The sequence below is a fragment of the Sorex fumeus genome, unplaced genomic scaffold (genome assembly GCF_029834395.1).
Source record: "Sorex fumeus unplaced genomic scaffold, SorFum_2.1 ptg000094l, whole genome shotgun sequence".
Taxonomy (NCBI): Eukaryota; Metazoa; Chordata; class Mammalia; order Eulipotyphla; family Soricidae; genus Sorex; species Sorex fumeus.
The window spans coordinates 9,551,265-9,623,353 of NW_026606151.1; the positions used below are offsets into that span (position 1 = coordinate 9,551,265).

Consider the following 72,089-nt stretch of genomic DNA (forward strand, 5'->3'; position numbering starts at 1 on the left):
CCCAACTGATTCCCTGAACTTCATTATCTTTTCTCCAACGACATTAGCATTCAATAGTTTTGTGCTTTTACATTGGTCTCTGAGGCTCTGATTTTTCAAAAATTTTTTCTTTTCCATTGTTCACATTGGGTAATTTCCATTGCTCCATTTCAATTATGAATCTTTCATTTTTGATTCTATTTCATTATCAAGATCCTCTAATGAGCTTTTAGTTTGGTTACTGTATCTTTTACTTATAAAAATTTTTGTTTCTGTTTTGTAGTTTTTTTTTAAAACATGTTTTGTTCATTTCTAGTTTTTCCAATGATTTCAAGATTAACTCTTACCTCCTGGAATATATTCGCAATAACTGTTTTAAGTTTTTGTGAAATAATTCCAACATTTGTTTTCACTGTATCACTGTCATCCCAAATTACACGGTCGTCGAATTACTCCAGTGAACACCAGTAACGTCTCTATTCCTCCCGGCTCTGAGATTTTAGCAGCCTCTTCTTAGTCGTCTTTTCCCTATGATTGGAAGTTCTTTCAAGGTCAGGGAAATGAGACCTATTATCGTTACTGTATTTGGCATATTAAATACGCCAGAGGGAGCTTGCCAGACTCTGCCTGTGCGGGCAGGATACTCTCAGTAGCTTGCTGTGTGCTCTGAGAGGCACAAATGGGTAGGAAGTGTCTAATAATGTGTGCAAAGCGGCCTTGCAGTCCAGAAAGTGGCCTGGAGCATAGTGGTGGTTGGGCAGTGGTTGGGCAGTGGATGCTGGCTTCCAGAGCTGGGTTCCTTGGGGTGGGGAGGGCTCTTACCCAACCCTACAGACTAGGGCGGAGTCCAGTGGCATGGTTCTGGGGCCCTCCTTTTATACTCCTGTCTGGGAGGAGCATCCGTGAGTTCTGCAGGGTAGCCGATGAGCAGATTATCTGGTGCTGGAGGGTGTGGCTTATGGTTGTGATCTCTGAGTCACCAGAGACTGGGGGAAGCAGGCAGAGGATCTCTGTTCAGGTCCCATTGAGTCCAGAGTCCAAGGTCAAAAGTTCCGTATTATCTGGGTTCTGTGGGACTTCATTCTTGCATGAGTCTCAGCTTGAGTGTCCAGAAAGTGGCCTGGAGCATGGTGCTGGTTGGGCAATGGAGGTCGGCTGCTGGGGCTGGGTCCCTTGGGGTGGGGAGGGCTCTCACCCGCCCTACAGCCTGGCACGGAGTCCCACTTGTATTATCTGGGTATTAATACTTTAAAAATTTTTATTCTGTGAGTGCCAAGGTTTTAGTGTTTTTTTTTAATGCAATGAAAAAAAAGTTTGATTGTGAACATTTTGAATTGTTAGGATATTTCCACTATTGTTTAAGGTATCACGGTCCTCCCATTGTTCATTGATTTGCTCGAGCGGGCCCAGTAACATCTCCATCATGAGACTTGTTGTTACTGTGTTTGGCATATCAAATACGTCACGGGTAGCTTGCCAGGCTCTGCCGTGCAGGCGAGATACTCTCAGTAGCTTGCCAGGCTCTCCGAGAGGGGCGGAGGAATCGAACTCAGGTCAGCCATGTTGGCTGCTTGTAAGGTAGACGCCCTACCACTGTGCTATGGCTCCAGCCAAAACAAAAACAATTGTTATTGTTTAAAATATGTGGAAAATTCTAAAGTTGTGTAATTTCCCAGTCAATTCATTTGGTTGGATTAAGGTCAAAACTTCTAAATAAACCTCTGTACTTTTAATTAATTGATTTTTTCTTTTGGGTCACACCCAGCAATGCTCAGGGGTTACTCTTGGCTCTGCACTCAGCAACTCCTCCTGGCGGTGCTCAAAGGACCATATGAGATGCTGGGAATTGAACCCAGTTCGGCTGTGTGGAAGACAAATGCCCTACCCGATGTGCTACCACTTCAGCTCACCTCTGTACTTTTAATGACTGTATCATTTCTAAAATATTATGTGGCCATTCAGACCAGTCTGAAATAAATAAAACTGGAAATTTCCCCCGTTGTTTCTGTTTGTGAGGACACTCATTCTCTTTTCCTTGTCCCTGGACCAGAGGACTTCTCCTGGAGTTCTTTCTGCAGTGACAGTGTCTACTCTCAGGATACCTTAAGTTTAGGTAAGGTATCTAAACTCTCCCTTCCCCAGCCCTACCCCCACAGAAAAGCTGGATTCATTGATGATTTTATGATACTGAGAATTCTGGTGTTACTCCTCAATCTTTCTTTTCTGTTTTTTAACTTCTTAATGTTCACTCTTCGGATTCCTCAGCTCTTTAATGCAATTTATTCAAATTTCATTTTTCTATCTTTGGTGGAGGTTGGGGTTTGTGACGGGGTTGGGCAGGACACCTGGCAGTGTCAAAGAGTTACAACTAACTCCGTGCCTGGGAATTGCTCCCTATAGTGTTCAGGGAACCAGATGCTGCTGAGAATCAAATTGCTATTGACCATGTGCAAGGTAAGCTTAACCTGTATACACTCTCTTCTCTCTCTCTCTCTCTCTCTCTCTCTCTCTCTCTCTCTCTCTCTCTCTTTCTCTCTCTCTCGTCCAATTTTTTAAGTTTTATATCTGCTCTGATTGGGAAAGGTGGAGTGCAATTCTCCCCAGTATTCAAAACTGCTACAAACTTTAAAACTGCAAGACTAAGCAAATACTCAAGTATCAGTCTCAAATTTTTAATTAAATTTGCATGAGATGTGAACAAAAGTTGCTTTTAAGATAGCCCTTGTGATCTGAATACATACCACAGTTGAGAATCTTTGTCATAAACAGATACCTAAGGGAAGATTTTTATCTTAGTACTAAAGCAGAGCTATGTTTTATTGGTATCTTACCAGGCACTCTCCTGGCCAGTTTAAAGGTTATTTAACTTTCTAGGTAATGCTCATGGTCTTGGGAAACATTCGATCTATTCTTGAATTCCTATTTGGACACTCATTACTTCATGATCTTTGGCTGTTTACTTAGCTAAGCCTCAATTTTGCATCTAGGAATGGGAAATAAAAATAAAGCCTGTATTAAAGAGCTGTTGGAAGGATTAAGTGAGATCGTGATGATAGGCACTGGAATATAGCAACCACTGACTAAATATTGGCTATTACCACCAATCCCATTTACAGGTGAGAAATTGAAAACTCAACCAGGTTAAGTGGTTCAACACAAAACATATTTCTAGTGTTTTGAAGCTACATTTACTGACCCCAAAACATGTGACAGAGCCCTCTGTGATCATTAAACTAGTTCAGATATAGTCTAGCATTTTTGAAAAATAAGGCTATGTATTTTTATCTATAATGCTCATGATGAAAATTAAGGTGTAACTTTTCCCCAGGAAGCCCAAGTTATAAGAATTTGTAGGCATTGCTGCAAGTGAGCATTTCTTCTAGAAGCCTTGAAGGGTTCTTTTTTCCAGTCTCAAATGTTCAAGCTTTTACATAGTAATGGAAGGTAAAAAAGCCAGACACACACACACACACACACAGATAGACAGATAGATAGATAGATAAATAGATATAGCCAATCCACATTGGAGTTCTATAGATGTAGGCTCAAGTTCAAAGCATCAAGTAATTTTTTTAGTTGTATAATATATGTGGGTATAAAATATGAAAAATACTTTTGATTCATATACAGTGTTTTACTATCTGGTGAATTTTGAATGAACAAGGAACATTTCCCAGGTTTTCTAATTTAAAGGTTTCAAGTGATATTTGTTTCCAAAAATGTACACTTAATTTAAATTTTCTGTTCTAGTTCTTCCTTTCTTACGATTCTTAAAATGAAAAAGTATGTTTTGTTTTCGAAGCTGTGAGGAGCCTCGGAACTTCTAGAAGTTCTCTCATTATCATTTGATTCCCTTTTTGAGATTCACAAGTAGTGACCCACTCTTACATTTTATCTGCCAATTTATTAATAAGAATAGCTCTGTGGAGGTCTTTATTCCATCATGTAACATTATCCATGTCAGAAGTACAACAGCTAGAATAAATTTAATGTACCTTTTAAAACCACACTGTTGAAATATTCACAAGCTGTAAATGTTTTCTCTGTATGTGTAGGTGGTAGCAGGCAAAGCGGTGGTAATGAAGTGGGAGGACCAGGGAAGAGAAGCTAAATGCACAGGGGAAATGACTCTGTTGATTCTCTGATAAGAAAGGTCAATATTTTCCCAAATCCAAATCTGACATTCAGAATAACCTAACTTCTACCCCATCTTCATAGAACAAGAAAGAGTTCTTTACTTCATGATTTCTATTCTTCAAGCTTCTAAGAGACACCTTTCTCTTTTCTTTGGCTTTATTATTATTTTTTAAGTCTATCTTAAAGATTCAGTGTTGACAAATAATGATCTCATCCTATCCGTGGCGTTTTGCTGAAATCATGTTCCACAGGAACAAGTTGTTGGAACACAGTCTAGTAAGTCTCTCTCATGGGAAGAAGCTAGGATTTGCACAGGAGACAACACTTTGAATGGGGAATCTTAAAAGCCATCCATGGCATGGTTGTAGGGAGCCAAAGGTCTTATTGGCAGAGCATACAGGTTTCTGAAGGAAAATGGGAAAATCTTGGCTCTGAATTACTCTTCTATGTAGTCAGTTCACTTGAGTGCATGAAGAGCAGATGACTTATAAAACCTAACACCTCTGCTAATGAAGTTTCTTGAACTGAAGTTGGACTAGCTGCATGGGCTCCTAGAAGCACTAGATTGTTTCTGAAAATATACAGATGTGGCAAGTGGATCCTGGATTTCCATTTTCTCACATTATATCATGGTATTGTATCAGTAATTGTGTCTATTAAAGAAAAGCAGATGTGCATAGTTGATCCTAACCATAACCTTTGGGTGGGTCCCTTTCAGTGGCATTTGTCCCTTTAGTTTGTTTGTTTGTTTAACATACAATTTGGAAGTGGGGAAAATTGGATTCAACTAGATTTAAGTTTTGTTTTGTTACTTATCATCCATCCCATAAAATGGGCTATATTGCTTCTCTATAATTCAGTTTCCTCAACTAAAAAATAGAAGCAAAAACAATAATGGCCAACTGTTGTTATGATGACTGAAAGAAAAACCAATTTAAAAACTAACTTTGAAAATCATGAAGCTATAGTTAAGTACATATCATAATAAGGGTAATGACAAGAAAATTCTCTAAGGGAATTGCAAATAGCCAAAGGTAATGGAACCTAAGAACTAGTCTACAGAACTGAGCTTACCAAGGATGGGGAAGAAGGAAGGCGATAGGGGGAGTCCATGGTGGAGGGTGTAGTATTTGAACACTTTTTATGTAACCCTATCATAAACAGTACTGATAGGGTTTCAAATCAGTGCCTTAAATTAAAAAAAAAAACTAAATAGAAACAGCTATTAGAGTGAGCATTTATTGAATATGTAGAATGGACCAGTGCGCATTCTACAAGCTTCTTGTTTTCAAGCTTTTTGTTTCTTGATCTGTGCTGTCGATCCACAATGTAGATCAAAAATTTTCTAAATTTACTTGTCCTACTCTCCCCTCCTCATGAAAACCAAACAAAAACAAAACAAATTAAAAAAAAAGACACCAAACTTAGAACCTCCTTGGTAATCTAAATTCTTTAAGCAAACAAAGAAAATACCCGCCCCCTTTCCAATTGTACTGGAGGTAAAGACCTAGCCTTGGCTTTTCACCCACCCACCCCATCTAACCAGATAGGTAGTGTTGCCCACTTTGGAAGAGACTGAATATTGCAGAGCAACCTAAAGAAAATGTGCCAGGCATAATCAACCGATCAATCAATTTATTTATCTTTTTCAAAAGAATTTTTGGGTAGAGAAATGAATAAATGAAATAAAATGTGTGTGTGTTTGTATTCCTTGTTATTCCCCCATGTGGGAGAAAGTTGAAAGATTGATAAAGGCCATCACTTCTGCCCACTCAGTTACGGTTCTTCGCACCACCAAAGCTTCACTCTCTTGTCAGAGAAAAGTTCCAAAGAAGTGTTCTCCAAGCAGATTTAATGGTGAAAACTAAAGAACAAAGAACGTAAATAAGAATAATGACCTTCCCTCCATTTGTTTATTTTATTAACATTTTATAACAGCAGCCCCTGTCCTCCTGCCACTTACATTCTCAGCAAAATAAAATGTGCATAAAGGTAAAGGCCCTCCCGTTGATCATCGATTTGATCGAGCGGGCCCAGTAACGTCTCCATTGGAGACTTTGTTGTTACTGTGTCTGGCATATCGCATACGTCACGGGGAGCTTGCCAGGCTCTGCCGAGCGGGCGAGATACTCTCGGTAGCTTGCCAGGCTCTCCAAGAGGGGCGGAGGAATCCAACTCGGGTCGGCCATGTTGGCTGCGTGCAAGGCAAACGCCCTACCCGCTGTGCTATCGCTCCAGCCCAAAATATGCATATTGAAGCCAATTAAGGGGAAATCAGAAAAAAAATGTGTTTAAATATAATCAAAATTTTAATTACCTTTTTCAACATTATAATTGCTTTTTCTGCTATTTTCAACTGTTAGGAGAATTAGTTGATAATTTTTATACATACGTGCCTATCCATACACACATATGCCAATAATTAGCTTATTAACTGAACTGACCTACATTTGAAATTTTATATATAAGTATATAAAATGAATGATGATGCTTGAAAGTCAGATGTCCTGTGTAAGATTTCCTGGAAATTAATTGCTCTGTTGTTTGACTGTTGAATGATAAATATTTGATCTTCCATAATTTTAACATTAAAAAAGCTTTTTCTAATTTGTTTTGTTTACATCACCAAACAAAACATATTTGATTAACCAAAAACATATTTAGCTCCTTTAAGATGCAGATAACAAGATAAAGCATAAATTAGCATACCAGCGGCAAAACTGTGTGTGTGAGTGAGTGCGTGCGTGTGTGTGTGTGTGTGTGTGTGTGTGTGACAGAAATCAAGCAATTCTAGGAGCGAAAAGAATGGTACATGTATCTAATAGTCACAGAATAGGAAATGTTTAAATGCTTTGAAGAATTATTTGTTTTACTCTGAAGATAAAGAGAACTCTTTATTCCTTGTTTTTTAATCCTCCCTGATAATGTAGGATAAGTAAACAATAGTACAGGAAATGATATAGAAATTTTATTAGTCATCATTATGATCTGATGTCCAGCTGCAGTTGTTATTGCTATCTTATCTCTACAAGCGTCATGGTGTCTTTGACTGTTGGATTGTACAAAAGTTTGTTGGGAAAGGGTCGCTCAGGACCTCACTAGCTCTGAATTCTTCTTTCTGCTGCCCTAATCCCATTACATGTTCTTTATAAATTGATTCTTTGGGGAGAGACAAAAGGTATTGTCTATTTCAATTGCTGAGCAACTGAAAGTTCATTTAGAGCAATTCATTCACACATTCTATAAACATTCATCAAATGTCACCTGTACAAACAAGGAAACAGAGTTTCTGTCTCAAACAGTATGTGCCTTAAATGATTGAACTCAGGCCATAACGGATTTACAAAGTCCATATATAAAGCTAACTGTAGAACAATATAAAAAAAAAGACATGACTTTGAAGACAATAGAAAGATCCCTGATTTCTAGAAGGGGGCAGGATGCATGAACAGGAGTATCATGAAGAATGTTTAGGGTAGTAAAATTATTCTGGATAGTTCTATCATGGTTCTATGCCAGTGTAACATGTTGGAATCTCTGCTAACTCTGTTCCCAAACCACCTAGTTGGTTCCACCCTATTGAGTAATCCTCCTGGGATTCCCCTGGAGGTGAGTGAGAGTGATATAGGCAGGTAGACTGGGAAGGCCTCATCCCAAGGCAATAGCAAAAGCCAGCCCTGCAGAAAACAGAAAAAAACAGGAAGAAAGGCCTCATCTATCTATATCAGCAGACCCAGAGAAACTCCTGCAGGAACAAAAGACTGGGAAAGGAATTTCAAAGAAGATGATCACCATTCCCAACCCGCCCCCCAACCTCTTTAGCAACCGGACTTTGACCTAGGTAGAAGCCCCACGTGGGGAGCATATTGGAGAAACCCTATAATGGCCACCTTGAACAGAGGAAGGGCATGCATATGCTGTCCAAACCCACGTGGCTGAGCACATGTGTCGCCCTCATCTCCCTTCTTGAGGTGTACTTTCATGCTTTCATGTCCAATGCTGGGATGTGTTTAGGGGCTCTTTCTCTGCCCTTGGAGAAGCCTATGTTCTCTCTTGAGCATGTTATTCTCTCTCTCTCTCTCTATATATATATATCTACATCTATATCTATATCTATATATCTATATCTATATCTATATCTATATCTATATCTATATCTATATCTATCTCCCCCTCCACACCTTCAAAAACCCTCCAAATAAAATCTATTTACTTCTGAGGTAGGCAGGTAGACAGGGAAAGGCCCTTGGCAATGAAACTTGGATTAATAAAGTTCCATGGAAGAAGAATTCTAGGACTGATCCACCTTGTGGATACAGAAAACAGACCTGATACGACCTTCAGCAGTCTCTGAGGAACTTGGACCTCTCCCCACGAAGTTCCTCTCCCTTAATCTGATTAACTGTAGTGATTCAGCCCAAAGAAGACCATCACCACTCCCAATCTCCCTGGTAACCTCCTTAGCAACAGGACTTTTACCTAGGAAGAAGCCCCACGTGGGGGCAGGCTGGAGAAACCCTATAAAGGCCACCTTGAACAAAGGAAGGGCGCACATATGCTGCCTGAGCTCATGTGCTGCTTGCGCCCATGTGGCCGAGCACATGTGGGCTGAGCACATGGGTCACCCGCATCTCCCCTCTTGAGATATGGACTTTCATGCTTTTGTGTTTAATGCTAGGATGTGTGTAGGGGCTCTCTCTGCCCTTGGAGAAACCCGTGTTCTCTCTCTTGAGTACTTTACTCTCTCACTCTCTCCCCCTCCACACCTAAAAATCCTCCAAATAAAATCTATTTGTTTCACTGCTTGTCTAGTCCTGAAATTCCTTTCTGCAAGGCGAGACAAGAACCAGTAACCCTGGGTCGCAGGTGGCAGAGGCGGTTGGGGAGAAAGTGACCGTCTTTCTCCTCCCCACTTCACATAAGTCACCCGTGGGGCCCACTGATATCACTTCCCTGCCTGTCTACTCCTCAAATTCCTTTCTGCGAGGTAACGCAGTAACCCTGGGTCCCGGGTGGTGGAGGCTGATGGGGAGAAAGTGACCATCTTTCTCCTCTTGGCTTCACATGTCACCCATAGGACACACCGACATCAAGAGGATGTCAGACATGTGGAAGGACAATGCCAAAAGAGGGGGCATCTCCCCATAATTTGTAATTGCTGTAGTTCAGTTAACAGAATTTGCTGAATCATTGCCCCTCTATGAGTAGCTCAGGCTGGACTTCGGGTCAACTTTCCCCTCCCCCCACCCCAAAGAGGTTATGTTAATTAAGTCACCAATAGACCCTGCTACCACTGTTTTACCCTCCGCAGTGATCCTGAGGCACATCCGAGGGGGTGCTCCCAATTCTCCATGCTTATATTAAACTTCTTCTTTGTGCTGTACTCATTGTTTCCCATTCTAACCAAGTCCCAACTCTTTAGGATGCAGTTCCTCTTTCCTAATATTGTCATTGTAGTACTGTCCTGCTGCTGTTCAGCTGTTCATCGATTTGCTCTCAGCTGTTCATCGATTTGCTCGAGTGAGTGGGCACTAGTAAGATCTCCATTGTGAGACTTGTTGTTACTGTTTGGGGCATATGGGATATGCCACAGAGAGCTTGCCATGTGAGCAGGATACTCTTGGTAGCTTGCTGGATTCTCCAAGAGGGATGGAGGAATCGAACCCAGGTTGGCCGCAGGCAAGGCAAATACCCTACCTGCTGGGCTATCGCTCCAGGCCTGATATTATCTGGGTTTAATTTCAATAAAAGTGTTGGTGTTCACCAGTCTGTGACCTGTTCTCCTGTCCATCAGCCCAGAATGACTATCAGACCCAAAGGCACCCGGGACATAGTCATCTGTAGGTTGTGACAGAAATATATCATTATTCATGTGCCCAGCCCCCAAATAAAGCCTAAGGTAGCTATGAACTTTGATATGTGTATGTCAGAGTAGGTTCATCAATTGTGACAAATGCACATTTCTGGTTGAAAGATGTTGATACTCAGGAGGTTATGCATGTACAAGAACTCTCTCACTTATTCTTATGAAAAAAATCATTGAACCATCTTCTCTATTTTATTGTGAATCTAAAACTGTCTTTTAAAAAAATGAGTCCTTTTTAAAAAAAATTGTCCAGTGGTAAAGTACATTTTGGAAAAGATGAAGGCTTACGTTAATAAACTACTCGGAATATAGTCTAAATTATTAGTTCATTTTCACTGTCAATAACAAAATTTGGATGTATGAAGAGACACTGATGAAAGATTTTTTGTGTGAGGACATTTAGAAAAGTCTCTTGGGAGAACAGAGCACCATCCAGTGAAGGAAGGCTGAATGCAGCATTGTAGGAAGATAAGAAACATTCAGTGTTTGAGGGGTTTGGGGTATGGAGGTCAATAAGGGCAACATATGAATTAGAGTCACACAGAAGACCAGGTGGTTCAAAGGTCTTTATAATTCAAAATGGATCAAAGACCTAAGTCTAGGAGTGAAAACTATATAACTCTTAGAAGAAAATAGTGGTGCAGATCTTCATGACCTTGGCTGTAGCAGATATGACCTGAAAGCACAAAAAGAAAAAATAGATAAGTTTAAGCTTGATAAAAATTAAAACTTGCGGGTTTAAAAAAGGTGAAAAGGTAAATCATGGAATTGGAGAAAATATTTGAAATCCCATATCTGGCAGGATCAAGCATCTAGATCATGTAAAGAACTGTTAAATTCCAACAACATATCAAAAATGGACAAAAAGTTGAAAACATTTTGCCCAAAATAAATACAAAAGACCAGTGATAAAGAGAGGTTTGATATTAATCTTGAAGAAATGCAAACCAAAGCATAATGATACTACTTCATACTCACTTAAATGGCTATAAAAACAACAACAGAAAAAGATAAAGAAAACAAAAAACTCTTGGCAAGGATGTGGAAAACTTGGAACCCTCAGCATATTGCTAGTAGGAATGTAAAATAGTCCAGCTGCTGAGGAAAACAATTTGGTGGTTTCTCAATAAGTTAAACATAGAATTACCAGATGACCCAGGCACTCCATTTCTAGATATGTTCCCACCCACATCCCCAGCTCCAATTAAACAGTTGTTTTAATAATAAATTAGAATATAAGTGCTCCTAGCTACTTTGAATAAGAACTGGTTCCTAGCTCCATCCAACTATCCCACACAAAAACTGACAAAAGTACTGGTAGTTAGAAGAAATTATAGAACCCTAAATTCAGACTGAGGAGAGGAAGAATCAGTGACATTGAAAGTCACCCTGTAGCTTTCACACAAAATTCAAAAACGACTGGCCAGAAATGACAAACTGGTTTTCATAGCTCCAGCAGGGAAGGAAGAAAGCAACACTCCTCTGAATTCCTCAGAGAGCTTCCTAGGGCAGGGGATGGGGAATTACTGGGATTTACCCCAGCCTGCAACAGACATGAGAAAGCAAATTCAAGAAGCAATTTTAGTGACAGAAGACAACCCCTGAAGACTCCAGCAGTTCTAACCAGTTCTAGCACCTCTCAGATCAAGTCTTCAGCGATACATTTTGAGGATGTTTAATGAGCTCAAAGAAAAGCTACTTTGAGAAAAAAAAATATGTAACATCTAAACTTTTCATATCTGTTGTTCAACCTCTCTACTTCATCCTCTTTCTATGGAAGTTCTTCAGCTTTCTGTAGAAGTTCTCAGAACTATTGACACTTCAGACCAGATAATTCTTTCTCATGGAGATATTTTGTGTATTGTAGGATGTTTTGTACTATCCACGGAGTCCACTCACTAGATGTCAGTAGCACTACTTCCAAATGGTGATAACTAGCAATGTTTCTAGACTCTCCTAACTGTCCACTGGGTCAAGGGAGTGGAACAAAATCAACCCAGTAAAGAAAAACTTCCAGGGCACCTCTATAAATCTTAGGGTCTTGAAAATGGAAAACTATACATCTCAGACTATTACAACTATGAATCAGAACAGGAAATATGTTCTAATGAGTAGTTGAACTTGTGTTTAATTAGAAAGGCTAGCATGCACTGGAAACTACTTTAGTTTTGTTTGGTGATTTTGAAAATATAAAAAGAGTTTATAAGTGACAAGCATATGCAAAATGTCTCCGGGTTTGGGGGGAGGGACATTGGACCACACCTGACTGTTGGGCTACACCTCTCCTGGCTCTGTGCTCAGAGGTTGCTTCTGGTAGTATTCAGGGGATTGTGTGTATTGCGGGGCATGGAATTGGGGTTAACAACATCAAAGCAAGTACCTTAAACCCTGTACTATCTATGTCTTTGGCCCTGTGCCAAATATTCCTGTATCAGTATTGCACACACAGTTTCCTGGGTGTATGGCAATAGTTGTGCCTACACGTAGAGGGGAAAGTAGGGAGCCGGAAACAGCTGGTCTCAGTGTTCCAGATCTCAATACCTAATCGTATGAGAGACAATTTCTATAAGAAATAGCACAGTGCTGCAACGCCCTCATTCCAACCTAACAATGGTCAAAGTTAGCTCCTGCACCGAATAGATGCTAGAGTTCCTTTAATGATGACTTCCCTAGTGATCTGTTCTTGAGTGTTATGGAATTGATCCTGAGAGCCAGTGAGCTTGAATTCTTGAACCCTTGCACAAGTTTTTATGCTCCTGGATCACATCATCAATAAAATTGCATGGTTTTCCTTTCTGGCAATGACTTTATTTGCTATCTTACCTGTGATTGTTGCACTCTCATTAATTTCTTTTATTTTTCTGAGTTGTTAAGCTCCTTGTAAGAGAGGAATCTCAGTTATTTCTCTCATCTGCTTCCTATAATTTCTATCCAACTATGTTCAGAGTGGAAAAGCAGGAAAACAATTTGTGTTTGGCATTTACTAAAAACCTTCGCTAAAACTGGAAAAAGGAAAAAAAGAATGGAAAGGAAGCTGTCCCCACTGTTTCTTTACTTCAGTGTATTATAAGACCTGAAACTTTGCATGGAATCCTGGAGTGAGATACAGTCTCGCGGACACTGGCATCAAACTTCCTTACTAATTATGCCTCCGTCTCAGGCAAATGGCCGTGGGAAATATCCAGAAGGCTCTTTCTTCCTGAAAGTACCTCTCATACTTTAGGGTCTCCGTGTCTATTGGCTGGTGTGACCAGATCTGACCTCCCTCCTCAAGTCCAAATTTTCTTATTCAAATGCCTAGTTCAAATTTTCACGTACAACCAATGTAACGTGGGCAAAATCCACCTTTTCTCCTAGCTTACCCTCCCCCCCCCCCCCCCCCCCCGCCAATGGCATCTTCTTAGTAAATGCCGTTATCATTCTCTCATAAAACAAAAACAACAACAAAAAAAAAACTAGGGGGCCAGAAAGATAGTACAGTAGGTGAGATATTTGCCAAAGCAGATCTAATCTCTGACACCCCTCCTGGTCCCAAGAGCCTCCGCAGGAGAGATACCTGAGCATAGAGCCAGAGTAAGCCCTGAACACACTGCAGAAAAAAAAAAGTGTTAACCTAGAAATAATGATGAACTTTTCCCTTTGCCTCAACCTCCACAATTATATTATCATACAATTAAAATTGTGGGGTGTTTTGTTTTTGCCTTTTTTACTTTTCTTGCTTTTGTCTGGTTTATTTTTTTTGAATGGGGGTGGGCATATTTGCTCAGGCTTACTCCTGGGCTGATTTTGTACTCAGGGATCATTCCCGAGTGATCTAGAACACTATACACAGTGTCAGGAATCAAATCATAGTCAAACACCTAAGCCCTTCTACTCTCTCTCTGGTCTAGCAATCCTGTGTTTTCATTAAGAACTATGCAGGGCTGAGAGATAGCTCACTGAGTTTTGCACACAGGAGACCCACAAAGGAGACCCACATTTGATCCCGCTGCCCCAAGGACTACTGAATGTGGCCCCGAAACAACATCAATAACAACAACCACAACAAATGCATCTAAAATCTATCCGCTTCACTCTGCTGCTTTGGCCAGAGTTAAACCCCCCACCATTTCTCATTTCCTCATAGATCTTACTGGGTTCACTTTCCTGAATTTCTCCCTCTTCCATTTTTCATTGAAGTAGGGTTAGTTTTCAGACTGTATAAAGTCAGATCTCTTCAAATATATGTTATCATACCACACCCATGGGCTGGAGCAATAGCACAGCGGTAGGGCATTTGCCTTGCGCGCAGCCAGCCCGGCGGAGCCAGGTTCTATTCCTCTGCCTGTCTCGGAGAGCCCGGTAAGCTACCGAGAGTATCTCGCCCGCATGGCAAAGCCTGGCAAGCTTGGCAAAGTCCCCGTGACGTATTCAATATGCCAAAACACAGTAAAAACAAGTCTCAAAATAAAGACGTTACTGGGCCCGCTCAAGCAAATCGATGAACAACGGGAGGACAGTGACAGTTGACAGTGACCACACCCATCCTCAAAATACTGATAAACTACTTCTCCTTCTCCTTCCTCCCTTCTTTCCTGCTGCTGACTGCAATTGTGCAGTCAAAAAGCATAGTTTGGGGTTTGGTTTGGTTTTAGTCTCTTTGCTTGCTTTGATTTTTTGTTTTTGTTTTTTTTTTTCATATCCCACAAGGGAGTGAGAGCATTCAGTCTTTCTCAGATTTACTTCACTTATGCCTCCAGTTCCACCCATGTTGCAGCAAAAAGACTTTCTCACCTTTCAAGAGAGCTGAGTAATATTCCATTGTGTTTATCTACCACATCTTTGTCCACTCATTCAATGTTGGCCACTTGGGTCGTTTCCAAATTATTGTAAGCAGTCCTGCAATAAGTATAGGGCTGCATAAGTCTTTTCAAATTATTATTTTTTTATTATTACTTTTTTGCTTTTTGGGGTCACACCCGGCAATGCACAAAGGTTTCTCCTGGCTCTGCGCTCAGGAATTACCCCTGGCGGTGCTCAAGGGACCATATGGGATGCTGGGAATTGAACCTGTGTCGGCCATGTTGGCCGCGTGCAAGGCAAACACCCTACCCGCTGTGCTATTGCTCCAGCCCCTCAAATTATTTTTTATAATATTCTTTGGTTAGATACCTAAGAGTAGATTGCTGGATTTATATGGTGGATTTATTTTATTTGTCCTTAATTAAACTTTTTGGTAGTTGAGGTAACACGAATACAATAATGGTAACGTATATGGTGGTCATGTATACTGTTATTGCACCTTCATCCCCAACAAAATGCTCGACCCTCCACCGTTGTCCTCGTCACCTAGAGTTGGCTCTTTTTTCCTTCCCCTTCCCCCACATCTTAACATTTTAAGTAATCTCCCCACCGTTTTTTCATAGAGGCCAAACCAATTAACAGTCCCACCAGCAATGAATGAGAGCTTCTTTGCTACACTCTCCAGCCAGCACTGGGTGGTTTCCAGTTCTCTGGATATGGGCCATCCTCACTGGTGTGAGAATTGTTGCTTTGATTTGCAGTTCCCTGATAATCAGTGATGATGAGCGTTCCCCCCGCCCGCCCCGTGTCTGTGGAACATCTGTATGTCTTTTCTGCAGAAGTGCCTGTTCCTTTCTTCTCCCATTTTTGGATGGTACTGTTTGCTTTGTTTACTTTTGTTTTCTTCCCTTTCTATTGTGGTTGCTGTGGCCTTGGGGAGGGGGGGCTGGGGAACCAGGGAGTGGGCGGTTTATACAATTTAATTGTGGTACTCACACACCAGGCTGTAATGCACCAGAAATAACACCACAGTGACATCTGTCACAGGTTCTAGGAGTCCCAGACCGTAGAGTTGCCAGGACATCCTCAGCATATGTGGGTGACACTGGGCACCCAATTTGAAGCCTCATATCCTCAGGTATGTGTTTATTGCCTTCAAGTTATATCTGGGCTAAAAAAAACCTCTGGATTTTGTTGTTGAGTTTTATGAGTTCTTTATATATGTATGTGTATTTGTACATATGTATATAGATATATATAGATATATTATATATAATAACCTCTTATTAGATGTATGGTGCGCAAACATTTTCTCTCTTTGTATTTTAATTTTCTTTTTCTTTTTGGGCCACACCCAGCCATGCATAGGGGTTGCTCCTGGTTCTGCACTCAGGAATTACCCCTGGCGGTGTTCAGGGGACCCTATGAGATGCTGGGAATCGAACCCTGGTCAGCTGCGTGCTGTGTTATTGCTTCAGCCTCCTAATTTTTTATTTTTTGGGGGGTGGTTTACCTGTCAGTGCTTAGGTATTACTCTGGGCTTTGTGCTCAGTAATCACTCCTGGCAGGCCTGGGGGGCCAAATGGGTTGCCAAAGATTGAACATGGGTCAGGTGCATGCAAGGCAAATGCCTTACTGCTATACTGTCTCTCAGGTCCCTCAATTTGTAGCTTTTTAAATATTTATTAGATCATCTCTCTACTCCAGCTAGATCTGGTCCATAGTTTCTCAACAGAATTAATTTTGCAACACTCCCTGTCCAGTGAACAAGCCCTCAGGATGTAGCCACAGCCGAGCTCTCCAAACTCATCCCTTTCCTCTTCCCCCTTATCTGTAATGCTCTGGTTCCAATCTTCTTTCTTGTCCCTGGATTTCCCAAGCTCATTACTGTCTACAGGCCTCTGCAGTTGCTTATCTTATCTGTACTCTGGTTGCTTGCAAGTCGGGTGCATTTCATCTTTTAGATCTTCGCTCACATATGACCTTTCAGACTTGTTTTGCTTCATCAGCACATTTTAAGTCAACACACCCTCTAAATCACTTGCTACCATCTCTCTTGGTTTCTTCTCCCTTAGCCCTCATCAGTCCCTAGGCTACCTTAGGGAGTAAGGGTTTCTCTGTTGTTTTGCTGACTGCCTGTGTCTTTCTTCCACTAGAAGTTAGCTTTCATTCCGAGCACCCTCTATTTATCTCACTGTTGGCTTCTGGCATCTGAAACAGTGCTTGACACACAGCATGCTCTCAGGAAGTAGCTGTAGAACGAACGCATAGTTGAATGTGTTCCAAGCCATGTTATTTTATTATGGCAAAATATAGATAACATAAAATGCAGCATCTTAACTGTTTTTAAGTGTTCAGTTCAGTGGTGCTGAGTACATTCATATAGTTGTGTGACCATTAACTCCAGCCTTTTTATTTGCAAAACAGAAACTATACCCATTAAGCAACAAGTCCCTTCTGCCCTCCCATGGCCCCTGGCAACTACCATGTATGGATTCTAATTTGAATCCTATGAATTAGACTACAGGAACCATAAGTAAGTAGCATCATACAGCACTTGTGCTTCTTGGGGGGACTGATTTATTCACCAAGCACAATGTTCTCAAGATCCATACACTTTGTAACATGTGCCAAAATTTCATTTTTTTATTTTTAAGATGGAGTAATATTTCTTTTTATGAATATTCCACATCTTCTTTACTCCTTCATTGGTACTTGGGTACATCAACCTTTTGGCTGTTATGAATAAGGGTGCTGTACTATATACATGCATATGAAAATAGCTGAAAAAATTTTTCAATTCTTTTGAGAATGTAGATCCATAAATGGAGTACTGGACCATATATGATTATATTATTCTTAATTTTTTTGAAAGTACCTCCTCTAGTTTTCCATTACATTGTATCATTACCCATCCCCACCAAGAGTGTCTAAGGGTTTGGGTTCCTCATATTCTTGCCTATACCTGTTTTTTCTCTTGTTTTGTTTTTTACATAGTAACCATCAGCATGTATGTGAAGTGATATCTCTTGTGGTTTTGATCTGTATTTCTCAAATTATTAGAGAATTCCTAAAAGGTTGAACATATACTCTGGTTCTCATTGGCTAATTGTACATCTCAGACCCTTCAACCATTTTAAAATGTTTTATTGTGATTGAGTTTTTTCATGTTCTGGACACTAAACCTTTGCCAGATATGGGTTGCAAATATTTTCTCCCGTTCTGTGGTTCATCCTGTGGATTCTTTCCTTTGATGTGCAGAGTCGAAAAAGTTTTGATTCAGCTCAATTTCTCTTTTTCTTTTATAGCCTGTGTATAGAGGGTGATATCCAAAAAAATGCTGCTAAATGCAATGCCATGAATTTTCCCCTAAGAGTTATGTAGTTTCAGCCCTTATATGTAAGGTCTTTGATCTATTTTGAATTAATTTTGTATGTGGTGTCCAACTTCATTTATAAGCATGTAGATATCTAATTTTTTCTGACATAATTTGTTCAAAAGACTGACGTCTCTCATTGAATGAACTTGGCTTATCAAGAAACACTTAACTAGATGTATGAGGGTTTTTTCTGCATTCCTTTCTCTTTCACTGTGTTGCACCAGTGTTTCTGAGCTGAGGTCATGTGGCTTTCTGTGAGGCCATCTGATATTCAAAGGGAAGCCATCAGCCATCGGTGAAAATCAGGTAAATGGAAGGGGCCAGAGAATGAGAGTACTGAACCAACCAGTAGGACCAGGTGGCCACAGGAAGGACAAAAGGTCAGAAGGGGCCCTCTTTATACCACCACAACACAGTTTTGATTCCCATGATTTTTGCAGTGCTGTGTTTGATCAGGAGGTTTGAAACCTCCAAATTTGTTCCATGTTCAGGTTGCTTTTGCTACTGTATGTCCCTTGAGTATTCACTTGAATTTTAGAATAGATTGTTCTATTTCTGAAACAGCAACCAAAGTCACTGTGATTTGACAGGATTTTGTGTTGTATCTGCAGGCTAGTTTTGGTGTTACTAACATCTTCACATAAAATATGGCATTGAATTCTGTTTCCTGGTATCCTGTAAAGAATTTTAATATCAATCTTCATCAGGGTGATTGGTTTGCTATTTTCTTTTCTTGGAGTGTCTTTGTCTGGTTTTAGGATTAGGATACTCTGGCCTCAGAGTGAGTTTGGACGCGTTCCCTACCCTTCGATTTTTTGGAAGAGTTTGAAGAGGGTTGGTGCAATTTTTCTTTACATGTTTGGTAGAATTTTCCCCAATGAAGCCATCTGGTCCTGGGTTTTCTTCATTGGGACGCTTTTGATTACTGATTATGTCTCCTTACTATTTAAATATCTGCTTAGATTTTGTATTTCTTCATGACTGTGTCTCAGTCGGTTCTGTGTTTCTAGGAATTTGTCCATTTCATCTAGGTTAGCCAACTTCTTGGCAAGCAAATTGGTTTAAACATTTTTATTTCTGTAAAATCAGTAGTCATGACATTTCTTTCAGTTCTGATTTTAGTTATTTGAGTTTTCTCTCTCTCTTCTTAGTCAATCTAGCTAAAGGTTTGTCAATTTTGTTGATCTTTCTAAAGAAACAGTTGTTGTTTCTTTCTTACCCATGCCTTTTAAACCTGTTGTTCAAAAAGATGGAGAATAAAATGAAAACACTTTCCTTACAGATCATTATTACCTTGACTGTGTAGAATAGAAGAGACTTCTTGAATGAAAGAGTATTGTCACATCTTAAGAATGAAATTGATACTATTTGGGGGACAGGGGAATTTGCATTCTTCTTTACATTCAGAACCAATTGGGAAAACAATGACTTGTGTGGACTTTGTGCAAACTAGATAATTTTTAAAAGAGGAATAACCTATTTTTACATTCATGCTTACTATTAGCTAGGCACTGTTGCAAGCACTTTACATATATTAACTCATTTAATCCTCAGAGTAACCCACAGAAACAGGTACAATTATCAGTCCCATTTAACCAATGGAGCATAGTGAAGTATAGAGTTTAACTCATGGCTAGCAAATGTCAGAACTGTAATTTGCACTTGCGGGTTTGACTTCAGAGATGCTACGCTTCTCTACTGATAAATACAACCTTTAGATTGTGATTGTATTAGTGGCCACGATTGAAACAAGCATATTAGTCTTTATCTAATTTTGACAGTAGGTCAGAATGCTACCTAGAAACTGAGAGGGAGATGACACAGAAACATGTTTGCACAACCAAGAAATATATCTGTCCTTGGGGACTTTGAACCCAGGTCTTCACTAAACCTAGCTGAATTCTAATGAACGCTCTTCTTGCGTTTGGGATTCATTTTAATCTCTGTGGCTGACATAATCCCTTGCCAAGCTTTCACAACTGCTCTGACAACCAATGTCAGAATCCTGGGCAGCAAAGCCCATGCTGGGCATTTGGACATATATGCTACACTGCACCCCATCTCAGCCTACTATAGTCTCTCCATCCTGTTGCTTTGGGATCATCAAATCTCTGTGTCAGACGGGACCTGACCGAAACCTCCACGTTAGGGTTGTCAGACTTAAGAGTCTAGTCTGAAAAGGTCTCTCTTTTTTTTTTACCTGTAGGAAACAGCAGAGACCAAAGCAGAGCAGAGCAGAACATAGGTACCCTTGGCAGAAACTCCTCAATTGCCGGGAGAGGAGAATAGATGGACATCTCTCTTGACAAAACTGCTGGACCACTGAACTGATGCCCTCACTTGCAAAACACACACCTATGCTCACTAGTCACAGATCCCGTCCCTGCTGGAATGGTGATTTGGAGGAAATAAAGTATGCAGAGCTCCGGGAATTGGCTAGGGAAGCAGGGATTTCAGGTGAGCGGTAATTGTGCAGAGCGGATGCAGTGACCTTTCTTATTTGCCTTGTGTTTTCGTTCTACAGCTTGCACGGCAGGGACCCTGACATCAGAGGCTCTGATGGCCCGAGGCTGTGTGGAGAGGAAATAAATGAGTCTGCCCTACTTGCCGGGGCTCTAGTAAATCTGTGCAGCGAGGCACCTGGGCAGGGCTCGATGCGTGTGAACGAGCGACCTCTAGTGGCGGCAGAGGAGAGCGAAGAAGACTGGGTCACAGCCCAGGGTCTGCTGAGAAGATCCTGTTTGTCCTGCACCGTGGTGGGGTGTTAGGGAGGATTCAAAGGAATTACAAGCAGACACACTTAAGGAGCTTATGTGGCCTAGGGAAATCAAAAGAGCATATGTTTTCTCTATTGGCTTGATTCTGTAGGAGTTTCCGAGAAGGGAGCGCATCGCGGGGATAGGAGTAATCCAGGAACCTGGCCCTGGAAAGACGGCTGGGCATTAGATAAAAAGAAGGAGGACATCCCAGGATGGGAGAATAACACACACACAGAGCAGGCATGAAGGAAACTCTGCACGGCTTGTGGCAGAGATCTCTCATGAAGAGAGTCTGGCTGACTGAAGTGTTGAAATGGCTGAGGCAAAGCTAAGATGCTGCATGCCCTACAATAAAAAAAGAAGGACCAGGCTTCAAACACTTGGTCAGGTTTCCACCGAGAAGAATTACCCAGCCCCCAGGCTCTGCAGAAATTCCAGTGACAGGGAAACTCACCTCTGTGTCCCTCAGCCCCAGGGTTTGGTGGTCGAAGGATTGCAAACTCTCCTACCACCCCGGCCAGATAGTTAATGTAAATGCACAGAACAGACTGGGTGGAGGATTGTGGCATTTCGGAGATGTCGACTCTGGTTTTAAATTTTGCTGTGACATTTAGCCGGTCTAGAGTCATGAATGCGGTTGGGAGCAGTGGAGGCTGGTACACCGGGAGTTGAGGATAGTCCTTCTTGCCATGGGCAGGAGTGACTCAGCTCCGACCTGGGGTTTCAATGAGGAATGTAAGTCCAGCCGTCAAATATGTCAAGACTGCAAGATCAGTGCATTCTCTCCAACATGATGCGAAATCTTTTCATGTTTAAATATTGAGTCGGGGATGGAGCGATAGCACAGCGGCTAGGGCATTTGCCTTGCACATGGCTGACCCAGCTTCAATTCCCAGCATCCTATATGGTCCCCTGAGCACTGCCAGAAGTAATTTCTGAGTACATGAACCAAGAGTAACCCCTGTGCATCACTGGGTGTGACCCCAAAAGCAATAAATAAATAAATATTGAGTTATTTATTTTTCAAAAAAACACAGCACAGAACCTGTAAAACACTTGACCTGCAGGTTGTCATGCTCTGAACATCATCAGATTCATCAAATTTACACTGACAAAATGCAGAATTTAGTACACAGTTTTTATTCAATGATTCTTATGATTTGGAGGAAAGTGCTGATTTCAGTGGTGACCTTAATTTCTCTTTGGTAAGGGAGGGAAATTTTTTGTTTGTTTTTAACCTCTGATGAATCTACTGAAAACATTTTGAACTAAGTTCTAGGAGACCTTTGCTTCCCTGTCTCTGTAGCTCACTATTAAGTCAGGGTCACCTTTCCGAATCTGTTTTCTCCAACGGTAAAACTGGCATCTAATTAGAAGTCCTTTAACTCAAATGACCTATGGTTCCTCAGACACTATCTACAGCTACAATAGTCTGATTTGTATTCTATTCTGGAATAGGACACATTCTCCAACTGACCTCCCATTACAGAAAACTCAAATAGAGCTTCCCGTCATCCTTTACAGGAGATGGACAAGTGTGACAAAGTCATTGCCAGCTTTGGTGACACATTCCAATGCACTGGTGAGATTTACTATTCATCCCAATTCCAAGTCCCATTCTGAACCCACAGAAAAACTTTAAGAGAATTCCTGAGATGCCCAGGTTCACTGATGGTTTGAAGTTTCTTCAGCCTTTTTTTTTCTTTGGTGGGGGAGGGGAAGGAGACCTCTCAAGTTATGCTCAAGGGGCCTACGGATCACTGCAAGATTCTCAGTCAACCTGGTCATTGGTTCAATGCAAGGACTTGAGAATATCAAGCTGCTGGGGTCCTGCAGTGCTGTCGTCACCTGGGCTATCCCAACAGTTCTCAGGATGCCGACAGGAGCACTCTTGGCCATGCTCATGAACACCAAGGAGTACACACAGTCATGCTCAATGCACTCTGTGAAGCTGAGAGAAAATCAGGATCAACCACATACGAGATATGTTCTCTCACCCCTGGACAATCTCTCTGGCCCTATCCCCTAAAGATTTTATCATGCACTCAGAACTGACAACCGTTGTCAACCAATGGACAGAACTAAGCTATCATTCACTTTGGGCTCTGAAATCTGACACATCTGGGCAGAGTCCAGGAGTCACAAGGAGTAACTGAGTTCGGGTGACTACTGTGGTCCTTAAAACTCTTTTACTGAGTTTTCATGGGAGCTGGTACCAAGGAACCTCTGAATACATGAAGAGATATAGGCTCCCCCTGCCCCGAAAAATGGTTCTGAATTTTAATGGAAATGATGCAGTAACACCCCAGTGTCAAGTACCTTGTGCTACCTGGAACCTCTATGCTCAGAGAACCCACTATGCCCCAGGATGCCTGTGTGCCTGACCCATGCCCACACATGGAGCAATAAGGTTCAATCAAACATGGCCAATAGAACTTCTTGTGCCAATGACTATGCTCAGGTCCAGGAGTCACAAGGAGTAACTGAGCTCAGTGACTACTGTGGTCCTGAGTTTTCATTCATTTGACTCACCACATGTGTATGTATCAGATGGTCACCACATATGACAGCATCAGCTGGTCATCAGTATTCTGCAGCAAACTGTCAGCCTCCACATTGACTAGAGAACATTTCAGGTAAGAGATGTCAGATCAGATCAAATCCTTTTCTTCATGCATTTATAGAACAATTTCATCATTTATTTTTAATCTGACAGGTAATTCCCAAATATTCTCATGAAAAAGACTTGACCTAATGTAGGGATAATAATTTTTATGTTAATTTTTCTTTTACTTAATTTGCTGTGGAAAATATTGGCAACTCCTATGTTAAAAGTTCCTTGTCTCCTTGCACAGGGAATGATTGGCAGCCTTTAAGTGCTGTCTGTGCCTTTTAAAATGAAAGTGACTGACACTCTTCAAGTACAACACACTTTCCCACAGCCTTGAAATGTGACTTGCTCTCTCTAATGTAAAGATGGTTTTCAGTGTCTGCGATACTGCTCAAACTTTTAACCCTCAGTGGTTAAGCATCTTGTTTCTGGACAGTCAGTTGAGCCTGTTCCAGCAGTAACACAGAGTAGAATTCACAGGAGTGTCCCCAGGCTAGCTGTTATGAAACTAAGAGGCCCTTCAGCACTGAGGAATTTGGGAGGTGAGGGGTGGGGTGATGGAAGGGGTGGAATTTGAGCTGAGTGAAATCTCCAAATTGCTAAATTGCTGATCTCCAGAGAGGTCTTCCGATTTCCAAACTGTGTTCAAGACCTTAAAATTGTTTTTGAAACAGGATTAATTAGACATTTGATAGGGGAGAGAAAGAGAGAGAGAGAGAGAGAGAGAGAGAGAGAGAGAGAGAGAGAGAAAGAAAGAAAGAAAGAAAGAAAGAAAGAGAGAAAAGATAGAAAAATGAGAGAGAAGATATGGAAGTCTAGTTGGGATGCCAGGATGGAGAGGGTTGGAAAGTGAGGGACACTCATTGTCCATGAACGGAAACCCAAGCCCACAAGGAGATCCAAGCAGAAAATACATAAGCACCAGGAAAAAACAGTCCTTGGTTTCTGGAACTACTGATTTGGATCTGTAGTTAGTTCACGGCTCTTGACTTCAAAGCACAGAGCACAGGAGGGATTAAACATTCTCCAAGTGGGTAACTACTCAGCAGTCCTCTGGTTCACTGTTTAGAAACCCAACCCTTGAAACAGACTCGGGAACCTATAAGAAGTCAGTAAATGTCAGAGCGGCAGTCAGGGGATGGTGTTATTATTCAAAAGTGTTAAGTCAACTGACCAAATATTTGGGAAAAATAAATATTGCTAAATACTTACACATCATAACAAAATAAATCCCAGAGAGATTAAATATTTATGTGCTAAAAATAAACAAAAAAAACTCAAACTGTGAAAGTGCTGGTAGGAAAGTGGAATTTCAAGGTTAGGAGAGTCTGCCCTTAATGTGATCACAGTTTATTTCCAGCTCATCATGCACAAAAGGGTACAAATTGGCATCCCCACATTCATTTCTGAGATTCTCTGCTTTGGGAATCTTTTTTTTTTTTTGCATTCTACTGAGGTATCAGGTTTTCCTTGAATTTTTGGGGGTTTGTTTTTATTTGGTTTTGAGGCCACACTCAGTGATGCTCAGGGGTTATTCCTGGCTCTGCACTCAGAAATTACTCCTGGTGGTGCTCAATGAACCATATGAAAGGCTGGGGATCGAACTCAAGTCCCTACTTGCTGTACTATCACTCTGACTCACCCTGTGTCCCTTCCCCCTAACCCCAAACCTATAATCAGTTTGTTTGAAAGGGATTTTCTGAGGCTGGAGAGAGAGTGCAGTGGGTCGGGTGCCTTGCCTTGCAAATGACTGATCCAGTGTCAGTCGCTGGTACCATATGTGGCTCTCTGATCTTTACCAGAAGTGGTCCTTGAGTGCAAAGCCAGGAGTAGGACCTGAATACAGCCAGATGTGGCCCACTGCCTTAAAAAAATAAAACTATTAATGAACTTAAACATTGCTTCTAATTCTTAATAAGATTTAGGTTTCTACTTTCAGAAAGTTAATGTTTTTTTTTTCTTTTTGGGTCACACCCAGCAATGCACAGGGGTTACTTCTGGCTCTGCACTCCACTCAGGAATTACTCCTGGCAGTGGTCAGGGAACCATATGGGATGCTGGGGATCGAACCCGGGTCAGCCCCGTGCAAGACAAAAGCCCTACCCACTGTACTATCGCTCCAACCCCTGCAATAGATTTTTATACATTGATTTTTTTCATAACGTGATACTTCACTGTTTTAGCTACTGTTACTAATAGTTGTTAGTGAAGTCGTTAGTATTTTCAAAGTGTATGGTAATGTCCTTAACAATAATAGTTTAACTTCCTTTTCAGTTTAGATGCTTTTAAATTTTTTTCTTGCCTAATGGCATGGCTAGAACTTCAAGTATAATGTTGAATAATAGTGGTGGGAGTGAATGACCTTGTCTGCACCCGATCTTAATGGTAAAGTTTTCCCTTTTTTGACTGTTGGGTATGTTTTATTTTTTAATTTTTTTTTATTTAATGACTTTGAGCTACAGTTACAAAGTTTTCATGATTGAGTTTCAGTCATGCAATGATTAAACACCCATCCCTCCACCAGTGAACGTTTTCCACCACCAATGTCCCCAGTATCCCTCCACCTGCTTCTATGGCAGACAGTTTTCCTCTTTCTCTCTCTCTACATATGGGCATTATGGTTTGTAATACAGATAATTAGAGGCCATCATGTTTGGTCCTTTATCTACTTTCAGCACACATGTCCCATCCCTAGTGATCCCTCCAACATCATTGACTTAGTGATCCCTTCTCTATCCCAGCTTCCTTCTCCCCCAGCTCATGAGGCAGGCTTCCAACCATGGAGCAATCTTCCTGGCCCTTGTCTCTACTGTCCTTAGGTGTCAGTTTCATATTATATTATTTTATATTCAAAAAATGAGTGCAGTCATTCTATGTCTGTTCCTCTCTTTTTGACTCATTTCACTTAGCATGATACTCTCCATGTCTATCCACTTATAAGCAAATTTCATGATTTCATCTTTCTTAACAGCTAAATAGTAATCAATTGTGTAGATATACCAAGTAGATATTGGGTATGTTTTTAGCCAAAGGTTTGTTCTATATAGTTGTTACTCTCTTGAGACATATTCCTTCTATCCACATCCTATTGAGAGTCTTATCAAAAACTAATATTGAACCTTTAAAAAAAACTTTCTTCGAATCTGTCAATATGATTATATGGATCCATAGTTTTTTACTGATGTGATGCATTAGGGTAGCTTATTTGTGTATGTTGAGTCATCCTTGTATCTCTTCAGGCATATTGATGTCAACTTTTAGTCTCGGGATAATTTTGATCACATGGAAATGAAGAATCTCTGATACTTAATGTTTTAGGAAGAACTTAAGAAGTACAAGTAAACCATCTGCTTTTTGAAATGCCTTAGGATCTCTGGGCCAATTTAAGATTTACCTTTGGAATCATCTGCTGTAGATACTTACTTTCATTAAGTAAATCAACTTTAAGACCAGCATCAGTCCAGCATTTAAACTTCCCTGTTCTGTGTTCATCTCAAAATGATATCCTGCTATATTTTTCAACCACATGCTGGATTCTTTGCAGTGAGAGTTAATTAAAACAAAAAATTAAAAAGACATAAAACTTTTCTAGTAAGGAGATGCCAACACAGAAATACCTCAAATCTGAATATTAAGACCCCCAATATTATAAAAGTCCCAGGGCAAAACTGAAGTTCAAAGATTAAATTATCTTTCAAGTTAAAGTCAAATATATGAAAGTCAAAAAAAAAGTACAGGTAATAGGTCATCTTTGATGGTTTGGTAAAACTCTCTGATAAAGCATCTGGACTGGGATTTTGATTTTTAAAAATATTTAATACTGTTTCAATTTCTTTGCTTGAATTGGTCTGTTTAGGTCTTCTACATTCTTTTCTTTTTGATTCAATCTTGGTAATTTGTATAATCATTAAAATTGTTTCATTTTTTCTAAATTTCCCAATTTAGTGACACAAAGCAGTACATATATAGAAATCTTGTACGAGTCTTTGTATTTCTGTCCTCCCTGTTGTAATTCCCTCTGTTTTTTTTTTCTCTCATCTAATTTACTAGAGTTTCTCTGTTTTTTACCTTCCTTTGTGACTCTAAATTTGTTTTTTTTTTGTTTTGTTTTTCAGTTCTAAGATTTTCATTTATTTCTTTTTAAACTCTCATTTTCTAATAGACTGAAACTTCTATCTTTCATTTTTTTATCATTTTTTTTATTAGTGAAACACCATGAAGTACATTTATAGACTTATAAATTTTTGTGCTTGGGTTTCAGTTATACAATGATCAAGTACCCATCCCTCCACCAGTGCCCATCCTCCCCCACCACGGGTCCTAGCATCTCTCCCACCCCACCCCACCCCACCCCACCCTCGTCCCACCCTGCCGCTGTGGCAGGATATTCCCCCTTGTTCTCTCTCTCTTCTTTTGGGTACTGTGTTTTGCCAGAGAGGCATTGAGTGGCAATCATGTTTGGTCTATAGACTACTTTTAGCATGTCTCTCCCACCCTGGGAGGGTCTTCACAACACCCTTTATTTGGTGCTCTCTTCTCTATCTGAGCTTCCTTTTCACCTAGCACATGTGGCTGGCCTTCAAGTCATGGAGCAAAATTCCTGGTACTAATCTGAGCCATTTCTGGGTGTTAGTCTCCCGTTTTGTTGCTTTATGTTCCCCAGATGAATGCAATCTTTCTGTGTCTATCCCGCTCTTTCTGACTCATTTCGCTTAACATGATACTTTCCATGTAGTACCACTTGTATGTAAATTTCATAACTTCAGCTTTTCTAACAGCTACATAGTACTCCATTGTGTAAATGTACCAAAGTTTCTTTAACCAGTCATCTGTTTTCGGGCACTCAGGTTTTTCCAGATTCTGGCTATTGTAAAGAGTGCTGCAATGAACAAACAATTGCAGATGTCACTTCAACTATACCTTTTTGCCTCTCTGGGATATATTCCCAGGAGTGCTATAGCTGGGTGTGACTCTAAGTTTGACTATTTTGTTTTTTCCTTTAAAACTCAGCACTTCACACATACAGAAGAAATGCGATCTACACTTCTGTGTTCATTGCAGCACTAGTCACGATAATCAGAATCTGAAAACAACCTGAGTGCCTGAGAACAGATGACTGGTTAAAGAAACTATGGTACATCTACATAATGGAATACAATGCAGCTGTTAGGAAAAATGATTTCATTAAATTATAAGTGGATGGACGTGGAGAGTATTATACTGAGTGAAATGAGTCAGGAGGAGAGGGACAGACATAGAATGATTGCACTCATTTGTGGAATATAAAAAAAAATAGTGTAAGACTATTACCCAAGGATGGAAAAAACACAAATCATGAGGATTGTCCATGGTTGGAAACCTGCCTTAGGTGCTGTGGGAGAAGGCAGTTGGGATAGAGAAGGAACCACTATGGAAATGATACATTTAGAAATGATCCCTCTGGATAAAAACTAAGTGCTGAAAGTAAGTTAAGGAACAAACATGATAACGTCTCAGTACATGTACTGCAAACCATAATGCCCAAAAGGGGGGATGAACGGAGGAAGGAAGGGAGAGAGTGGGGAGGGAGGGAGGGAGAGAGAGAGAGAGAGAGAGAGAGAGAGAGAGAGAGAGAGAGAGAGAGAGAGAGAAGCAAAGTGTCTGCTGTAGAGGCTAGTTGTGGGGTGGTTGGGAGGGAAACTAGGGACATTGGTGGTGGGAAATGTACACTGGTGGAGGGATAGGTGTTGGAAAATTGTATGGCCAAAACCTGATCATGAAAAGATTTGTTAACTGTGTATCTCATGGTGATTCAATTAAAAAATAATAGACAATATTTATAAACAATAAAAAACAAAATTCAGCACTTGGTTTCACTGATCTCTTGTATTGTCTTTTCAGCATTTATTTCACTTATTTCCACTTTAATTTTTATTATTTATTTACTTCTGTTGACTTTGTGTTTCATTTATTGTTCTTTCTCTAATTTTTTAAGACATGATGTTAGGTTATTTGTTTGAACCTTTTCTTGTTTCCTGATATAAGCCTGTTACGAATTTTCCTGTTAGTTCTGTTTTTGCTGTGTCTCATTTCTTCTGATAGTGCACATCTTCATTTCATTTGTTTTCAAGAATACTTTCATTTCTTCTTAGATTTAATCATTAGGCCAGTTGTTATATAAAGCATCTTGCTTAGTCTACAAATAAGAATAAGCAACTTATTGAGTATTTTCCCAGATTTTTTTTGTGGTTAATTTCTATCTTTATAGTACTGTGATATGAAAAGACACTCGTATAATTTCAATCAGGATGTCTTTACTGATACTTGTTTTTTGTGTCCCGGTATGTGATCTATCATAGAGAATGTTACATGTGCATGAGAGAGAAACGTGTACTTAGATTCTTAGGTGTGGAGAAGCCTATATCTATTAAATGTTTATTCAAGTCCATCTCTTCCATCTCATTTAAGGCTGTCATCTCCTGGTTAATTCTCCATCTTGACTAGTATTTTTAGGAAAATTCATATATATTGTGGTACTGGTAAAATAAAAGTTCATTATTTTTATATTTAAATATTACTTTTTAAGCTGATTATTGATTGCTTGGAAGAAAGACATTCTTAAGCCCCTCCTCACACTTAGATATTATCAGATACTATTGACTTGTTTTTGGTTGACGAGTTAAAAGTGAAAGCATTGTGTAAGGAATTCTGTGAAGACTTCATAGAGAAAGAATGAAAGTGTCTATTTTTGCTTATCTGCTTCTTCTCACTATTTTAATGGAACATATAGCTGTCATAACAGGCACTCAAGTACTTAGGGCCAAAAGGTACTAAGTAAAAGAAAATTCGAGCACAGATTTGGATGTTTAAAACTTGACCTCATGACTTCAAATATAGCCATCTTTTACTATTACCAAGAGTCTATATTTGGCCAAAAGCTGGTAATGGAAAACATATGAGAAGGAAAGTCACATATGTCTAGGAAAACTCTGACCCTCATCAGCATTGTTATAAAGACAAACAATATTTCTTGAAACAATATAAGCTAGAATATTCTGTTATAGGTCAGAATATTTATAGAGCATAATATGTAATTGGAATTTAAATATTTTATTTATTTTCTAAATAAATCAATTCTTATTTTTTATTGAATTACCACAAGATACACAGATTTTAAATATCTTAACTTTGTAATGGTGTGTTTTGTAGACACTAGTAAATATACTTTGAACCTATTAACAAAGGAAGGTGCATTATGACTTTTGAAAACTCTGTGACAGGTAATGCTTCCTTGACTTTAGTTTTGCTCTAGCTAATTATGCACATACGTGGTATATAACACTTTCCATTTTCTCTCAAGACCTTTCTCTCCTCCTTTTAGCTAGTACTCTGTGTTGGTGGAAATCAGGTCACGTGAAATCACTCCAAACTTTCCCAAGTCATGCTACTACTAGGGAATTTCAATCTCAGGACATGGAGACAGGGATAATGATAGGAGAAGTGGCGTTGTTTGACTTGGAGAAGAAAGTTAGAACAGAAGAGAATTCTTTTAATCCTTAGGCGCTTACCTTGCACACAACCAATCCGGGTTCGATTCCCAGCATCCCATATAGTTCCCTAAGCACCGCCAGGAGTAATTCCTGAGTACAGAGGCAGAAGTAACCCCTGTGCATTGCCGGGTGTGACCCAAAAAGAAAAAAAAATGGATGTGAACTATAGCGTAGTAACATTTCACTTTCTATGAGTGAAAGCTGACCATTGGAGAAGTGGACACCCTTGAGCAGTAGTGAGTTCCCCATTCCTGGAAATGTGTCTCCTGGGGAGGACATTGCTCCAGGGTGCTCTACCAGGGCAAAGTGCTGCGATACACAGTGGTTTTGTGACCAACTAAACATGACCTCTTCAAAAGAGAAGAGTTCAACTCAGAGGAAACTGAGTGTCTGAGGAAAGGATGTTGTGGCACTTGCCTGACAGCATGTGGGAGTGAAACTGGAATGTGAGTTTAGCGTTCTTACTATCTAACCTTCCAGGTAGCCATCAGTTCCTGCCAGAACATTCCACCCACAGATGCCCAGTCTGTCTCCACTATGTAAAGGATGTTCCTTAGCCTGCCCCAACCATCTCTTCAATGTCTCTGTCTCTGTCTCTCTCTCTGTCCCTTCACCCTCATCCACCGCCCACTCACTGTCTCTTAACACTTCCATCTTTTAAACACTTCTGCCTACCATTCTTCCCTTGGATACTTGGATGTAGATTTGCTGTGACCTCGGGAAAGAGTTCATACTGCCCAGTAACTACAGAGTAGTAAGACATAAACATTGAAAGAATGACTTTGCAGGGCTAGGACAGTGAGTAAAGCAGTTGCCTTGCATGTGACCAATCTGGGTTTGATCCCTAGCACCCCATATGGTCCCTTGAGCCCTGTCAAAAGTGATTCCAGAGTTCAGAGCCTGGAGCAACACCTGATCACTTCTGGGAGTGATGTAAGGAAAGGAGGGAGGGAGGGAGGGAGGGAGGAAGGGAGGGAGGGAGGGAGAGAGGGAGGGAGGGAGGGAGGATAGGAGCTTGGTAGTAGACTAAAGTATAAATTCAGGTCCTACTTAGAACGACTACTTACTATCACTTCAGCTTTGGTGTCACATTCATTCACTGGAGAGGATGATGCAAATGACAGCTCAAGTTTGCATCTGGTCCCGAGTGCATTGGGTGGATATTCTCTCCTAAGTGGCAGATAGCCTTCCTTCTCTTCCCTTGCCCATTCGTAGGACAGCTGTAAGGCATGTAAAGTATCTCGCCCTGATCACTTCTGGGAGTGATGGCAGTCTCTCTGTATAAATGCTACCTGTGGTTATTATAAGGCAGGTTGTAGGATCAGGTGCTATTAAAGCAACGGAAGTCTAACAACATCCCTTCCTCCCCGTGTATTATGACAGTTGACTGTGATGTGATACCAAGCTTGTGAACAGCTGGTCGGTGCACTCATTTGCTTTGATTCATATCATCCTGGATTGATACTTTGTTACTCATGTGTCTACATATGTGTTGTTCCTGAAAGACACGAATCAGTGCTGACATTTCCAACACCTCTCCCTGAATGCAGTGACAGAGGTCATGGCGAATGGAAAATGTGTGTCGGAGGGGATGAATTCCGGCTGGGCAGTTCCTCCAAGCCAGGCTTGGGAACGACATTTTCCCAGGTGTTAAAGGAACGCTTTGCAGAGAAATGACAAGTTGTGAGTAGAACCTCAGATAATGGAGAGTGCTGGGGCCTCACAGGGTCCTCTTAGGCGACAGCTCTTTCCCCTGTTCATGTTTGAAAGGGAATTATGTGACTGCTGGCACTAGGCAATTATCATTTGTGAAACATTTTTTTTCCTGTGTCATGTCAGAAAAAGACACATACAAACCTTGCCATCAAACAGTACATTCAGGAATTACAGGCATAAGCCAATCTGGTTTTAAAAATGATGTTGCCATCTAAATTCTATTAACCCTACAATGCAATCTCCCGTAGACCCGAATATTGCAATTTCCTTCTCTTTTCACTTTCTTTTTCTCCAATTTAATTTGATTTTTTGCTCTCTTTAGAGAATACACAATAATCGGGTTAGACCATCAGCCTTTCAGCATTGCCCTTAGAGTTCCTTCCCTTTCTATTTCAGCCAATTCTCTACTTCTTTCTTAATCCACTTTCTGCCCAGTGAATATCCCAAGAAGAACTGGACAGAGATAAATCATTTTTCCTTGGAAACTTATCAGGTTAAAAAAATAAACAAGCTGCTGCCCTTCCAAAAACTCAGAAAATCACGTTAGCCTAAGGTACCAAGTCTGTTTATTTTCCTTTATCTAAGGGATAGATTTCATTATGAAAGCGGGGTTTGACTGAATGGCCAAAGGAGTCCCTAATGCTAAGGAAGTGCCAGAAATAATAAATGAATGTGTTTGCTATTGAAATATTCCAATCTCAATTTCAGAAGGGATTGTATTTGTCTTCTCAGAGGGTAGGTAGTGAATCATATAGGTTTTAAATAATGATTTTGCAACTTCAGCTCTTTTGGAAGGTCTACAGAATTGCTTGCCAAATCCTGAAAGCCCAGAGAGTAATTGATTTAACAAGGCTGAAGCAATATTGCTTTTTATGCAGCTTATGGTGTAAACAAATAATTCCTCTTAACACACATCTAACGTTTAATATGATAATGTTTGATATAATTTATCATATTAGATGAAAACAGACACATCTTTTTTTTAAAAAAATCCATCCTTTCTTTTTTCCTTTTCTTTCTCTGACCAAGAAAATGAGACCATAGAGTACATCCTGATGGGAGTAAGCAAAGCTAAGTTACTGGTTTCTTTCTTTCTTTTGAATTTGAGTCTCATGTTGACCTGATTAAAAAGTTAGGAGTTTTCAGTCCATGGGATCCAGGAAAAAGTATCTTTTGATTCTTTAGGAAAGAAAATGAAAAAAAAAATGATAGTGCCAGTAAGAGACCCAAGACTGGTATTTTTTGAAGGAGCACCTCTGGCAACTGAGAAACACTAACAAAACTCAGGAACCTATTGTGTTCAGAAGCTGTGATATTCTGGTTCAACCTGCTACCATCCTGTCTGGCTTCGAGAGTTAGCATTCCAGCCCTCTGGGACTCTGTTGCTCTGAGACAAGATAGGTTAGATGTTGGAACAATCTAAATGGACACTCTCAGCAGTTGGCCTATCAGGTTACAGATATCCTTGGTGACTGCCCAAGCAGTATGACACATAAAATTCCAGAAAGGAACACTAGACATGAATCAACAAGCAATTTTGTGTGATCTTCAGAGAGAATTCATTGGTCTAAAGAATATAAGCAGGAAAGAATCTGCAGAGACAGGAAAGAATATATAAAAGGGCGAATTACACAATTTTAAGGCCCTTTGTCATAACTTTTCCCTTTATTACTTTTCACCTTTTAAAATTTTTACCACGGTGAATAGTACTATAATATTTCAAGAGTAGCTTTGAGTAGTCACATGCATCTAAGCATCATCTCACCCACCACTAAGCTCCTAATATCTTACCAACAACATACCCTCTCTACCCATTTCTCCCACTCCCCTATACTTCCCTCTCACAGTCATTCGTTTTTACAGAGTCTCTGTTATTTTTGTGGTTTTGCTATTTCATTTGCTCTTTTATAATTAAAAACTTGCATAACCTATGCATAGAACCATATAGTAATTGTCTTTCATATCCTGACTTGCTCTACTTACAAAAATCACCTTGCATTCTATCCATCTGGACACACAGATGTATGAGTTCGTCTTAGTGTTCCACATCCCCCTTCGCTGGCCATCGCTCTATGGACAACCTGTGCATTGGCCATCGTGAATAATGCTTCTGTGAATATAAGGATGAAAACATCCCTTCAAATTAGTGTTTTTATATCCTTGGATAAATGCCTAGGAGTGGTAATGGTGAATCATGTGACATTTCCAATTCTGGTTTCTTCAGGAATCATCGTACTGTTTCCCAAAAGCTACATCAGTTTCCATTCCTATATAAACTGTACATGTAAACTGTACATTCCTATAGCACTATACCTTCTTCAACACTTTTAAAACTTAAAATTACATTTGCCAATAGTAACGAGATGAATAACATGTCTTAAATTATTGAATTGTTTAAAAAACAAACTAATATGGCTACATCTTTCATCCATAATCTCAATGATAGTATAAATATAAATGAGACAAAATTATTTTTCTCATGCCTTTTACACTGTATTTACATAACTTACCATCGTAATGATATGGCTATTAGACTCCCTTTAAAAAAATAAACAAAATTCAAAGAAGTGCATCCTTAGGCAATACACTCAGCAAAAGTCTGTTATCAAATCATGTCAATGACTCTACACGGTCTAGAGAGAAGACCCTTAAAATGGAAAATTGACTAGAAGAGTCGCCTTGCACTTTGTAAAGCAGACATGAGCACAATAGCAACGTGCCTCCAACTTTGCAGGCAATTTGCTTCTGGATTGATGTCAAACCAGGAAAATTTCAGCCTGAGGACACATTTTAAAGGAGCTGATGCGTTCTGGAGAATGGGGGAGGAGGTAGAATGGGCGTGTTAATGGAGACCCCACTGTAGTCATGCCGATAGTGCTAATGTGAGCATGACAGTGCAATGTCTATCAGTAAAGCAGAGAATTCTTCCTGCTCCTATTACCCAACCATTCAACCTGCCAACCTGTCATTATTCTAAAGTCAGATTTTTCCCCTTTCTGTTTATAGCTGGCATTTATAATGGCACAGAATACCCAATAATTTTAGAAGGGATGCATCAGAAACGAAGGTCCACGACCTGAAAGAATGCTTAAGCATAACTAGAGGCACAATTAAAAATACTTCAAGACAACTTTGTCAAGATTATACATCCAGTGATAAATCTTTATCATCTTCATTTGTCAAGTACCAAGCTTTTCATAATTGGCTACCTTTATTTATTAAGTATGCATGTATTTGTTAAAAAATAAATGGGGTATTCTTCCAATTTATCTGAAACCAATGTAATTTAAAGGATCTCTGTGAAATTGTCTTTCCATTATACATCCCCACAATTGACCATAGAGGGTTCAGGGCCAGATATATCCTGTTATTTTAACAAATAGGCAACAGAGAAGACCCTGGGGTCACAAAGTTTATTGTGCAGTTTTAGTAAGTGCATCTTGGGCCCAGAGCTGAGTCTCTGGTTCTTTAGCTCCTGACGTAAGTCACAGCAAAATGATTAGGGATACACTGATGTCATCTCATTCACACTTTCTTCCGTGAGGGAAAAAAAAAATCACAGAGCCAAAAGTCTAGCTGGGTAAAGAAGATGAAGGTCAAAGATAGAGAGCCATGAGAAAACATGGGATTTTCAACAGTTCTATCCCTTTTATAGGGTTTTTCGTATGCAGTCGTGGGTACATGACTTTCTCCCTGGATTTCAACTTATTCCAATCCAACTAATTTCCCAGCACACACACACACACACACACACACACACACACACACACACACACACACGAGATGAATTTTCTCTCATTCCCGCATAAGGAAGAATGGAAAGAGCTATTGAACAGTGGGGGAAACCATGACTTAAACCAATAGAGAACTAAGAGAAGAGCAGAGGAAGTAGCAAGGAGCAGCTTTGAAAAGAGGACTGTGAGAAACATGGGTCATGGGTGAAGCATGGGTGACTCAGTGCGTGAAATCATGTCAAAGTTATTTTATTTGCCCATGCTGTGCTCACCCTTGCCCCAGGTACTGGTTTCCTACAAGTCAGTGAGATTGTGTGTTTATGTAGTAGGATGGGGAGAAGAACAAAAGTTGGGCTTAGAGTGGCAAGGAGAGGAGAGAGAGGAAAGGGTTGCCAACCACCTTCTTGATCCTCTACTTCCTTGATTCCTATCTCTTCCCTGTAAAGTGTGTGATTCAATAGCACAGAAAGCAGCTTCAACTGCAGAGAAATTTAAATTGGATATACTCGCCTTTGGAGAAGGACATGTACGAGAGAGAAGGAATGGAATGACTATGTTCATTTATCAGAGGCTCCTGTGTATTGATATTGTAACTGGTTGACTTCAACTTGTAAATAACAAGACTTGTTATGATAAAGGCTAAAGAGTACTCTTGAGTTTGGTTCTTTTTTTTTTTTTGTCACACCCAGCGAGGCTCAGGGGTTACTCCTGGCTGTGCACTCAGGAATTACTCCTGGCGCTGCTCCAGGGACCATATGGGATGCTGGAAATTGAATCTGGGTTGGTCGCATACAAGGCAAACGCCTTACCCGCTGTGCTATTGCTCCAGCCCTGAGTTTGGTTCTTATACTATAAAAAGCATCAGAATTTGCACTTATTTTGGACTTGGTAGAAAGCTCTTGAATATATATATATATATATATATATATATATATATATATATATATATCACTGTCACTGCAATAGAACAGCAGATAGGGCGTGTGCCTTGCACATGGCTGGCTGCGCTGACCAAGGTTCCATTCCTCCACCCCTTTTGGAGAGCTCGGCTACCAAGAGTATCTCGCCCGCACGGCAAAGCCTGGCAAGCTACCCGTGACATATTTGATATGCCAAACCCAATAACAACAAGTCTTACAATGGTACTGGGCTCACTCGAGCAGATTGATGAATAATGGTAGGACAGTGCTACAGTGCTATCACTGTCACTGTCACTGTCATCCTGTTAATCATAGATTACTTGAGAGGGCACCAGTAGTGTCTCCATTTGTCCCAGTCCTGAGACTTTAGCATCATAAACTTCATGTTCTCTCTCCACGGATGCGGCACACCAACTGGGATGTCCTTGGGCACAATGGTGACACACTTGACATGGATAGTGCAAAGGTTGGTGTCCTCTAAGAGCTCCACCAGGTAGGACTCACACGCCTCCTGCAGCATCATGACGGCCGAGTTCTGGAAGTGCAGGTCAGTCTTGAAGTCCTACGTGATCTTGCACACAAGTTGCTGGAACGTCAGCTGGCAGATTAGCAGCTCGGTGGACTTCTGGTAGTGGTGGATCTCGCACAGCGCCACAGTGTCATACTGGTAGCAGTGTGGCTTCTTCATGCTGCCTGTGGCTGGGACGCTCTTGCGGGCCGCCTTGGTGGCCAGCTCTTTGCTGGGCACCTTCTCGCCCATTGACTTAGTACGTCTGCTTAGTACGAGCCCTCTCATTCTTCCCAACTCAGTTGGAGACTCCTTTAGGGTTAGGGAAACGAGACCCATTTTAGTTACTGTTGTTGGTATATTTGGTACATCATGGGTAACTTGCCAGGCTCTGCTGTGCGGGCTAGATACCCTCGATAGCTTGCCGGGCATATTATATATAATAATATAATCACTGTCACTGTCACTGTCCTCCCATTGTTCATCAATTTGCTCGAGCGGGCCCAGTAACATTGTGAGACTTGTTACTATGTTTGGCATAGTAGCTTGCCAGGCTTCGCCGTGCGGTTGAGCTACTCTTGGTAGCTTGCCAGGCTCTCCAAGAGGGGCGGAGGAATCGAACTTGGGTCGGCCGAGTCAAACGCCCTACCCACTGTGCTATCACTCCAGCCCAATAATATAATATATAATGATATTATATAATATTATATAATATTATAAATATTATGCCTCACAGCCAGGCATTTTATAATATTATAGAATATCAAGAGCTTTATATATGTGTGTGTATATATTTATATAGCAAAACCTCATTATCCCTGAGCACTGCCAAGACAGTCCTGGTGATCCCTGATCACTGCATGGCCTGAATAGTTCTGAATCTCTAGGTCTTAGCATTAAACTGTCTTGTCTGGTTGACAAAGTATCGCTAGGAATGACCCCAGTCTCCCTGAGCATTGCTTTGGAGGCTCACTGGCCCCTCATGGAAACAAACAAACTTGTTTTGGTGGGTCTTTGCCAAACACCTGAGAAATCAAAAGGCATAAATGAAAAGATTATGGCTTATAGAGAAAGAAAACTTTCTCTATACAAATACCACCGACAGAGAAGCTGCTTTCCAGCTGAGGGGAGTGATGTTCTCACCATAGCCAGGCGTGTACCTAATGATCGAAGTCCATGCCAATAATCACTCAATCGCACTCCTAAGCCCTGCTACCCCAATTCCCCGATGATATAGCTTACTCAAGAGTTTGAACTTATAAAGGGCTAAGACAAGATTCAGACCAGAGCACACATCTGAACTCTCCAGAGTTCCATTTCCTATGACCAATTAAAACACGTACATTTTATGTGTTTCTTTTAATATTCTAATGGCAGTTCTCCTGTGTTCCAACTGAGTCAAAAACGGCCTCATACAAAGCTCACTTCCTCCAGAGCCATGGGGAACAGTCATTACCCACATCTGCAGTTGTTTCCAAATGTGCAGCTCTCAGAATCAATGGAAACTGGCAGAGACATGAAAATCACATTGCATAAGATTAGTCAATTTCAGAGGCATTTTAAGTGAGTCATTTCTCAGGGTTGACTCAATTGGTTATGTATTGGTTTTGAATTTACATAGCACACATTTCCCTTTCCACTTGGCATTTCGTCTTGCTCTTCAGCCTGAATTTATGCTGGTGGCACATTCTGTGAGCTTCTCATCTCCTTTAGATTAAGGACATGTTCCTGGAGCGGGTAAGCATTCTGTCAGGACTCTTCCACTTTGGTTGAGGGACTCATTCTCCAGATCCTCTAGAAGCTGTATTGATGATTGGCCCTCCTGGCCTTCTGGGCATCATGATAACATCAGTCCTCTAAGCTATGGATCTAGCTCTCGCCTCTGGAATCCTCAGATTTGGTGACCTCCTCCTCCTCCCCTTAGTCTTCTCACTGGAAATTCTGAAAGCACTCAGAGCTCTGTCCACTCCACTGTTGATTTGAAGCTCCTTCTATCTTGTTGGCCATAAGCCACTTAATTTAGCTTTTATTCTAATTTAAAGACTACATGATTTTTTTTTGTTTGCTTTTTGAGTCATGGCTGGAGTGATAGCACAGCGGTAAGGCGTTTGCCTTGCATGCAGCCAACATGGCTGACCCGAGTTCGATTCCTCCACCCCTCTCAGAGAACCCGGCAAGCTACCAAGAGTATCTCGCCCGCATGGCAGAGCCTGGAAAGCCCCCCGTGACGTATTCGATATGCCAGACACAGTAACAACAAAGTCTCCAATGGAGACGTTACTGGGCCCGCTCGAGCAAATCGGTGATCAACGGGAGGGCCTTTACTTTACTTTTACTTACTTTTGAGTCATACCTGGCGATGCACAGGAGTTATTCCTGGCTCATACACTCAGGAATTACTCCTGGCGGTGCTCGGGGGACCGTATGGTATGCTGGGAATCGAACCCGGGTCGACTGCGAGCAAGGCAAACACCCTACCCGCTGTGCTATCGCTCCAGCTCCAAGACTACATGATCTTTAAAAGAAAACAAAACAAAACTCCTAATTTGGACTAAAGAGATAGTTCAGCAGATAAGGCACTTGCCTTGCATGCGGCCAACTGAGGGTTGATCCCGGGGATGCTATTTGATCTCCCAAGCATCTCCAGGGTAAGCCATTAGCATCACTGGGAGTGGCCCAAAAGACAACAAAAAAAAAGCCTCCTGTCTTTGGGAAGATGGCCCAAGTGAGAGAAAAAGAATACATTTGGCTTGGTCAATAACAATATGACCTCCAGAGCGCCACCAGCTGTAGTGCTGCTGACTCTTGAGGCCAGTTAGGAGATGATCTTATTCAAAAACAAACAAAACCATCTTATATCTCTAGCACTTCTGTCTCCTAAGGTGGTCTGTGTATCACCATTGCTTTTAAATGAAGTGTCTTAGCAAGGCCAGTGGTACTTTGCACAGAAAGTACTCTGCCCTAGCTCCACCTTCAGCCAACTCCGCGTTCTCTCCAGCTGATATTCCAGGGCCAGTGGCTCTCTGTCAGTCTGTGCTACCTGCCCCAGGGACCTTGCATATGTGACTTGCTCTGCTTTAACCTTCATTCCCTGTTTCTCAGTTAATTCCTATTTTCCCTTCAAGTCCGATTTCAGCCATTAAGTTTCTGTGGATGGATGTGCTTTGAAAGTGTTTGGACATATCCTCTCCACACCAAGGGTTTCAAAACATTGTTTAGCAGCTGTCTTCTTCCTTTCTGTTGAAGCAGGAGTGACTGTTCATATAGAATTTTATTGGAGGGGTCACACCCAGTGGTGCTAGGGTGACCAAGGGGGCCTGGGAACTGAACTGGGGGTTCGCACATGCACTGCAGCCCTTTGAGTCACCTCAGTATTTTCCCAGATTCTGAATCACTGCTTTCTATTCCAGGACTCTCAGATCCATAGTGTGAAAACCACTTCTTTAAATAATTAAAAAAAAAACCTTTGGAGAAGAAGAGGCCCTGGATCCAGTGTCTACTCTAGGAAGATCATCTTGCAGCTATGGGAATTTATTGGGAAGTATATCCTACACCCCATACCACTTGATTTTTTTTTCAGTCTCTCTCTTGTTCCAGCAGCTGACATGCTAACAGCTCTATGTGGGCTCTGAGTGAACTAAGAAGGATCCTGACGACTGCTTTCTTTTCCCTTGGGCCATATGTATTTTTGCCATTCATCATGAGTTCTCTTTGTTGATATCATCTAGAGGGACTTCACAGATTTCTACTTAGCTCTAATAAACTCTCCCATGTTTATTTAGGAATTTGCCTCTCTACTGGGACAAACTTCCCTTCCTTCCCCTTGGAAGGATGGTCCTGAGATGGAATTTGTATCTATGTTCAGAGGATGGTTTTCCAGGATTAAGCAATTGGTTGCTCTTAGCAACTGCCAGTCAAGCTTGCTTGTATTGACTCTCCCTCCCTCTGTCTCTCTCCTTCACTACTGTTCCTTTTATTCATGTTCCTGAGTAAGCAATAGATAGTTTCCACTGCTATCTAAGATGGAAGGGCAAAAGCCCCAAGCAGAAGGACTGCTAACATGTTCCGGTTAGTTGCAAACCCACTCCTGGGTTTTAATATTGGTGGGTTTTGCCAGCAATTCATATGAGATGACCTAAGCCTCATCACCAGGATCAGCCATGAGGATGCAGTTAAAGAGGGAAACCAGAGAGTGATTTTGGAAAAGAGAAAATGTAGAATATAATCACAAGTTGGATTTTTTTCTAGATATTTCTAGACATTCTAGAGCTAAGTTTAGGCTTCTAGCTGGTGCTCATAAGTGTGAAGATGAAGTTCAGTTACACAAATGTTATAATTAAATACCTGTAGACTGATCAAGAAAAAAAATGCCTAGTAAGTGACTGGTGTCACTGTTTTCAAGCCCTTAGCTTGGAAATGATATGTCCAAACCCCCTCAAAGCATGTCCGTCCACTAAAACTTAACAGCTGAAATGAGACTTGAAGGGCAGATAGGAATTAATTAAATAACAGGGAACAGAGGTTACTTAAAGAGAGTTTACAAAAAAAGATCTGAACTGATTGTGAGTGACACTCATAGAAGAAAAGGAGGTGGGCTGGATTATGCAGAGAAGGCCTGTGGAATAAGAGAAGAACCAAGAGGATATACCTGGCATGGGGGTACAAAAATGGTAAGAGACGTTAATGTCTCATGAATATGGTAGTAGCTAGTTTAATAAAATAAGAATATAATTTCTAATATTTTTCATGAGAAAACAGAAGATGAGATACCAGGCTAAAGAAGTTTTGTCTAAACAAAATCTATAGAATTGCTTCTAATGTGCCTGTATATACATATATATGCATGGAGTGATAGCACAGCAGTAGGGCATTTGCCTTACGTGCAGCCAGCCCAGCCGAGCTGGGTTCGATTCCTCTGCCCCTCTCTGAGAGCCCAGCAAGCTACCGAGAGTATCTCGCCCATACAGCAAAGCCTGGCAAGCTACCCATGACGTATTCAATATGCCAAACACAGTAACAACAAGTCTCATGATGGAGGTGTTACTGGGCCTGCTCAAGCAAATCGATGAACAATGGGAGGATTGTGACCATGACTGTGACATATACATATATACAAAAACACATATATGTGTGATATTCAACAAAGATGGTATAACAGTCTAAAACTTTGAAACTGAAAAGGTTAAGGCAAATGATCTCTACAGAAATCATCGCATTTGAGGGGAAATTCACACATAACAGAGGAAGAATAATCAGCCTTAGTATAAATAAACATTTAAATTTTAGTAGCTCTTATGTAAGGACTCTTTGACTACAGCTATTCTTCAGGCTCAAAAGTTCATTTAGATAATGGAGGGATGGGATTTAGTCTCTTGCACAGGTTAGTTTCAATGTGCAAGTAAGTAAAATAAGCACCCAAAATGAATAGCCAATTAAAATTATAGATTTTTGTAATGATTTTGTCTGTAAAAGTAGCCATTTAATGACCTTTTCAAAAATCTCTTAGGCACTGTTTTGCAATACTGTTAATGATAGTTTCTTTTGCATGCAATGTTCTAACCTCATTCCCACTGCCAGTGCCGGCCTCCTCCCATCAGTGTCCCGAGGTCCCCCTTCACCCCTATTCCCTCCTTGTTAAGCTCAGTACTATAGGCCAACCCTCAGATTCTGATGCCACTGGAAACGTTTATTCCTTTACTATGTTTCTTTCATTCCATTCTGGAATGGAGTGATAGCACAGCCAGTAGGGCATTTTCCTTGCACAGGAATGACCCAAGTTTGATTCCTCTGTCCCTTTTGGAGAGCCCGGCAAGCTACCGAGAGTATCCTGCCTGCATGGCAGAGCCTGGCAAGCTTCCCATGGCATATTCGATATGCCAAAAACAGTAACAAGTCTCACAATGGAGACATAACTGGTGCCCACTGAAGCAAATCAATGAACAATGGCAGGACAGTGCTACAGGACAGTACTACAGTGCTACTGTGTTTCTTAATATTCCACATATGAGAGAGTCAATCTGTATCTGTCCCTGTCCAGCTGGATGACTTCACTCAGCATGACATTTACATCCCAATTATGTTGTCTGTTCTGCACAGCATTGAATTATATGATTTTATCTTCTTTTCTTCATTAATAGCTGAGTAACATTCAACTATATATATATCATAATTTCTTTATTCATTCATCTGGTTTTGGATATTTAAGTTACTTTCAGATCTTGGCCATTGTAAATTGTGCTACTACAAACACACATCATCTTCTCAACACAAACATCTTCTCAAAATCGTGATTGGGGGCTGGAGAGATAGCACAGCGGGTAGGGCATTTGCCTTGCACGCAGCCAACCCGGGTTCGATTCACAGCATCCCATATGGTCCCCTGAGCACCGCCAGGAGTAACTCCTGAGTGCAGAGCCAGGAGTAACCCCTGTGCATCGCCGGGTGTGACCCAAAAAGCAAAAAAAAAAAATCGTGTTTGGGCGCCCTTAGGTCAGATGCTAAGAGTTGTTGAAACTCGAAGCTCGATTCTTAATTTTTTGAGGTTTTTCCATGCTGTTTTCCATGGGGTCCTATACTGTCGACATTTTTACAGCATGGGATTAGGGTTCCTTTAACCAAGTACCTGCTGCAGCACTGATTGTTATCATTCTTTCTGATATGGACCAACCTCACTCGTGTGAGGTGATATCTCTTTGTTTTGAATTGCATTTCATCAGTGATAAGTGATGAAGAGAACTTTTCGTATACCAATTGGCCATCTATATGTCTTCTTTGAGGAAGTTTCTGTTAGTTCTTCTCTCCAATTTTTGATGAATTTTTCCTGTTATTTTTAAAAGTGCTTTATGCACATTCCACCATTGTAGAACTGACTTAAACAATTTAAATGATTGCTGTGGAAAAAATTTGGAAGAAGAGTGATCAGAAGAGTATTTATAGTTGAAATAAATGAGTAGAGAAAACATAAATAAAATATGTAACATAAAATCTTTCTACAAAGAATCCTTAGCACAGCGGGTAGGGCGTTCGCCTTACAAGCGGCCAACATGGCCGACCCGAGTTCGATTCCTCTGCCCCTCTCGGAGAGCCCGGCAAGCTACCGAGAGTATTTGATATGCCAGACACAGTAACAACAAAGTCTCCAATGGAGACGTTACTGGGCCCGCTCGAGCAAATCGACGATCAACGGGAGGGCCTTTTTTTTTTTACTTTACAAAGAATCCTTGCTGAAGTGGAAAAAATGAACAAATTTTATAAATATATATTACATAATATGCATTATGCATAAATGATATGTAATATATACTATATTATATAATACAATTATATATGATTATGGGCTGGAGCAATAGCACAGCGGTAGGGCGTTTGCCTTGCACGCAGCCAACATGGCCAACCCGAGTTCGATTCTATATATTAGATATATTTAAAATAATATTTTAGTATATTATATATAATGGAACCAACCTGGCGCTGGTGGCAGCTGGTGGGTGTGATGCCTACCTACTGGAAGATGGGGGGTCTGGGTGGAGATGGCCCAGCCCCAATCCGAGTAGGCTTGGAGATCTCAGCCCCGGGACCCGCATACCTGGGTTCCTCTGCCAGTTCTTTCATGCATGAGGCCCGTCTGGACGTGTGGAGAGTGATCCCGGCATGGCCGTGGCTCGCTCCAGAGGTCCTCAGCTGCTGGGGCTCTGCTCGGGGCAGTGGGGGGAGAGAAACTCAACCCTTCCCCCTCCAAGGGGCACCGGTGAGGACAGCCAGGTGCGGGGGCAGGAGACTCTGTCCCATCAACGGCCAAGACACAGGAGACTATAAAACCCAGCTCCCGGAGGAGAACAGTGCAGAGTCTCCTGCCCCTGCACCTGGCTGCCCTCACCGAGGCCCCTTGGAGGGGGGAGGGTTGAGTTCTCTCCCCCCACCACCCCGAGCAGAGCCCCAGCAGCTGAGGACCTCCGGAGCCAGCCATGGCCATGCTGGGACCACTCTCCACACGTCCGGACGGGCCTCATGCATGAAAGAACTGGCAGAGGAACCCAGGCATGCAGGTCCCGGGGCTGAGGTCTCCAAGCCTACTCAGATTGGGGCTGGGCCTTCTCCACCCAGACCCCCCATCTTCCAGTAGGTAGGCATCACACCCACCAGCTGCCACCAGTGCCAGGTTGGTCCCATCAACGGCCAAGACGCAGAGACTATAAAACCCAGCTCCTGGAAGCGTGCAGCCACATTTGCGGCTGCACGACATCTTATTTTTCCTTTGGAGAACCTGGCAGGCTACCAAAAGTATCCTGCCTGCACGGCAGAGTCTGGCAAACTTCCCGTGTTGTACTCAATATGCCAAATACCAGTAACAATGATGGTTATCATTCTCCTAATCCTGAAAGAGCATTGAAATGGCTCTTTTAAAATCTCAGGGCTAGGAAGAAGGAGACATTATTGGTGCCTGTTTGAGGAAATCGACGAACAACAGGATGATCGTTATCGTGATATGTAATAATATCATATATAACTTCATTATATATTATAAAGATATATTATTTTCTTACATGAGTGGTGAGAAAATATTTCTTCCAAGCTGTAGGGTGTCTTTTTATTCGAATCATTGTTTCGTTTGGATTTTGTGAAAGTTTTATTCTTTTATTTGCTTGGCCAGTGGCACCGCGTCATTGAAAATGCCTCTAGGTTCATTGTCATGAAGCGTTCTGGTCTGAGTTAGGTCTGATGTATAGATATTTCATCCATTGTGAGTTATCTTTTGTATATGGTATTAGACAGAGGTCTGAGTTCATTTTTTTTCAAGTGGCTTACCAGGTTTCCCAACACTGTTGAAGATCTTTTTGTTCGAGTGGACCTTGTTCCTCTTCATACATTTAGCTCCCTTTTCAGAGACTGTATGTCCATACACCTGAGGGTCTTTTTCTATACTCTTAATTCTATTCCCTTAGTCTGAGAGTCTTTTTATTCATTACCACTCTGTCTTGATTATGATAGCTATTTTGTGTAATTTAAAGCTGGGGGGAAAAGCTCCCCATCTTCTTTTAATACCCTAAGATTGCTTGGAATATTCAAGAGGTTTTATTTCTCTATATAAATTTCAGCATTCTTTGGTCCACGTTTCCAAGAAATGCCATGGGTATTTTTATAGGGACTGAATTGAATCTTTATAGTCTTTGGACAGAATAGTGATTTGGGCCATATTAATTCTTTCAACCGTTGAACAGCGTATGTGTTTCCATTTCCTTGTAACTTCTTCTATTTATTTTATTTTCTGAGGTTTTTTTTGCTGTGGTTTGAGGCCACACCTGGCAGTGCTCAAGTCTTACTCCTAGCTCTTTGCTCCTAGCTCTGTGTTCTATGTTCTGGGATCACTACTGATAGAGTTAGGAGGGTATGGGGCGGGGGTTGAGGGTTGAGTGAGTGCAAGACATGCACCTTAACCACTATCTTATCTCTCCAGCACCCTACTTCTTTTAATAGTGATTTAAAGTTTTCTTTCTTTGTATTTCACCTCTTTTGCAAAGCTGATTTCCAAGTACTTGATTTTTTAATGCACAATTGTGAATATAATTTTTGAATTTCTTTTTCTTCTCATAATTATTTGCATACATAAATTCTATGGATTAATGTGTTAATTTTGAGGCCACCCCATTATTGTACAAGGCTATTGTTTCTAGGAAGTTTCTTGGTAGAGTCTTTAGGGTTTTTGAAGTAAAGTACTGCTTATGTGCAAATAGTGATAATTTGACTTCTCTTCCAATCTTGATCCCATTTATGCTTCTTTCTTGTCTAATTGCTGTAGCAAGGACTTAAAATGCTAAGCTGAACAACACTGGTGAGAGTGGGCAACTTTGTCTCATTCTTGATCTCAGAGAGAAGTTTTCAGTTTGTAATCATCAGGTATGATGTTAGGTCTAGGTTTGGGGTAATGGCTATAACTATATTGAGGAAAGTTCCTTCTATCCTCATTTTATTAAAGCACTTATCATGAATGGGTATTGAATCTTGACAAATGCTTTCTTTGCATTGATGATATGATCATACGATTTTGATTTTTTTCTTGTATTCTGATGGTGTATTTTGTTGATTGACTTGCATCGTTGTGATCGTGATCGTGACTTACATATGTTAAACCGTCCTTGCATCCATAGGATAAATCCAAATTGATCATTGTATATTATACTTTTAATGTGTTATTGACTTCAATCTTCTAATATTTTTGTTGAGAATATTCACTTCTATGTTCATCATTGGTTTTTAATCTAAGTGATTTCATTGGCTTTTAATTTAATTTTTAGTGATGTTTCTTTCTGCTTTTGATATTGAGCAACATTTTCTTCATAGGAACTGTTTGGGAGGATTCCTGCTTCTTTGACATTTTGGAAGAGCCTGAGAAGAATTGGAAATAGATCTTTGAAAGTTTGGAAGAACTTGCTAGTAAAAATTTGAAGGAACTTACTACTAAACCTTTCTGGGTCATGGATTTTGCTTGCGGGAGAGTATTTTGATGACCATTAAAACTTTTGGGAAGAAATTTAACCATGTGTTCGTAAGCAACTAAAAAATATGAAAACAGTGACTTTTGAGTAATTAATTTATGGAAGTTTAAGAAGCTAACAAATAGTATATCATTCCTGTATGTGTATATCTCAGGGGGTTTTTTTTTGTATAAAAATAATCTAAAAAACTGCAAACTTCAGGGACCAGGAGATAGTACAGCAGTTAGTAAAGCATGTGCCAGACCCAATTTTGATCCCCAGTAACACAGCATTATTCACCAACAGTACCAGGTACAGCCCTGAAGGCCTCCAGGCACTGCTAGGTGGAACCCTGGAGGCTGGGCTAATTGGAACATCCACAGCACCCTATGACCTTAGCAGTATCACATCCTTGAGACCTTTCATTAAAGTGTTGGTCAACCCCTCAGGCCTCCTGAGCACAGCTTGAAATCTGACCCCTTTACCAAAAACACACGGGGAAAAAGAAACATAGGGGACACAGATGTGGCTCAGTGGTGGTCACATCTGCACTGCCATTCCTTCACTACGTACAAGAACTGCCTTTGCAGCCCTCAGCATGTCACAACCAGGTTCATGAGCCCTGCAACCAAACACGTGAGCCCAACGACAGCAGCAACAGAAAAGATTGAGAAGGGCTATGGAAAACAAAGCAGCCCTGAAAATGCATAAGCACAAGTTCTGAATCCCATTAATATGACTTGTTTTGTTATTGCTCTGATTTTTTTTCTCAGAGAACATTCATATTTACAAAATAAATTCCACCACTCAACAGATAAGTACATCCCCTGCTTGCATGAGACCTGGGTTCAATCCCCAGCACCACAAAAAAATAAATAAAAAGTAAAGAATAAAAATTAATTCAAAGTTTCACTGTTTTAAATATATATTTAAACTAATTTTTATTTAAAACACTGTGATTTACAAAGTTGTTCATTATACAGTTGTTTCAAGCATTAAGTGTTCCAACACCACAAGTATGACCTTTTATTCACCAATATTGCCAGTTATCCTCCCGATTCCAACCAGCCATCTTAGACACATACAAACTTATTTTATATTACTTATTTCAACAAAACTTTACAAACTGGCATAAAGAATTACAAGAAACTAAATCAGTGAAAGCCAATTAGAAATATACTCTAGAAGCACATTTAAACATGTATTTGTACATATGTGCATATTCATATATGTGTATCTAAGTTAAACATTCTGTTTTTCATACACACAAAAAGCAAATGCAAATTCATGCCCCAAATAATCCTGTTTTTAAAATCATACTATCAATACCTAAGCCTCATTGCCTTAATTAAATGCTCTAGCAAAACACATGTGTTTGTTTTTTAAAATGAGACCAATAGGGCTGGAAAGATAGCTGAATGGGCTGGAGTGTATGCTTTGCATGCAAAGAAAGACTGAATTCATCCTTGGCACGTCATGGTCCCCCAAGCATGCCAGAAGAAGTTCCTGAGCACCAAAGGATATGGTCTCACAATTTATATATATATATATATATATATACACATATACATACATACAGATATATAAATGATGTCAGTGAACATTTTTTTTTTAAATTGGAGCAACAGTGGAAATTGTAACAAACGTTTGGCCTGCTATTAATGATCTAAATCATTTGCAGGAACTAAGTGACTACTAAAAGAAAGCAAGATTTTTTTCAGCCAATGTGGGGTTAGGGTGATGACATAGTGGGTAGGGCCCTTGCCTTGTGGTCTACCCTGGTTTTATCCCCAGCATCCCATAAGGTTTCCCCGAACACAACAGGAGTGACCCCTGAGTGCAGAGAGTAAGCCCTGAGCACCACTGGATGAGGTCCCAAATCACAAACAAACTAGATTCCTCGCTCAATTCTGAGCAACAAAAGAACTGCTATTAAATGCATCCAGACATCAACTGGGACATTTGTTTTAGCAATTGGTGTCCATTTTTAACTTGCACTAGCAACTGTGGAAAACATGAGAAAATAACAGAGTGCCCCCAGGAAAAAACAAATATCCATCCTTAGCACCTTCACTCTTTAGTAGTATTGAAGAGAAAAGAGGGTCCTGAGCTGCCTTGAAACTCTAACCACTGCCTATAAGAGTGCTAGGTATCAGGAAAACCACTCCCTTGACAGGCTTGCACCAACCATTTCAAGTAGCTGTTCATTCTCCAATAGGCAATGAAATATGCATTCTGAGTCCAAAAGTTTTGTTTCTCCATATATATATATATATATATATATATATATATATAGAGAGAGAGAGAGAGAGAGAGAGAGATATGTATGTTTGGACACAGTTTCCAGGTACACATATTAAATAATTTTTTCCCTCTTGTATGGTCTTAATTTTTTTTAAACTTGTTTTTAATTTATTTTTTGTAATGGATCCCCGTGAGGTGCAGTTACAGACTTACAAAATTTCGTGGGTTAAGTTTCAGTCATACAATGTTCAAGTACCCATCTCTCCACCAGTGCCCATTCTCCACCACCAATGATCCCAGTAGCCCTCCCATCCCCACCGCATCCCCCCTGCTTCTGTGGCATGGCATACTTTTTTGCTCTCTCTGTCATTTTTGGGTGTGTGGTTTGCAATAGAGGCATTGAGTGGCCATCATATTTGGTCTATAGTCTATTTTCAGAACGCATTTCCCATCCTGAGCAGGCCCTCCAAGCACCCTTTACTTGTTGGTCCCTTATCTATCTGAACTGCCTTTTCCCCCAGCGTGTGAGGCCGGCTTCCAAACCATGGAGCAATCCTCCCAGTGCTTGTCTCTACTATGTATGGTCTTAATTTTTAAAAGGAAAGCTTTGGTGCTTAAGTAAGAAAACTCTTGAAAATAGACTTAGAATACATTGAGCTAAGTCTGCAGATGGGGAAGGGATGTGAATGCTAATTTAGTAATGTGGCAGATAACCCTCCAACCATCCCACTTCAAGAACCCCTGTTCATTGTTCCCACACCTGAACAAATACAGTGATATATGTCAGAGATACTGCTTCTGAATTTTTCACAGTTAATAGTGCATGATTGTGATATGTTCGAACAGATAACAGGAAGTAATTTTCTTTAGGGCTTTGAAAATAAGTTATTGGGCCTAGTGAATCCCAAATGCAATGTGTCTGGGTCTCAACTCTTTCATCTATAAAATTGTTTCCCACTTGCCCATAGAAGTTTCCTTTTTCTGCTTTCTTCTACCTCCCACTGCCAGTCTAACTTTGCTAATGGTAGCTCTGATCTTAGCCCGGTCATGTTCAAAAAATATCCTTCATCTTTAGACTGATGTAGAAATTGTCATCTGACATTAAGCCTTGCCCATGTAAAATTTTAACTAAAATATTTGGCATTTCCCCCTTCAATTCTTATACTTACAGTCTATATTTGAGCCAAAGGGCATTGATTTCTATGTTTGATTATTTTTACATTTTCGCTCTCCCATATCATCTTTCATGTTCCCTAAAACCATCTCATCTCTCTAAAGAAACAAATTCCCCATGTGTGATTTACCCCTCCCCCCCCTTTTTTTTGCTTTTTAGGTCAGACTCAGTGATGCTCAGGGGTTACTCCTGGCTCTGCACTCAGGAATTACTCCTGGCGGTGCTCATGGGTCCCTATGGGATGCCAGGGATTGAACCTTGGTCAGCCACTTACAAGGCAAATGTCCTCCCCACTGTATTATCGCTCCAACCCTGTCCCTCTCTCAATGACTGCTGACCCTAGTGATTTTCTTAACTGCACACAGTTCTGCATTGCTCCTAGCAATGTGTGCACTGACTTCATTCCCTCTCCTCTAGTTCCACAGTGAGCATCTCAAGAGCAGGCATCATGCCCCCACCAACATCTCTGTGCTTCTGCCTCTCCCCTCCAGCACCGCAAGGAGCTCAAATGGATTGTGAAAAGGAGCAAGATTCTTATCTTTTCCATTTGTTTCCATGCAAGCCAAGGAGTGTCAATGAGGATATGGGAGCGAACCCTGGGATAAGAAGAGTCTCCAGAGAGCTCCCAGTCTGGCGTTTCTTTAGGGAAGACTCTCTGTATCCAGTTCCCATACTGACCAACTTCTACTCTGAAACTTCGACCAATACTATATTGAGAAGGAGACAGAGAAAAATATAAAATTAAAAAGGTTTGTAAGAAGAAGAAGAAGAAGAAGAAGAAGAAGAAGAAGAAGAAGAAGAAGAAGAAGAAGAAGAAGAAGAAGAAGAAGAAGAAGAAGAAGAAGAAGAAGAGAGAAGGAAGGAGAAGGAGAAGGAGAAGGAGAAGGAGGAGAAGGAGAAGGAGAAGGAGAAGGAGAAGGAGAAGGAGAAGGAGAAGGAGAAGGAGAAGAGAGCAAGTTAGAAATCTGTAATTTCTTACATCTTGGACACCTTGGAAATGAAGTCACTGTCACTGTCACTGTCCTCCCATTGTTCATTGATTTGCTTGAGAGGGCACCAATAACGTCTCCATTGTGAGATTTGTTGTTACTGTTTTTTGGCATATTGAATACGTCACAGGTAGCTTGCCAGGCTCTGCCATGCAGGTGGTATACTCTCAGTAGCTTGCTGGGCTCTTTGAGAGGGGTGGAGGAATCAAAACCGGGTCTTCTGGGTCAGCCATGTATAAGTCAAACAAACGCCCTACACGCTGTGATATCACTTCAGCCCGGGAAATGAAGTACTTGCCCTAAGTTCCTTGTCTCTTCACAAGGAAATCACAAAGAAAAGAGAGGGAGATGAGTAGGATCAAGAAAGGGAATAGACAAAGGAAAAAGAAGCATCCCTGGGGTACTAAGTTCAAAACTATCCTTGTCTATGGACTGAGGCTGGGGGTGCTTTGAACCCCCAATTCAGGTCGGCAGTTTTTCAAACTTCATCTGTGACTTTGTCTCCTCATCTATGAAAGCACCCAGAGGTAAAAAAGCATCCAAAGTACTGAACTTTTTTTAATTAAAAAAGACTAGAAGGGGGTCATGGGTATTTTAGTTGTGGTGGTGGTGGTATGCCATAATTTTGTACATTAATCACCATAAACTTTAGCACTACGGTAATCATGTTGCCTAAAGTGTACTTTAAGTATGTTTTAGAATAATTAGAAATAGAAAATGTCACTGAAAAGAAAATCAGAATAAAAACATTTTAATTAAAAAAATTGTTATGAGGGGCTGGAGCGATAGCACAGCGGGTAGGGCATTTGCCTTGCACGCAGCCAACATGGCTGACCCAGGTTCGATTCCCAGCATCCCATATAGTCCCCTGAGCACCGCCAGGAGCAATTCCTGAGTGCATGAGCCAGGAGTAACCCCTGAGCATCGCTGGGTGTGACACAAAAAGCAAAAAAAAAAAAAATAGTTATGAAGGCCAGAGAGATAGTTACAGGCGTTAAGGAACATATAAATTTGATCTGTAGGTCCACATAATCTCTGTAAGCATCACTGGGTTGAGTCACTGAGGCTCTGAGCACTGCTGGGGAGTACTGAGTATCCTGGGTACTGCAGGACCCAACCGTCACTGAATGGCCCTTACATTGAACCACCAACTCTGGTTGGCTGAAAATCCCAACGTTGGCCCAGAGACTCCTGAGCTCTACTTAGGAACCCACCCTCTACATAATGTCTTTATTATGTAAAGGGAAACCATTATAACCTAACACAGACATAAGCAGACACAGACAACACAACGCATAATTTAAATAAATAAATAAATAAATAAATAATCACCATGTTTTCAAACTGGATAGTGACTGGCTGTAAGATCTTTTGGCAACTTCAGGGAAGCCAACGTTCAGGAGAGGTGAGTATTTTTCCACTCTTCCAGAAGGCTGAACTGCAACAATTTCTGCTTCAATCTTTCAGGCATGTCCATCAAACAAAGCTTAAAATATGCCAGGAAATACCTTCCACAGTGTCAGGAGAGCTCAGAAAGAGCACGTTGAAAGGGATGAGCATGTACATGACATGTGCATATTCTGATCAGTCCAGAAATGTAGTGTTTATGTTAGTGCAGCATATACACGTGCATGTGCATGTGCCGTGAGCGCGCACGCGCACACACACACACACACACACACACACACTCATACACACACATTCTGGATTTCTTCTTTATTGCCTTCCCTTTCAACACCCCAGAGGGAATTTGTGTTGTAGCTGTGGGAGGTACTGTCAGAGCTGCTTAGGCGGCTGGTAGTATCAGGATTGGGGGAGCAGTGAGCTAGACACCCTGTGCCGGGTGGTAAACGAGGACACGCTGAGAGCAGAGGAAGCTTACACAATCAGTGTGTCCCTCACGTGAGCCAGCTCTTCCAGCCAACCCCGTGCACAAGGCAGAGAGGATCAGCTGTGTTTGTCGGATGCAGGACCAAGGGCATAGTGAGCGAGTGGGAGGGTGCCACGCAGACTCGCCTGTGCGCGAGGCATTGGCTAATAATAGTTGTGTTATACCAGAGAGAATTGAAGCCACCACAGAAGGGGAAACTAAAGACATTACATTTGAGTAGAGCTAATTTTGGAAGAAAGGGGAAAGTGCTGAGGGAAATGAAACAGGATAAAAGCTGTTGAAGAGAAAGCCACGAAGGAAATAGAAAGTGTTCGAAGATAAATTAATGCATGACCAAAATCACTACAGGCTACTTGGTCATAAATATTCCAACGGTTAAAAAAAAAAAACTAAGCAAAACAAAAACGAAGGTGTATCAAAAGTGAGGCCCAATCCTTTGATAAACAGAAATGCTTCGTAGTAAGGATTTGTGAAAATCTGATAATTTAAGGATCAGTTAAGAGGTTCTTTGCTGACTGCAAGTAAAATGCAAGCAGAAATTCTATGGCTGGGTAAACACCTCCGTTTGTGCCTCTATGTATTCTCCTCCCAGCTCTGTGCCTATAAATACTTGCCTTTGTTCTGTCTGGCTTACACTTTAGGTCTTCAGATGCATCTCCTGTTTACTTCCCTGTGCTCTTGATAAAGGAGGGAGACGGTTGTTTGAAAATGGAAGAAACACCCACTCAACAAAAATACTGAGGATGACGATTCAGGTGAGGGTTAAAGCTGCCTAATAAGAAAGCTCCCAGCACTGTCACTGTGAGGGGTATGAGAAAGCTTTACGGGAAGCAAACTCTCAGCCGAGAAGTTAGCAGTAGTTAGGAGGAGCCCTGCTTCTCTTGGATAGCACTGACAGCGGTGAAGGTGTTTAAGACTTTGTTCTACAGTACCCTAGGGACCCTGCTCTTACCTTATCAGCAGGAAGGTACTCTCAGAGTGAGAGGCTTTGCACAAGGACAAGGAAGCCATGTACAACTCCACTCCCTCAGCCCTTATCCTGGGTTCTGACATTTCCATCCTACTAAGTAGGCCAAAGGGAAATCTGCAAATTAAAAATAACAACCAGGAAGGGGCAAAAGTGGCAAAATTACCAACTAATGACAAACCCAGTGTGTCACAAAGAAAAGTAATAATTAAAAGCACCAATAGCAAGCACCAATCAAATATAATTAGCAAACACCCAGACTTTACAATTCAAATTAACTTGGGTTTTAACATTTCACTTGAGTGGAGTTTGGAAAAGAAATCTCCATTAGGTGGATCGACTCTAGTGCAATTTTTTAGACGCTTAAGTATTTTCTAGATTCTAAGAACAATTTTCTAGACTTAGAGGCCAGTTCCAGCTCTGTGACTACCTCTCTCAGGGGATTCTGGCCACCGCTGGAGAATCTCCGCCCACTCACCACCTTGGTGTGAGTAGGTTTGAAGAAGCATAGATATGACCAGAATTTACCCATATAGACTTTTTGTTTGGCTTTGGTGTTTGTTTGGGGGTTGCAGGCAGTGGTGTTCAAGGCTTGCTTCTGGCTCTGTGCTCAGCAATCACTCCTAGTGAGACTCAGAGAACCATATTGGAGTGCCAAGGATTGAATCTGGGTTGTTCACGTGCAAGGCAATCATTACCCTACCAGCTTAACTATCTTCTCTGATCCTTGCACATCTAGCTTTTATAGTAGAGATAGTCACACTTCCACATAGAGGCATCAGGGTCCAGAAATCATTGTGAGGGCTGGAGCCAGGTTAAAGACTGCAGGCAGAGGGCTGATTACTAATGGGGGAGCATATGGGGAGGTGTCTTGAGGGGGGTCCATTCTGCACAGGGACATTGCTTGGCTCCCTGGGGCCCATAAACCTAGATGAAGTTGGGACAGGGAACTATTGGCTTAAACAATGAACTGGCGCCCCTCCTCAAAGGCAAGTTCATCCAAAACCTCAAGAGGGGGTCCTTATTTGTACAGCTGAAAAAGTTGAGTTCATAAACTGGATTAGGTGGGCCTTCAGTCTCCAAAGTGGTATTCTCTTAAGCCACAGTTCTAGACACAACGCACAGTGGGAAGATGTTGTAGGAAGTAGCAGGGTGGTAGGCAGCTGTGGTCCAAGGAATGTCAAGGACAGCTGCAGCCCTAGAACAAAGGAAGAGGGTCAGAAGGGATTCTCAACTAGAACCCTGCAAGCACCTAGATTTTGATGGGCTAGCATCCAGAACGTGAAAGAGCAAGTGTTGTACCGCTCCTTTTTAATGTGGTACTTGGCTATGGTAGCCCTAGGGGATCACAGAAGTGACAAAAGGTGTGAGAGAACAATCAAAACAGCTACAAAAGCTGACCTGAGGACAGTAGAAGCTAATCCTCCCAGGGATATTTTTCTTTTCTTTTTCTTTCTTTCTTTTTTTTTTAAACCAGAGAGTAAACAACTCAGTGTAGCCCACACACGCAGTTGGGGGTAGAGGGAAAAGTCAGAGGACTTTTGAAAAACCGAGTCTCAGGACAATTTTGATGTGCATGAAAGGCACACTAAAATCCTCATTGGCCAGATCCTGCAAAGGGAACAGCGGGCAGGGGCTGGAAAGAAAGCGTCTTTTGTTTCCCAGGGGCCGTGTTTTCAGCTGCACTCTGCAGGAAGCTGTTCCTTCCCACTCAAAAGCACAGGGGAACGATAAATCGCTTCTCCTAGCAGGTTGCAAGGCAAGACCAGAGGGTTGGCCAGCATCAGTCCAGTGGGAGGTTGAGTCACTAAGAACAGGCCCTTGATGTCAGGCTGAGAAGACATGGGGGACAGTTACTTTTCAGTGATCCATTTCCATGCCCACAGTCTGTTTCTTCTTCCATTTCTCAAAACGTGTTTCCAATAGCACAAGACTGTTCTTAAAACTGTAACCACCCATCATCCCTCCATCTGTTCTCTTCCTTCTTGGCTTTGAATATCCTTGTGTCTCACTTCACAAAGACTTCACAATGTTCAGGCCATTACCATGTATGCTCCCCAAACTTCTGACCCCTTCCCCCTCCTTTTTTTTAAGCAAGGGGAAAGTATGTCAACTCCCCTACCTCTTCACTGTATCTTCTGCTCTTTTCAGGAACCCCAATCTATCATTTATCTCCCCTTTCAAGTCAGCAGATTCCCCTTGTTCCCTTCAGTATAGTCAATCCTTCTCAATTTTAGAGAAACGTCTTCCTAACCTCCCACCAACCCCAGGAATCACCACCTCTTCTATCTTCTCCTTTCTTGAAGCTCCTTGGAAGGACTCACTTCACTCACTGGATACATTTCTGCACCATTGTGCCGCATGTGGCTTTTGGCTCAACCATTGTACTGAAACTATCCTAGTCAAGGTGGCTGCCAAACTAGATGGACGCTTTCTAGTCTTCGTTGATGTTTCATGGCATTTGGCATTGCCCTCCTTCAAATTCTATTTTTTTCTTTGACTTAAATGACATTTACTGTTTTCTTGTATTTCTCTGATATCTTTGGAAATTCATTATTTATTGGGTTTCAAGTCACATCTAGATGTACTCAGTGCTTACTCCTGGCTCTGTGCTCAGGAATTGCTCCTGGCAATGTTCAGGGGACTACACGCAATGCCAGGGATTAAACCTGAGCCAAGGATTAGACCTCCTTAGAGTTGACCAGGGGTCTGGGGTCACTCCTAATGACTCTGTCCGAGAGTGCAGATTCAGTGCTAGGGCGCAGCTATGTGGTATTGCTCTGGCTTTGTGGTCACCTGAAGCCACACTTGATGGTGGTTAATAGGTGGGGGACTATGTGGTACAATTTTGTTTTGTTTCGCTTTTGCTTTGGGGCCACATCCTGTGTTACTATGGGGCTAGTCACAGTTCGGTCCTTCAAAATAGAACCCAGGGCTTCTGCATGCAGAGCATGTATTCCAGCATGTTGACCTATAACCCTGGTCCTAGAAATTAATCTAAATTCCCTTTTCCTTTGTCTAATTTGGCTTGGGGATCATCCAGCATCTACCAATAGCCGCTCCTTCTATTTTTCATTTTCATTATAAGCCCACTTTTTATTCTGAAAAGAGAATGTTTGGTAATACTCTGCCCAAAGAATATCACCCACACCCATATCTAAATACATGCAGATGAATCACAATTGAATGCCGAAAATCTTAATTTTCCTTCTCAGAGTCATACTCCACAGACTCTCCCGACTCAACATTTTCCAAGTTAAACTAAAATAAAGATAATGATCTTTATTATTCCTTCCTCTTCCCCCACCCTCCTTAGCTTCTTTCATTCACTACTGATAATTCATATATTCTTTTGAGGGGCTACCTCATCTGGTATGGTTCAGTGCTTACTCCTGGCTCTGTAGTCAGGGATGACTCCTGGTAGTGCTCAAGTGATCATATGTGGTGCCAGGGATAGAACTTGGATCAGATGCACGCAGGGCAAACACCTTAATCGCTATAGAATCTCTCCAGCCCTCATTTGAGGATTCATGAAGTATAATGTGTCTAGGCATTTGACCCTGATCTTTTAGTGATGAATGAGATTATAGAGAGCAGTAGAAGAAAAGAAAGGAAAATTAGCTGTAGTTCAATCTTGGGTGGGAGTTAGAATCCTAGGATTCAACATTATAAATATGCCTAAAACATAGAGATACACAGAAGAGAACATGATTCTCTGAATCAGAATAGGAAAATGATGAGATAAGAAGTACCAGGAAATGATTTTAAAGAGAGAGGACCTAATCTCTTCCCTCAAAAAACGATGCTGGGCAACATGGATGGGACTAGAGAGTACCATGTTGAGAAAAGTTAGAAGGAAAGGGCTAGAAACAGAATGATTTTTCTCATATGTGAGACTTAAAGACACATAACGAGGCAGCAACAAAGGTCCAAAGGCAACAGAGTAGGAAAACTCAACCACACAATTAAGTGGGGTGGGCAGGAGGGCAGGGGGAGAGGCTGTGGCAGGGAGGGGTATTAGGGTCCTCGAGAGAGGGAGCAGGTAAACTGGTGAAGGGTGTGATGTTGGAATGATGTGCATGAGAAATCATTAGTAATGGCATTGTAAAACACGGAATCTCAATTTTTAAAAGTACTGTTGGATTGTCTCAGCTCATTAGACACCACCCTCATTCCCCAAGCCTGAATCCTGAGAATTACACTGTAGTCATTTTCTCTGTCTCATCAATTTCTCTATGTCTCTGGTGCAATTATCTCTGATATCTCTCGGACAATAGGCTAATGTTCAAATCAGCTTACTTCCCTTTTAATCTGAAATTCTTTGCCTGCACAAGAGCTAGGACTTCATCTTGTTGTTCACGCCTCTGTCAGCATGATGAGATAATTTTCTGAACACTGTGGATGCATAATAAATAGTTGTGGATGTGAGGATGTTCCAGAATGAATTTCTAAAATCTAGAGTTGATATGTCCTTTGTTCTCTATCATTTAGGGTTCCCCCAATGCAATAAAAGAAAAATTGGAAATTGACTTGGGTAAACAAAGCCTTTTTATTCATGTTTCTGCTGGTTTTATCAACAAAAATATCTGTCTTTCAGAAAGTCTGTGTCTGTTATAATTGTTCTTGCTTCTAAAACACATTGGCCTTAATGAGCTTCAAGATGATCTTTGACTCAGCTTTACAGATTCAGTTTAGGCATCTTCACTTTGTTTCTCTTAAGTCATCCTTTCTGATCAGACAAGGCCATGACTAGTCAAACTTGTTCTTACACTTTCAAATTGTCATTACTAATTGTTTCAAACATATTTCTGTATCTACTTATAAAAAAACATGAACTGCTTGAAGAGCAGACTGGAGAATCAGGATTTAACAATCAACTTTATTATCACATGATGGTGTTACTCTTGGGTCAAAGAGGACAAAACCACAGAACAAATAACTGTATGAGAACTTGAGATGCTCCTTTTACTACACACATATTTCTGTCTCTCTGGCTGAAACTATATTACTAAGAAGGCAATCAAGTGTATAATGTATTTAGAAAGATTCTATCAAAATGATTCAGATTTTAAAAAATATTTAGGAGCTTACAGAGGATAAGCTTTAATTATCTAGAGACTCAGCATGAAACACTTGATTTCCTTTTAAAACTAGATGAATGGCGGGTATACAAAGGTTATAAAACATGCACTAACCTCTTCAGACCAAGTGTGAGAAGACACTGTGTGGACTGATCTCTACCGTTGAGTCCCAAATGGAAAACTAGAAAGACCACGGATAAAAACCACAAAACCCGGGAGACTATAAAACATTCAGCGGGAGATAGCAAGGGAGATCTGTGCTCTGGGGGGTCATAGAGTTCTGGAAGCCTGAAAGAGAACTTTCTTCTTTTAGGTATAAAAGGAGGCTGCAGCTCATAGAGTGGTTGCAAAATCATGATATGCAGCATGCCCTTGGCTCTCTTTATTTGCAAAGAATTATTGTGAATATTAACTAACTGATCAACCTGTGAATTGCTCTAGAATTCAGTTATACCAGTCCCTGATTAAAGAGGAGTAAAACACATGTAAATCCTGTGATGTGGGTCAGATCTTCAGAAGCAATGAGGTCAGCCACTGCAGATGGGAAATTAGTCAAGTCTTAGAGCCTGGGGGCCTGTGTTAGCCAAGTTCTGGAACCTTCACAAGATGAGTTCAGTTTGTAAAGGACAAAGTCATCTTTCCAGCTTTACTGAAAAGATTTTAGATTCCTTTTATTTTAATGGGCCTTGGATAATTTATAAATATAGTGTCTTACTCATAATTTTATAATGCTGGAGATCAGCTTAAAAAGTAAATCTATTAAAAGAAAAATAGTGATACCACTGACTTCATATGTCTATGAAAAGCCACGATGGTGGTACATGAATAACTGAAGTCTTGGGAAACAGTGAGTAAGTATACTACTCATGCGTATGGTCTCAAATGTGTGCCTGTTTAATCTCCATGTCTAAAATGAAAATGATTCGACATTGGTGAAGTTTCGAAGATGAAATTAAAGGGAAAGGCATAAGCTAGGGAAATGACTTGAGAGGGAGAGGAAGTAAATGGGAGAAGGCTGACATACCGAAATTCTGAAGCTAAAGAAAACTAGCAGAAACAAGTTCTTTGAATGTGAGGAACAAAATGGCCTTCAGAAAGACGTGATGCTGTTTTCTTCAGAACTTGGCTCTTTAAAAGTAGCCTGAGGATATGGGCATCTCATCTGTTGGAGCGACCCAGAGAAACAGCTGTCCTTGGCATTTTTCTTGTCAACATCTCGTAGAAATAGTACCCCACAGCATCTCCACTGAACAGCAGAAAACCAGGGCACTGGGAATCCAATTCTCTCAGTCAAGATGAGGCCCCTGGGGTCTTCCACCTAAAAGAGGGAGGAATATTGCCATTCCCTCCTTTTCTTCCCAAAATGAACTCTTCAAATTGCATGTAGTTGACAGGAATTTAACAGAAGAGCCCAGACTACAAATCGGGCAGCAAGGTGATGTGGTGACAAGTCCATCCTGCAAAGATTCTGGAAATAGAAGCCAGGGACAGGCCTGACAGAATGAAGGTCTCACATTTCAGCTACTCAGAATTCTCTGAGGGATCCTATTATAGAGCGAACCTCCAGTTCCTCACAGTCCCTCAGTCACATCCTTGCTGAGGTCCAATAGTCTCTCAGCCTGATTGGTAGGGTTTTGTTTTTCAGGATGTAGCAGCTTCACCTCTATGGCAGGATTTCCCCAGCTCCTGGGTTCTGAGTCGCATCTAATGTTCTTGTGTCCCACAGAAGCCTGTCCCTCCTCCTGTACTTATTAGATTCCTCAGAAAATGTATACTGAGCAGCTGTGATGTTCCAGAGATCTTTCTAGGCACTAGAGCTGTCAGAGCAGCACCCCTGTCCTCAAGTAAGTGACTCGGGGCCAAGGTTGGGGAACAAAACACAACCAAATCCCTTCAAAACAGCCAAAATAACAGACATTAATAAGAGTTCTATGAGAACAACAGCAACAACAACAAAATTCAGATGTCATGTGACCTGAGAAGTGTTGTTAATTTTTTTTTTAATTTTTATTAGTGAGACACCATGGGGTACAGTTGTAGACTTACAAATTTTTGTGCTTGGGTTTCAGTTATACAGTGATCGAGTACCCATCCCTCCACCAGTGCCCATTTCCCACCACCACGGATCCCAGCATTCCTCCCATCCCTCATCCCCCCCCCATCCCACCTTGCCTCTGTTGCAGGGCATTTCCTTTTGTTCTCTCTCTCCTTTTGGGTGTTGTGGTTTGCAAAAGAGGCATTGAGTGGCAATCATGTTTGGCCTAAATGAGGTCATAACTGACCTTCCCTCTGTGGGGGGTCACACCCACATCTAGTTGTGGAGTTCACACATTGGTTGAGGTGCTTCACTAAGGACAACGATGCTTGCACATACAGTCCAAGTATTCACGGGTATCATACTCCTTTAGTTGTGGGTCTTACTTCCTGCTGTAGAGCCCACTGGGGCTGCACACCATTTTCGTGGTGTTCAGGCCACATGCTCACTCTTGGCGCTGATGCTCACACATCTCCTTAGGTGGCGTGCTCATCTTAGATGCACGTGCACACAGCTGGTTGGCTGTCTTGCAGCCTGAAATTGCAGGTGGTACTGGGGATCACAGGAAGCAGAGCTGCCAGGCACATACAGCAGAGCTTCCAGCATCTCTCTCAGTGTGTGTGGGCCATTCTGGTAAGATAATTCGAGGTATTTTTGCCATGAAGCCATCTCTCATCTCCTATTCATTTTATGTGACATAGACAGAGACAGCGTCTCTGATGAGATGATTATTTTTATTTTTATTATGTGTCCATTTATTTTACTTAGAGTGATATTGGTTTACAAGACTGTATATGCTTTAGGGACACCATTTTTTTCATTTTTTATAATTTTATTTATTGAATCACCTTGAGAACAGTTACAAAGTTTTTGGGTCTAAGTCTCGGTCATACAATAAAACACCCATACCTTCACCAGTGCCCATTCTCCACCCCCAGCAACACCATCCCACACCCTCTCCCTACCTGTGGGGCAGATGATTTCCACATTATTCTCTACTTTGATCACATTTAATATTTTGACACCAGACCCACAATTATTATTTGAGATTTTACCCCAACACTCAGATCTGCTGAAAAGGCAACAGGAGACAATTCGTTTTCTATTGCTGGTTAGGAATAACATATGATGTTGCGTGGCTGCAGTGGTGGCTGCATGATTTTGAAATTCCGATATTTTAACACTTAAATCTGGAGAAATTTCTGCCAAAACCTGCTGGGTTCCGAGATTTGTTCCCGAGTCTCTGGGATCATGGCCGTTAAGCAGCTTGATCAGGAGCCAGAAAGGCTGTTCGTGGGCGATGACTTGGTGTCTTGTTGGGGTGGGGAGGACAGGACCGGCTCCACCCTCATCCCATGAGGCCCTATGTGTCTCGTCACTGCGGGCCCAAACCTGACTGTAGAGACACCATTTTATAGCTCCTCTAAATATGTTACTGCTCAATAGCCACCAACAAAGTACCACTATCACCTGCCATCTTTCCCTAAGCCCCTGCTTCCTCCCTGTATAATAACCGCAGCTGTGCATCTTCCTTTGGCTTTGTCTGTTCCCTTGCTTTACTTCTCTGTATTCTGTAGATGAATGAGGTCATCCCATCCTTTTCTTTTGGAGGGTAGGTTTCGGTCAGACCTGGCAATAGTCAGGGCTTACTCCTGGCTTTGTGCCTAGGGAATACTCCTTGCGGTTCTTGGGGGTTCCTATGAGGTACCAGGGGTAGAATCAAGGACAGCCACACGTAAAGCAAGCACCCTACCCTCTGTACAATCACCCAGGTCATCATCCAATATTTCTTTTTCCTTTTTCACTTAACATGACTCCTTCCAGTTCTGTGCTGTCGGTAATGATAAACTTTCATCTAGTTTTGGAGCTGACTAGTATATTCAATTGTATAACTAATCCTATATTTAATCAACTGCGTTCTGTTCAGTTTTGTCCGCAAAATGTCTCTTGGTTGACCATTTTTCTCCCACTGCCAATTGCTTTGGTTCAGACTTTCATCATATCTTATCTGATATTTACAGTCTCCAAAACTTGCCATTGGTCTCTATGTGTAAAGTATGTTCCATATTGCCATTAGCATTCTCTCTTTAAACCACAGTACATGATTGCAGGGTTGCAGTGGGTAAATCTCTAAGAAGGAGTTGACTAAAATCTTATCTTCACAAATATAACTGGCTTTCTTATCTGTTAAATATCACTGATAGCTCTGTGTGCTTGCAAATTAAATCTCAAATCTTCATTACAGATTATGAGACCCATTTAGTTTGCCTCAACATATGTTCTTAACATTCTATTTCCTACAATTACTTCATGCTTCTAGAACATTCCTTGTTATGCCTTTCTGTCTTCCCAAAAGTTCTTCCCAAAAGTCCAGAGCAAACTTCATTTGTTTTTAAAATTTCACATCAAAAGTAGATTTCTCAATCACCTCACCTATGACACAACACTCTCCATTTTCAGGTTTCTCATTTGGGTTACACACACACACACACACACACCAGGTGTTTGCTCTTAAGAGAAAATACTGGGTCTTAATTACTCCTTTGTTTCTAGCACTCTAGTATGGGGACTGCACAATGTGCTCAAAAGGCATTTATTGAATGGCTAAGCCAATGAAGTACGTTTGGTTGCCCCTCCCCCATTTGCCAAATATTTTGGTATCTAATCTCCCTTCCTCCCCTTTGTAAGCACATGAGCAAAACAGCAATATGATCAAAGTTTCCAGGCTGATATGTTCAGTGGCAGCCATGAATACTTCCTTAGCCATAACTTTAAATAACGTTAGGTGAGCCTACATTGGGAATTATCTTGGCATGGGAATTGCATCTGAAATTTAACTGAGTTTAGGCCAAAATATTTCATCTTTCAAATGGTTTGGCAAAATGGCTAAAACATAAACAAACGGACACTGCTTTAAATATAATTTGCTTCCTCTTCTGTTCATGGAGTTACTGGCCCACTTTGAAACTGCTGAAAGCTCTCTCCAGGGACAGAAAGCAATGACCATTCCTTTTAGCTTAACCATAGGTAGAACAGCCACTCGCAGACAAGGGAGTGTTTGAACTATTTGTCCTGGCACTCCTTTTTAGATTTATGTAATATACTGTGCTGTTAAGAACTTGCTGATGAAAAAAAAAAAGTGGTGTGCATAGAAGTACAGCAAAGAAGTCCAATAATATCTTGAAAGATGTTGGTTTATGTTCCTTAGAGATTGCTCCACGACAATTACAAAGCAGAACCCCGGAAGTGAAAGGCATGCACTTATAGAGCTGAGCTGGAAGACTTTTGATACCAAATCACATGGAAACAGAAGACCTCTGTGTTGGTCCATTTAGTTTGTTCAGCTGCGTCCATTTAGCCCGGCCAATGGGAAAGAGTATCACTGAGCTGTGTTGTCATCTGTAGAGGCATCACTGCCCAGCTTCCCAGTTTCACCAGTCACTTTCCACTTCCTCATCTGTTACATGGGGGAGTTCAAATCTGGGAGAGCATGAATATCTGAGGTCTGAGGAACTGAAGAGTAATGAAAAAGCATTCTAAAACACAATCAGAAAAATCTGTCTTTTTCGAGGGGTTTTGAGCTGAACCTGGAAGAAAGCCCAGGATTCTAAGGTGAAGAGAGGAGGATAGTGTTGGATTGAGGTCTGTGTTGCTTGGCAGGAGGCAAAGATAGAAGAGGACACATGTTCTGAGAAGAGTTAGCAAACCGGCAACACTGACTCTTGACATTTGTGTCATTTAGCTCTTTCATCTAACACAAATCGAGTTCCTTTAAAGGTTTAATGATGACTCAGGAGACGAGGGAGAAAGGAGAAAAGAAAGCAATGGCAGTTTATACCCTCATGATCTCGTGGAGTAATCAGAGTGGTGATGAAATCGGGGTTATGGTAAAGGATGAATCATATGCCTTGGAAACAGAGTGGCTGTCCTCGTTGCTCAGAGGAGACACAGAAATCTTCGTGAAGGTGAAGATTTTGACTGATCTTCATGACAAGCTAAATCTTGCAAGGTAAATAATCAGACAAGAGCCTCAACCAAAAAAAAAAAAAGATTCTGAATCTGCCTCCCTTTGTTGTTCAATAGGATCCTCAAGAACTTTCAATTTCTTTTATATTTCTTCTCATCAACCTGCCTCTCCCTGATCGTTCCATCGTATGTACCAAGTCTGGGGTGAGCATACATGAACGCCAAGAACCAGTTACTCCTAGAAAGTTGCTAGTGTTTTTGGGAAATGTGATGATACTATTGCTCCATGTGAGAACTCTGAAGTCGACAGGCTGCTATATTGTGTTCTTTGGACTCCTTCAACTCCTGGTCTCCCAACACTTCAGGAAGATGTGATACCAACTTAGCAAACTGCTGCCACTATTTCAGCCAAACACGGTGTTCTCTCCCTGTGTTGAAATTCTGAAGCATGCCTAGTTCACACTGTCATCAGAGCATATACAAATGTATCATTTAAAAAATAAGTTCATCTTCTACTGCAAACCACAACACCCAAAAGGAGAGAGAGAACAAAAGAGAATGCCCCACCACAGAGGCAGGGTTGGGTGGAGGGGACGGGGTAGGGGTGGTGGGAGGGATGCTGGGACCATTAGTGGTGGAAAATGGACACTGGTGGAGAAATGGGTACTTGACCATTGTATGACTGAAATGCAAGCACGAAAGTTTCTAAGTCTTTAATTGTACCTCACGGTGATTCACTAATAAAAATTTTTTAAAAAATAAGTTTATCATCTTCATTGTTTTTTATTTAATAGAAAATTGTTTGTTTGGGGGTCATACAAAGCAGTGCTCAGGGTTTACTCCTGGTTCTGTGCTCAGGGATCACTCCTGGCAGGCTCCAGGAGACCATATGTGGTGCCAGGGATCAAACTCAGGCCAAGTGTGTGCAAGACAAGTGCTCTATCTGTTGTACTATCACTCTGGTCCTTACTAGAACATTGTTAGTTGTATCTCACTCACTACACAGTAAGTTCCTTCATGGCTGGAACTAACTCTCAACTCTTTCAAAGTAGTATGAGCATGTGCTCTGGGTCACCAGAATCAGTCCCAGCTATAGCAGTTTTGTGACTGCCCTGCTTCAAATTTTTCCAGTAGGAGAGAGAGAGAGAGAGAGAGAGAGGTTTCTGCCATAGAGACAGGCAGGGAAGGGGGCAGGGGGTTGGCGGAAGGGATACTTGGACATTGATGGTGGGAAATGTACACTGGTAGAGGGATGGGTGATGAATCATTATACGACTCACCGTGATCATGTATGATCATGAACAGCTTTCTTGCTTTATTGTTTCTCATGATGATTCAATAAAATAAATTATAGCATTGTATAGCACTGTTCATCGATTTGCTCGAGTAGGTACCAGTAACGTCTCCATTGTGAGACTTGTTACTGTTTTTGGCATATTAAATACGTCACAGTTAGCTTGCCAGGCTTTGCCATGCAGGCGTGATACACTCGGTAGCAAAATTAATTAATTAATTAAATAAAAAAGAAATCTCCCAGTAGCCAGTCCTCTACAGGAAACATCATCCCCTCTATTGTAGGCCCACAAAAAATATCAGATTAATAAAAATTTCTCCAAAATTTCACCAAATATCTGATACTAAAGACAAAATGTGGGCTGGAGGGTAGCACAGTGGGTAGGGTGTTTGCCTTGCACACGGCCATCCTGGGTTTGATTCCCAGCATCCCATATATGATTCCCCAAGCACTGCCAGGGGTAATTCCTGATGCATGAGCCAGGAGTAACCCCTGTGCAATGTTGGGTGTGACCCAAAAACCAAAAAAAAAAAGAGAGAGACAAAATGTTGCAAAACCTTGCCTCATCTGTGACCATGTGTGCTCATTGTACCTAACACACACATTTAATGCAAATGACTCCTAGGCTAAACCTCTCTAGATCTGAGGTGTCACATGGTCTTCAAGATACCCAGTGTCTTAGAACTCCAGGCACTCAAACTCAGTATGCCCTGAGTTTATCCTTTCCTTCATCCCTGTTCTTTCTCTTTTGTGAACAGTGAATTGTGTTCAATCTGCTGCTCCAGTTTAAAGTGCCCTGAGGTATTTTTTTATGCTTTTCTTTTCTCAGGGGGGTTGTGAGTTGGAACTACACCTGGCTGTGCTCAGGTGCTACTACTGGCTCAATGCTCAGGAGTGACCTCTGGCTATACTTAGGGGACCAAAATAGTGATGAGGATCAAATAGAGGTTGGCTGTATACAAGGCAAAGACCCTACGTATCTCGCACTATCTCTCCTACTCCAATATCTTTTATAGTTAAGGAGAGAAACCTAAAATATATCACACAAATACTGCTTTGAATGTCAAAAGGTAAAGGTAAAGGCCCTCCCGTTGATCGTCGATTTGCTCGAGCGGGCCCAGTAACGTCTCCATTGGAGACTTTGTTGTTACTGTGTCTGGCATATCGAATACTCTCAGTAGCTTGCCGGGCTCTCTGAGAGGGGCGGAGGAATCGAACTTGGGTCGGCCATGTTGGCCGCTTTGAATGTCAATGGGTTATTAATTTGTAATTACTCTAGCATAATAAGCACTGTACTGGACAAACTAGAACCTACGGTGACCCTATTTTTTCTCTTTTATCACTTCTTCCTTTTCAAATGATCAATTTGCTGTCATTTCTTACTAAGGTATTGTGAAGGCTTTCAAACTCATTACCCTGCTGATAGTCTTGTTGCCTTCCGTAATCAGTTTTTAAAACTTATATCTATCAGAGGACTATTTACAAAACATATTTAACCATATTACTCCATACTTAAACATTTTTAAGTAGTCACATTTTGTGTGTGTATGTGACCATCATGGTGAGGTACACATGGCAGTGTTCAGAGCTTACTCCTGAATCAGTGCTCAGGAACACTCCTAGCAGTGCTCAGGGAACGATAAATGGTGTTGAGGATCATACCAAGATTGACAGTGTGCAAGGCAAATGCCTTAACCCTATACTCTCTCTCTCTCTCCAGATCCTATGAGTGTTTTAAAGAAAGAAAAAAATTCAAGATTCTCAGTCTGGATCTCATTTGCCACTACAATATTATCACTCATTACTCTTGTCTCATTACCTCTGGATTTATGCACAGCTGAATTGAAATATTTTAGGTTCCTATAGTGCAAGACTCACTCATAATGAAGTTTTTATATATATTCTGCCTGGAGCCAAAACCCTTGTCCTCCTGCACATCTTTCACAAGGTAAATGACCTTCTCCTTCAGATCTCTTCTGATCTTACCCCAAGACTCTAAGACTAGCCTCCACCCAGAAACTGGAGTCAGCTAATCAAGACACTAATCTGTGTTATTTCTCTGATGAAAAGATTCTATGATTTCTAATTTCTGACCCAAAGTCCCTCATAGGTCTCTGCAAACACTGATTTCTTACTTTCTCTTTTTGTTCTTACAGTTAATTTGGTCTGGAATGCCCCTTCATGTTTGACTCTGTGTGTGTGTGTGTGGGGGGGGGGGGGGGTGCGTGCACGTGCATGTGCATAGAATTAGAATCTTGGTTTCAATGCTTTAGTGGTTAGTCCTGGACAAAGTTTCAACCTATTGCAGTGTTATTTATATCCTAATTACAGTAATGATTATCATAACATCTATCTAAGAAACATTTTTAGAGATGACATGAATGAGTATTTAAAATAGTACACATGGGGCTGGAGCAATAGTACAGCAGATTGGGCATTTGCCTTGCACACAGCTGACCCAAGTCCAATCTCCAGCATCCCATATGGGTCCCTCAGCTGACCCAGGTTCAATAACCAGCGTCCCATATGGGTTTCTGAGCACCACCAGGAATAATTCCCAAGTGTCAAGTCAGAAATAACCCTTGCGTATATCTCTGTGTGACCCCAAAACAAAAAAAAATAGTACACAGAATTCACTTTGAGGCATAGGGATGTGGTAGCACCCTTCACTTGTGTGCCTGAGGCCCTGGGTTCAATCACTGACCAAGAAAAAGGAGAAGAATGATATTAATCATTATCATTAATGATGTTCTAGGTATCTTCTCCTTATGTCAATATTTGTTCAATTTCCAAGTTTTATTTGTGATTCAATAATATTTCATAAGCTCCTGACATCCCGTAGAGACTGTCTGGACACTAAGAAATAAAGAGGAGAAAGATAGCCTCTGTTTTAAAAATAGCATAGCCTTAATCTATTCCCATGCAGTCATGCCATTATACTATAATGTGCCAATAGCGTCTGTTTATATGTCATCATCTCTTTGGGATTATTTATCCTCATAGGTAGAAGTAAATGTATTCACACTTTAGTCCCCAATGCTTACTATAATTTTTAGAATATAGTAGGCCTTTAACATTTGTTACACTGAACAAATTCTATGTTTCATGATTATTGCCTTATATAACTCTACAAATATTCTGCAATTAAGTCTCAAATTCACATGAAAAGGTTAATAAGAGTTCTAATATATTCCCTAGTGTTTACACTCTGTGCAAGAAAATAGAAGTGTTACTAAACTGTTTGTCTTTTACCTCTGATGACCTCAGAAATGTATAAACTTTTGAGACAACATTTTTGAGACAGAATGTTATAAGTTATGGATAGAGGTACAGCATAATTTATTAAAAATAACCTTTTTAGTAATGTACATGAAATTCATCATATGTATTCTAAAACATTAATAACAGTTCTATACTGTAGAAAAAAATGAGCAAGAATCACGTTTCTGAACATTCCTTTTTTCCTTCAATATACCTATCTTTACATACACTACCAAGTAAGATTAAATTCTGTCATGTGAATAATGTCAAGACAATTAAGTCTTATATATTTCAGTATTTCTTAGGGATTTTTAGCATTAGAAGTCAAATTAGAGAAGATAATACTAATATCTAATTTCTTCTTAATAGCTGTTACTGGCATTTTATTTAATCATTAGCACTTTCACTAGAATTTATAAGAAATATATCATAGTTTGCATAAGTTAGCTTTCTAAGAGAGTAAAATGATTTTTGAGTTGTTTTAAAAAAGCAAACATGAGTGAAAGAGCCTTGAGAATTGAAGAGTTAGAACCTCAGACCTAATGAACACAGGGAGAAAGATATGGTTCTAAGTTAAACAGTGAATTTCCCTGTGCTTACTTGGCAAATTGTAATCATTACTAGTGCCAAGTGTGCTAATAACATTAATAAATCCAATCCCCCAAACCAAACTTAATTGAGCTGGAATAAATGCAAAGAATTCCAGTCATAGTAAAAGGGAAAAGCTTACCAGGAGCTCTTTCTGTGGTTGCACCCAATCAGGAAGATCACATCGAGAAATATTTATTTCTAAGA

General features: G+C 41.0%; 1 pseudogene; it reads right to left on the reverse strand.

The window, feature by feature from the left end:
* Positions 1-37,793: 37,793 nt before the first annotated feature.
* Positions 37,794-58,010, reverse strand: LOC130040113 (histone H3.1-like; annotated as a pseudogene).
* Positions 58,011-72,089: the final 14,079 nt, after the last annotated feature.